Here is a 69,578-nt window from a genome sequence, read left to right as displayed (position 1 = left end):
CTTTCCTCCTCGCCTCTGCTCCTCGGCTTTCTACTACCGTGCCTCCCCTTACCCTCCTACCACTAGTGCGTCCTTCTTTCTCGCGCGCTGCCGTCTCTGCCTCTTTCTCTAGCCAACCAAGAAATCCCTCCACGTATCGAAGACGCGCGAGCACTTTTACCAACTGAACGGAGGAGACAGCCGAGAGCTCGTACGTGATTGGCCGCTCGGAACGATTCCGGGACCGTGTGTTATCCGGTTCCCGCTACTGCTCTCGCTCGCGCCCTCTCTCTCTCTCTCTCTCTCACTCTTCTCTCTCTCTCTTCTCTCTTCTCTCTCCTCTCTCCTCTCTCTCTGCTCTGCTCTCGCTCTCTCTGTCCGTCTCTCCGTCTCTGTCCCTCTCGCGCGCACGGAGGACGATGAACACCGTTTCACGCGATGACACAACAGGATAGAAAACCGATGGCAAAAGATGCGTCCCACGGAATTACGTTGGTTCTTCGTCGTACGTAATACTTATGTATTCCTGACACACGTGGATCAATCGGCCGCGTGGCGAAGGCGCCGGTGCCGCGGTTTTACTCGGCCGAATGCAAAGCGACACGACGACACCCGGCTTCCGTTCCGTGCAACCGCGTTCGGTACGTTCGTAAATGACACTGGCCTTTCTCCGCGCGTATACGTGGGTGCGCCCTCTCTCTGTTCGCCGGTTACTTCTTTCTTTCTCTCCCTCTTTCGTTTTCCGACCGCGTCCGTCTTTTACAACCTTTACGGTCCGCTACCCCTTTCTCGGTTTTCGCCGGGCGTTTCGATCAGCGCCAGTTGCGATCACGACGAACGCGCGACGATCAATGGGGCATAAATGCGCGTCGGGACAGAGAGATTCTCGGTCCGAGTGTTATGCACACCTAGCGGAAGAGCCCGGTACGCCCACGGGTGTCGAATACGGGAAACACACACGGCTGGAGCAGCGTGCTGCGCTGACGGCGGCTATATTGGCCGGGATATCTAACGAGAAAGCGCGCTGGGTACACTGATATTATTTTTATAACAACGCGGTGCGCGGCCGTCCTAGGCCGCGCCCAATGTACCCCCACCCTCGTCCGAGTTTCCTCCCCTCCACGGACCGTTCCTCCCTCTCCTGCTAGGGGAAGCCTTACTGTTCGTCCCCACCAAAGACATAGCGGCGTACCGGCGTGTGAGACCCGAGAGAAGGGTGAATAGGAAAAGGCTCTCGACTATCCTGCGTGGGTATATCAAAACCGGAACGACATTTTCTTCGCGCGAATGCCATGTTGCTCCGATAGCTGTTCGATCGTTACGCTAAGATGCCTACCCTCGATGTTGGATAAACATACTCCTCCCTTTGGATACGCTCGCGCTATTCAACCGCTGCGTGCTTTATTGTACTGTAAATTTCGCCGGCATACCATCTTGGATAATGCAAAGCCTGAAAGGCACGAGTCATTGGTCGCGAGCAGAGTCGCCATCTGATGGGCGCCGGTAAATACTAAAGGTTGTTTTTCCAGTAAACTTTCGCAACGCGAAACTACGAAGACGAATAAAATCCAGTCACGATGAATAATGGATTTTCTCTGCCCTCCCCCTCCCTATCCATTCCGAATTACGCGCCCTTCTGTACAGGCTGAGTCACCTAAGCATGGAAATCTAAAATATTTCCGTTGCTCTCGATGTTAGAAAAAAAATCTCTCGATAACGAATCGTTCGATTCGAAAGGGCAAATTGTACAGTAGCGATCGCTATTTCTCAGACGTATCCTTTTTTCTTTTAATTTTTCAAAGTCACTCGCGTTTACTTCGAATCGATACGTACTCGATTTCTTCGTAATACGAGTTTCAACGAGATTCGCGAGGCGAATTTAACCAAAGCGGATATTAACTTTTCACGAAATTTCAAAGTAAAACGTATTCACGGTCGAAAAATTTTTCGGTGTGGCAACATCCGGTCAACCTGTCCCTTTGAAATATTGACAACACATGGAGAGTCTAACTGGCTGGCTCTCAAGAGCAACGTTAAAAATATTTTATCGCCAAATTACTCGATGAAATGTCTAATTTAGCACGATCGAACGTACCTCGACGCGACTTTCCCGCCCGCGTGAAAACAAATTTAGACACGGTTCAAAAAAATCGTATTCCCGATATTTCGAATACTACGATCTCGAGTGAAATATCTTTTCCCTTCCGAACATTTTTCCCTGTCGCCGAAAGCTGGCAGAATAAATATTTTACGTTCGTCTCGAACGATTCGTTTTGTATAATTGTACGATACGTTGTTTTCTACGACTTCTGCTTCATTTGTTCGCACTGGATTTCGACTCGATAGTATTTTCCAAACGAAGAGAGCGGGACAATATTTTTTACCAGTTTCGTTCGTACCCAGTCCCGAATCGGACTTGTCAACTAGCTAAGAAATGTAACGTTTCACCCCTAGACTCGTCGACATCAAGGGCACTTCTCTGATCAACTTGTAACCAAAAAAGGGGAGATTACAAGTGCCCAACTACCACGACTTTCTAAAAGACACCGCCGTACGTTACTTGCCGTGTATTTGGTTCACGTTTCATTAGCGCTCGAATCGACAAGTACAGGCGAGTATAGGGGTTTTCGAAACTGCTCGTAGAGTGTTTTACCGAACGCCGGTACCGTAAAAAGAGCGAAAACTCTGAACGACGAAATACGGATTCCTGGTTCTCCGTAGAGCCAAAGGGTTGATTCCGTTACGGAGGTCTCTTTGTTCGGCCAGGTAGAAAGGAAGGATTCGCCTTTCTTTTGTGCATGCCTGCAGGTATATGGGTGCAGGTCGACCACGGGTATTCGTGGCTTTTCTGCGCTCACGTTTCATCGTCATTATCTTTGGGAATGACGAGGGTGTTATCCTTGAACTAGATTTATCATTCACGGAATCGTAGTCGGGGAGCACTTGAATTTGTGACGCGTTCAAACGCCTCGCGGAATTGTGTGCACGTATACTTCGTTATGCATTTTCAGGCCGGGAGATAATGTTTACAAGCCTCTTTTCGCAAAATACGCTTTTCATCGTTTACACGCGTTATTTTCCCACGAAGCAGGACTCGTATCGTTAAAAAAGTTTCAAAATATTATCGACGATTCTCACCAGTCTCGCTTTTTCTTAATTTTTTTTACTAAATTTTCTATTGCACGGTCTGTCGTCGCGCTTAACGAAACAGTAAGAAAAATTATCGCTTTCGATCGACCCTCCCCCCTTCTTTGTTTACTTGCACAGCTTTTATCGAGAACGCAACGATTAACAATTATGTTCTCTTTTACGTAAATTGCAGGGACGAATAACAAGTTTACTCTGTTCAAGAGAGAAATCGGACCCGATTGAATTTTCCGCCATAATACGTAATGCGCTCTCATCGATTATTGTAAATATTATTTTAAATAAAAGAGTTTAACCGAACGATCGTGTACAGTTGGACGACCGTTAGGGAAAAGTAGACATCGTGTTAAAATTGTGGACAATTTGACGAATAGTCGAAGCACCGTGTGCACGTTTCCGTTTACGAACTTTAATTCGAACGGTCATTCACATGATCATAATTTTTAAGACGGGTTCTCCCGGGATTTGACCTGAATGGCACACCTGTACGACATGTGCCGTGATCTCCCGGAAGAAAACAAACGATGATTACAAATCACCGAATTACGCAAAGGGGATTGCAGAATAAAAAAAAAAAAAAAAAAAAAAGAGACGAATGCACTTCGCGAGGGGAGTGAACGCACAACCGAAGACGTTGATCCATTATAAACAAGTGGACATCCAGTTATAATACCAGCTTGAACTTGAATTTTTAATGTACCATTCGGTCACGTGGTCGCGCTATGAATTTTTATTGCACAGGGTAATTTAACGAGCGACAGAAGCACCTCGTCCTTCGACAACGCGAACTCTGTATTCTCTTCCCTGACGGTTACTTGGAAAGAAATTTTTTAGCAACTTTCAAACGATGAACAACGATTTGCCGGTAAACTTAATTCATGTTTATCAAAACGAGGATTCCAACAATTTGAATCCGATCTGGTTACCTCATACTCGAAAAACGCGTTTGGAAAATGAATATATACGATCTTTTTAAAATTTTTAATCAAACATTCCTATTTTCATTGTATCCGATAAAAAATTAATCAAAACCGGTTTATTCTCTATTGTTTTCCTCTACCTGTTCTATTTTTGTCATACATTTCGCCATGTATTTAAGTTTGAGATGGACGATATTGCGTAGAGAAATCAGATGCTATTCGAGTTTCCAATTCTTTTTATTACGAATAATAAAATCGATAAATACATTGGAAACGTTGAAAAAAAATTGAAGAAACATTCCGGTCGAAACGATCGCACCGATTAAAAATGATAATTTCGCAAAAGTGATTTTGTTCGGAGAAAAATGTTCAAACACAGTGTGGCATTAACCACGTAACGACCAAATGCTTATTTCTATCGGAGAAATGTACCCATTTGTTAAAAAAAACGCGTTAAGTGGATAAACGCGAATAACGAATGGATAAACGCGGTTAATAAAATATACGATGCATCCTTTATAGTAATATATTGTCTATTCCGTGCTCTTAAGTCTCTCGATCGTGTAAACACGTAGAAGCCAACGTCGTTTAAAACCAGCTCGTGCACTTTTTCTACAAGCTAAACCCCCATCGACTAATTCGTTAAATGATCAATCGATTATCCTCTTCATCGAGCGTAAATCCACATCGGCTTCCTGGAACCGTCTTCCTCGGTTCTGGACTTATTTTTGCTTCACCCGCCTATAAAATCATCAACCATGTCGCTATCAGTTTGTCACTTTGCAGATTCAGCGTTAATTGAAAATAGTCTTCCTTTTCTTTTTCCTTCTTTGATTTTTAACGTTGCATCGAGCGCAAGGTCGTTGGCGATTCTACGCAATGCGTTTTTAGATCGTTCGATTAAATTTCCTCGCATAACTGAGCTTCCTTCGGATAGTTGAAAATGTTCTTGGCACGATCCTCCGAAGTCAACGATGTTTCTCGAGGAAGTTGATCCGCTATTGAGTACAGTCGATCGACCTTTTCGTCGTAAGATTACGAAAACGAGACTGCCCGTTTTTGGAACGCGTTCCAAGAATTAATCTTTCCGTGGGATTTGCTCTCCCAAGGGGCGCTTATCCTAAGATACGATAAACAGGTACCATCTACCGACCGGATAACGTTAAATTTCCTCGAACAGTCGCATCGAGATGAAAATACAGACTTTACCGCGAACCGCGTGGCGGCTCTTTGTTCATCGCGATAATGACGGTTGAGGTAGGTTAAGACAGTGTTTAAGGATAATTAATAGTTGCGCGGCTCGTAAATATCGGTATCAATGAAGCGTGGCCAAAACGTGGCGCGAAGATCGGTAAATGGTTTCCGGGCGCATAAAAATTAATGGACCTGGCGTAACCTTCGGAGCAATTATCCCTATTCTATGGAACTCTTCAAGGTTGACTGGTGGTCCTTGGAAAAAGGATATTCGTATTTCGCGCGAAAGTAAAAATGTATTTTATAAGTGCGCGTAGGAAAATATTGTTCTACGCGATGATGGTAGAAAAACAGAGGACGACGTACAGTGTCTCTTGCAACGGTTTCAAATAAAACGATCGAATTAATTCCGTGTAATTTTCAATGTCTTTCCATAACCAAGCGATTCGTAGACGCGGATAGATAACTCGCGCGATTGAAATAAAAATTTGTTTACTCGGAAACTATCGATTCGACGGTGACCCGTGCTAAGTTTGTTTTATTCTGTTAGCGAATACTACGATCCTGCAAATCTGTCGAACCTTTCGAACACGAGGGGAACAGCGAGTGTCCGTATTGGTCGGAGTGAATTGTGGAGGTTATTCGTTTGCCAAACGAAAAGTACCGTTGGAACGAAGATCGAAAATAGGACAAAACGAGCGTTGCAAAATGTAGCCTTAATCCTTGATATACGATTGAAAATAAGAGTCGTCCACGGTGATGGTAACCGGGAATCAGGAAAGTTTCCGAATTATCTCGCTGAAAATTTATTTCGAGCATCTACCGTCTTTCAGTGTCGTTTCAATAATAAAGACTCTAAAAGAAACAAGTCTTACTTTTAATTCGTTTCGTTTCCTTAATTTCCCAAATAGCATCGCGAATCACACTTTACTCTCACCACAGTCGATCATCGATTTTGTTTTTCCTAGAAATATAATTTTTGCTCCAATGCGTATCCAAATGTCTGTAGCACCCGTAGATGCCGATCATAGGACTCGAAATATTAATCGTTTTACCTTCTTAGATTAGAGACGATTATTCTAGTAATCCTTATACCATGATGCCATTTTCCATGGGCCGGTTATAAAATACTCCCTTATCGATATACGAAAACTATCGGGAAAATGCATGTCGAAAAGTACTTATTTTCAGTAAACCCAACGTTAGAATGTAAAGTCTATAGGGGTTGATACTTAATCCTCGAACGGTAACGAGATCTCTTTGTGTACCTTAATGGTATTATCGGGACCAAAATGGCACCTATATATGTATTTATACATCTCGTGTATAATATCTATCTATAATAAATAAAATATATAATATAGTATCTAATAAAATACAAAACACAAAAATCCTGGCACGCTAATATAATATAATACATATATAATGTAATTGAGTAATAAAATAGAAAACGCAAAGGTGCTGACACGCTAATATAATATAATATAATATAATATAATATAATATAATATAATATAATATAATATAATATAATATAATATAATATAATATAATATAATATAATATAATATAATATAATATAATATAATATAATATAATATAATATAATATAATATAATATAATATAATATAATATAATATAATATAATATAATATAATATAATATAATATAATATAATATAATATAATATAATATAATATAATATAATATAATATAATATAATATAATATAATATAATATAATATATTAGGCTGTCCAACAAGTTTTGTCGATAAAATTTATTGTGCAGTATGGTACCAGGTTGCTCGATAAGTTTCATCGAACGACAATACTTATCGAACAACCTATTTTATAATATGCGATAAATATATTACACGCGTCTATTATGTATCACCGTGTCGGAATTTTTGCGTTTAAGCGATCGCATCGTTGTCGCGAATGTCTGTATCTAAACATAATTACTCGGGCGCTCTTATCAACGTAATTTCCAATGGCAATGTCATCCACGTGATTCGAGAGAACCGTGGAGTGGGTAGTTTAATAACTGGGACGGCCGTAGAAACGAGCGATCCGAGACGAAGGGAACGAACGAGAGAGGCTTTTACCCCTCCAGGGTGGACCAGCCGATGGAAGGAAAGCAAGGAGGAGCGACGTAATTCGGGCCAGGAGGAAAGGGTCCTCCAAGGGGAGCACGGAAGATGAAGGGTGCGCAGGGGAAAAGGGAGAATTTTGGGTGGGGACAGAGAGGGTAACGGGGGTAAAGAGAGAGGGAAAGAGAAATGCGAGGGTGCGTAAGGGTAGCAGAGCCCTGGAATCAATAGTGGCCACGCACCCTTGAAGAATTTTCGCACCAGGAGCCCGGATGTCTCAGAACAAGCTGGGAAAGCTTTTCCAGCTTCTCTATCGAATACCGGTTTCGAGGCGAACAAAATCGAATCGAAAGAAATGTTATTCCGAGGAAAGTCGACGACACGATTTCCCATAATCGCGCAAGAACGTGATCGCGTCGTAAGCAGTGAAAGGAAACGGTAATTATACGCGTCGAGACAAACAGAACCAGATGCGCGATAACTCCCAAGCGAAAGATACATCGATGCGATGATTCGTAAAATCGTGTACAAGCACCTATACGCGTCGAGTGCGTAATAATTTAGTTACGGTTTTGGTTAACGTTCAACGTCGAGAATTCATTAAATTGTACGGTTGAACTTTGTCGTTCGTCCGTGAACGATTACACGTGCGATCCGTTAATTCCATCGTCTAGCCAATATGGCTTCTGACTTCGGTCGTTCAACCACGGTCAAGATACATTTTACCACGTAATCGGTCCGTTGATTTGTCAAAGAACACGACACATTTCCACGAACCGTAGAGAAGTAAATTGTCGCGGCAACGGTATCCATTCTTCGACTCGTTTCGGTCGAACTGAACGAGATCGGGAAATCGATCGAATATCTTTAACCATTTTTCGTCTAAATCGAACGTTGATTTTCTCGCGCAAAAACCTACCCGTCGCGTTCGGCGCGGTACGTCCATCTTGAAAATGTTTTACTCGACGTTAATGCACGGTTCGGTATCGGGAGATACGTGTCTTACGAACGAGTGAGAAAAATAGGATGGCTGGGAAAAATGACTCACCTCCAACCACCGCCAGCTTGGCCGACCGAAGATTCCGGTAGGGCGTCGCCGCTACCCCTAAAACAGTGAAAAGGAGAGCTGTGGGATACGCAAGGATACAGGAATGCTAGGATATTGGGAAAAGTTCGTTCAGGTAAGGACAGAGTCGATACATTTTTCATGCTCGAAAATGGAAGGGAAGAAAAGAAGCGTTCTCTTTTTTTACCTTTCCGTTACTTACCAAGGTGTCTTTCGAGAGATTCAACGATCGTTGTTCGTTGTTTCGCGTACGAAGAAACGAGTTTGTTCCTTCTTCGTTCGAAGGTTCGATCCGTGCAACTCTGTAATTGTATCGCGATTTCGCTTTTCCTCCATCGTGGAGAGAAGTTCCATCGGGTCGGCGATCGGATCGCGAATTGTTCGCGGTACAAGGGGGACCAACGAAAATCGAAAATCGAAAATCGAAAATCGAAAATCGAAAATCGAAAATCGAAAGTCGAAGGCGGTTGGTGTCCGCGACGCGAAAAAGTTTCGTACCGCGGATAATTGGAGGACTTGGCGACCTGCATATTAATTGCGGTCTATCTGGTAGCGGACGAAAAAAGAATTAATAATAACCGCGCCGCCGAGATACGGATCGGGCCGGTCGGTTGGCCAGGTGCAGCGTCGTCTTCCGTGATCCGTGCATATTCCGAGGGTTTCTTTTTCACGGCATCCTTTTGCGTCGGTCACGCCAATTAAGAGGCGTCGCCGTTAAAATCACCTTTATGCTACCTCCGTACCAGCTACCGTGCGAAGTTTCAATTTGTCAAGGGAGAAATCTCTGGATGGAATTTTTCTCAAAATTGCACTTTCACTCTTTCGATGATAAAATCACCGAGAACGAGCTCGTATTACCGAACGTTATCCAGGGGAAACTGGATTTCAGCTTTCGGACATTTAATTTACTTTTCTCCTTCTTCTTAGAGAGAGAGAGAGAGAGAGAGAGAGCACATTCGACGACAGAGAATCGAACATCGAATGCACTCTCAACGATAAACGATCCACAGTGTACTTATTAATGTTTTCTTTTTTCTTTCATCGAGTTGCATTGACAGTCAATCGTTAAAATCAATTTCCATCTCTGCGCGAGCCTCTTATACGGTCTCGCGTATTCGCGACGTGGCAAAAAATCGAATCGTTCCACCAGCGGAGCAATTTGAAATTAAGGCGTCGAACGTAACTACTTTGGTCGGCAGCTGCGCGTCTCGGCAGCAAAAATCGCGTCTCCCGTGGCATCGTCCAAGATTTTACGATCGGGCCACACCGTTGTATCGACTTAAAGCGGAACCATCATCGGCGTTGCAACGCCGAGAAAGTGCATCGGCGCGGGCTCGAGACGCAGTGGGGAGAGAGAAGAGAGTGAAAACAGTGGCGGTGGCAGCGCGAGGGGAGAGGGTATATAACAATTATTGCACGTCAGCGTACCTCAATTTCGAGATAATTAACCGAGGCCCTTTACACCTGCGGATTGTGCCAAGTCTGTACACGCGCATACCCGTGTAATTTCTTTTTTCACCGTGACGATCTCTGCTCATCTCTGGATCTACGTCGATAAGGAATCGCCCGATAAAAACATCGAAGTATATATATATATATATATATATATATATATATACGCGCGCGCGCGCGCGCGTGTGAGTGTGACAAAAAAACCGAAAAAAAAAAAAAAACGAACGTAACCCCAACCGCCTCTGCTTTTTGCTGAAAAAAGCTATCGTCATGACGGAATTCGATGCATCCCGACTTAATGTTCTTACGTGCCCTTAACATCGAGGATGATTAATAGCTATTAACAAGGGGAATGACCTGCACCAACGTTCGGGATTAAAGCGTGAAGCATTTTATATACCGAAAAACATAATTTACTTTGTAGACAGCCTGTTTTCAATCGTCGCGTTACACTTTTTGCGTCTACTGTCGCGAGGAGATATTAACCGAAGAAGAAATTATCCGATCGTGGTACCCTGTCTTCTCGATTATATGGATTTTCGACCGTTCGTAACGAATTAACCACTCCGGGAAGAAATACGCGGGTAATTGGAAGAATGCTCGTACGTTTCAAAGGTACGGAATTTAAATTTATAATTTTATAAAGATAAAATGTTATCGAAGAATCGCGAGTCGACGTAAAGCGTCGAATCGAGAACTTTTCGCACAATTGATCGATCATGTATCTTCGTCGTTCATGAATTATGCGTTCCAAAACGGTGTTCGCTTTAGTCGGTGAAAATTAAAAAATGATTACATTTAAGACGCAATGTTTCAAAATTTTAATCATCCTCGTCGAATCATCCACGGTCCTACGATTTGCCATTTTATTGTTTCTTGCAGCGCGGAGGAAAGGTAGTCTGAACAATGGTTCGCTTGTTTATGGATTTCTAAAACGACGTTAATTCATATTTAAAGATGGTCGTTTGTAATTTCGAGACCCGTCCCCCCTCCCCAATTTCTGTGTTGGATCATCGAAAGGTAATATTGAAATGGCTTAGAAAATTTGTGCGATTCAGATATTCACCGTTATTTCTAAACCGTCCATTGAAACGAAGTAAACGTATTAATACGTCGTTAAAAAGCACTTTTGAGCCGATTATGAGAATAAATTTGTTCACACTTATCGTTGTTGTTCGTTAAGGAATCAACGTTTCGATGCTATTTCGAAAACTATGGAACATTATTCTCGATAATTATCAAACCGAGCTCTCCAAACGCGCAATATTTTCCACGACGCTAATAAATTTACTACTTGTACGAAACTCGAACGATCGGATCATCGACCCATCTAGATTCAACGAACCTTTAAACTTGGTCGCGTTACTGCTCCTCAGGGGTCCGGATGGTAATCGGGTTTTCGTTTTTGACGCGTTACTTAAGAGTGCATATTACTTTGCGCGAGTGGCAGCCCGAAGCATTCGATCGGTAGTTTCGATCGGAACTCGTTGGCGCGCGTTTAAAGGTTTCTCCACGTCGAACGATCGCTTATTTACATCGTTACGATACTCGAATTTCGAGGAGTGTCCTAATTAGACTCGCGATTAAAAGTGGCCGACAGGGCGAGTTCTTAACGTCGATTCTCTTTCGATTTAAAACCGACGAGCCGAAAGTGGCCAATTGCGAGTCGATAAATCTTTCTGTTTCTTTTGGTCTTAATTTCGTTCGATACTTTGCACCTTGGTTTACCTAGCAGGAATAACAATATTAATCTCTTCGGAATGGCACGTGGCTCTCCCTCTCTTACCAGCCGAGAACGATTATTTATTATTATTTCGAATCGATATTTCATTTATTCGCGTATTAAACGCTTTCGGTGACCAAAGATACGGAAGATCTGTACAGAACGCTCGTAGGAGGTTAACGATCGCGCGATATTATTTCTACAAGTTGGATCCCTTTTAAAAATGCGTCGTTAAGGGATATACTATTGTACACGAACAAAAATTGGAAAACCGTTATCCGTTTCATAGATAACGGTCTACGTGCATCTCCTTTAACGATTTCTCGAGATAGTCTACGCAGATCTCTCTTAACAATTTCTGGCGATAGTCTATATACCTCTTTCCCTAACTTTCAACGAGTAAAAATACCTATACACGTCGGATAGATGAAAAAGTAATTGCTTTCGAAAGAGTACGTGGCTTGGATCGAAAAATTACTACTTTTGAAAAAAGTACGTCACTCGGCTGGACGTACTAGGTTGTTCGATAAGTTTTGTCGTTCGATGAAACTCATTAAACGGTATTATACTATATATAGTATACTATATACAGTACTGTTCAATGAGTTTGTACCATATACTATATAGTACCGTTCGGTAAGTTTTATCGAACGACAAAAACTTATCGAACAACCTATTGCGTGCACATCGGGCGCTCCGAACGGGTCAACTCTGCTTAGGATCCGAAGAGGGCACAGATCGGTATAGAAAGCGCGTCCAATGATTCGTTACGAGTTCTCACAGGCCGGAATCCCAGCCCGTGAAACGAAATTCATTCGAGTTCGACGCGTTTCAATGTGAAACGATCGAGCGGTTTATCTCGTGGGTAAAAACCAGGTGTCTACTATTCGTCGATAGAAATTTTCGAGACCCCGCGTTGGTTTCGTCTGTGAACGCAGCTGCACGGTGGCCGCGTATCGAGCTCCTCCTCATTAGGATATCGTCCCTCGAGGCCCATAGGAAGATGCTTCGAGCAAACATCGGAAGGAACGATCCTACCGGGCGGGTCCCGGTGTATCGTTTTGTTTTCGCTCTTCCGTAAGGAGCCACCGTTGCTTTTCGCAGAAAAGAGGATCGAATAAAGGAAAGGGACAGAGACGCGGAGACGCAGAGACGCAGAGACGCAGAGACGCAGAGACGCGCGATCCACTTCTCGTGTTTACTCGGGGCCTGGCCACCTTTATACGCGTCGATTCACCGGTAATCGTTGCGTAAGAAATTGCCCGATAATCCTCGCCCAAAGTCACGTGTAAGGAGACCGTTTAAGGATAGAAATCGTGGGTGAAACTCGGGACGTGGACCACACCGAGACACAGGAACAACGACAGAGGGAGAACGAAACTCGGATAGGGACAACTTTTCTACCCTGAGACCCTAAACCGGCCACGTGCTTCGCATTCCTCGACCGAGTCGAAAGGTTTCTCGACGATTGCCCGCTACAAATGCCCGTGAAATGTTTCCTTTTCAAAATTTCCCGAGTAGCCGAACAATGTACGACAAAACGAAAAACAGCGTTGGAAAAACGTGGCTCGCGAGAGTATCGCTCACCAGTCCGCGCTTGCGCGGTACGTCGGTTGTCCGTGTACAGTCCGTGTAGATGCGCAACAAGTGCAAGCGCAGTGCTATCAATCTCCCGTAGTTTTACAACGGGCTCGATTCGATACGGAGCGCTGTCGCGGAGAGTTGCTTCGGTAAATTTTTATGCTCGTTTGGGTGAACGTATCGAGGTATCGAAAGTACGAAAGCAGCGACGGGGGAAAATTTGTTCGATTCAAAGGGGGATTATTTCAATCGCGTCGTATATGGCGCGAGATTATTATCCGTGGAAATTTCTACCCGTGTCGTTTTGCTCGATTCGTGTCTCGTTTGTATCGTGTGATTGGTATTCCAAGATTCATCGAGGTAGATAGAGCACAATTTCGACGAGTAATTTATCTTGTACTCCAGTTAATATTGTCGGTAAATATTCGGTTATAATTTTCAACTTATGGTTTATCGTTTTGCTCATCGGCGTGTTTTCGCTGAATTTTGAGTATACAACTCGAGTGTGTTTTCAGTTACTCAGAATGGCTCGATTATAAATGCCAGAGTATGGAAACGGTTATATTAAAATACGATGATGATTTTATAATAGGTGCGGTTATTGTAAACGTACGCAGGGTGTCTTTCGAACCACTGACCTCTAGTTTGTAAGAAATCAATTTCGGACAGAGCTCCGTAGGTCGGTTCACGGTTGTTTCTATAGCGTAAGATAAAAACGTTATTCAAATTTAATATTTGTCATCGATATCCATGAGCATATCTAATAAAACGTGTATTTCGATTACATGGATTGAGACGTTCGATAAGGTCTATATACTAAAAAATACATTTCCATTAAAAATTGCAAAGCTGTCAGCGACGTCTTTGCAGCAAATAATAACTTTGAAAAAATTTAACCCCTTAATGCGCTTTTCTCTTCGAATCGAACGACTTTTTATGCGAATAATTTTTTGATATTTTCGATAATTTGAAAAATAATTGCGCGAATTTGACGACAATTGTCTATTTAAACGATGATACAACATTTTCTTATCGATATCTTTTAGTTCTTTTATAAAAATTACAGTTTACTTCATATTTCAATTCTTTGGTAACGAATATTCGATTATGAGAGTTTCATTCATTGTCGCATTAATGACAGTGTCGATATTATCTATGTACATGTACATGTACATGTACATGTGTACGTAAATGCAACGAAAAACGTAACTGTTATTTTAACATTTATTTTATTTTACTTCCCTTGCTCAGTTCCTAAAAATGTCAGTCCGCAAGTACATAAGGGTCAAGCTGACTGCACTCTTGTTTTTTGTCTGTTTTATAGAAGACAAGAGAGACGCAATTGGTATTTTTCGACGGAAATCAGGAGAATTTCCACTGAAAATGAAAAACGTAATCTATTTACCAAACTGTAACGTTTTTACGATGCACGAACGAAATAAATCGAGCGTCGATGACCGAGTCAGCGTCGAAATTAGGTTCCGTCGCGTTGCGCGTATTTTATTTACATTACGAATACTCGATCGAAACCTTGAAATGGTAAATAAAAATTGATATCGAAAGTATATCGAGAACGTTATCGGATCGAGACTTGGAAACAGTCCAATGATCGGATAAAACTTTTCGCGCGATTACCGTACATTGACAAGAAACGAAAGAATATGCAACACGAGGAAACGATTGAGCCTAAATCCCGGTAAAAGGGATTAATTAATTCGGTCGAGTACGAACGCGAAACGAAACAGACGAACAAACGTTTCTGCCACCGAATAATGCAGGTTTCGGAAACGAATAACACTCGCATAAATCGTTTCTCCGATAACGACTTGCCCCGTGTCTAACGAGGAAAATCATTTACGCGAATAAGCTCCGCGGCGCGACGATACTCTGTAATTTAATAAGCGTATTATTTCGGTATCTTCCCCAGGTTGATCCGTCCCTTTGATGCAGTGAAACGTCCCCTGTAATAACCCTATCGCGTTTGAAATGCGTCGCACACGCACCGTCCCTTTCTCCGATAAAAAGGAAAAGAGAAAAAAAGTATCAACACAACATTCAGAAATTCGAGTCGCGCCTGCGTGCCGAAGCAGCCGGCTGGCTGTGCATTGACGCAACAAGTGCATGCAGGATGCACCACGAGCGACGGGGGGAAGGGTAACGTGGGGTTGGGTGGGGTGGTCTGGGAAAAGTGGGGAGTCGAAAGGGGTAGAGGACGAGCAGAGGCAGAATTAAATGCAAGGCGAGGGAGGGGGCACACCACCGGAGAAGGGCACGAGGTTGGCACGCGCCGAGTGCAACGATTCACTCCAAGAAAAGAGAGGGAAAGAAAAGACGAGAACAACCGAACGACCCGTGAACGAAAGAGAAAGGGAGAGTGCATTGCAACCGAAACGAAGAGATGTGCATCTCCGGCGATCTCTTGTAGCCGCTTTTATTTCTCTCTTCCGCGTACCGTGTAACGCCGTACATTTGCACGCGGTTTATGAATCCGAGGGGACAAGTGATATAGACAAACGACCGCTCTCGAGTGCAGGAAATGCAAACAAAGTGCATTAAGCCACCCGGGTAACCACCGGCAGCAGGGGTCTCCGACTTACCCCCGGTGCACCCTTCCTATCGTGCAACCTGACCGACCCGATATGCACCGCTAGGTGCACGGCCCTTGTTATGCAAATGAGAAAAGTGCAACCTCGTAAATGCAAGTGGAAAACAGTATGGTACGCGCGTGCGGTGTACAACGAGGGATGTGCATACCGGCATCGACGCTATTACCGCTTCGCCCACTTTGCGGTTAAGGTCCCGAACCGGGGGTCGAGAAGGAAATTACTGGTTTCGACTTTGCTCGCGATGACTACTCTTTTTCTACTTTTGTTTTTGTTTTTTTCTTTTTTCTTTTTTTTTTTTTTTTACTCGATCGTTGCACAACGGCCCGTCTCGTTATTTCGAACGTCGGCTCGCGAACGAAACCGATGAATAATTGTACGCGCACGCGGTACTGGTTGTCGATAATTGAAAAATATCGCGTACGAAAATGTAATCGCGACGAACGATTTCAAACGAGATTAATTCGTAAAGAGCGTCGAGGAATTTGTGCAGCGTCGAACGTAAAATTCAAACGAACGAACGAATCGAAGCGTAACGTACAACTTGTTACTCGTAGTTTGTAACTGCTTGTACTTTATCACGATTTCGATCGTAATTACTTTTGGTGGAAAACGTTGGAAAAATGACGAGGAAAATATTGATCGCGTACGATTGTATTCCTGCAACGATTCGATTACGATCTTCCACGCGTCCGTCGGTTTACCGCAACACGGGCTTGCACGCAGAAAGAGAACAACGTATATTGCACGTGCTTGCATTGTGCGGATGCACCGCAAAGTGAACTACCTTTCATCGAGCTCGAGACAGACTCTGCGGTTATCGAATCAAGGCATGTGCACGTGTGATTTTCGAATTTTCGAGGCAGCGACCGTGCGATAAAAAAAAAGAAGCACCTATCGAATACGATTCGCGGATCGTGTACGAGGGCAAAAATAGAAATTGCATTCGACGCGTTTCGAATATTGACGGGTAAATATCATTGACGAACGCGAGAAGAGAAATTTCCAAAATTTTCTTCATTTCCCGTTGCACCTTTTCTTTCGTCGAGATTGCAATTTTCACGAACATCGAGTCGTCGGTATTCACGCGACGGAAAAGAATACGAATCGTGTATTTAAACGTAGATAGGTGTTCTTGGAACGGCATCGACGGACACGCTGGCCGATATAATTACGGTCGTTCGTTAAAAATTTTCCGCTCGGTTCTCACACTCGCGAAGCCAGAGTAACGTTACACGGTGGTGGAATTAACACAAGAAGGCCGATAGAGCCAGTTAAAGAAGATAGAATCAGAAACGCGGTGGATCCCATGGAATCATTGTGAAGATTCTCGAGGGGTGAGAGCCCCAGACCTTAAACTAGTTTTTGCTCGGTAAGTACCAGTTCGTTTCTCGACTGTCTCTTCCTTTCTTTTTCTTCACCTCATCTCGCCCTTTCTTCTTCGTGTCACTGTAGCCACCATACGAGAGTGCTTTACATTTGAAACATATCGGCTTATATGGAAATGAATGTTTAGCCATGCATCGGCCTTAAACATCAAAAACGTGAGCCCAACACTCGCTGCTGGAAGCTGATACGCGAGTTCTCGAACGAGTGCAGAAAACAACTCGGAAGTGATTCTCGTCTCACCGAATTGTCGTTCCGTCTATTGTCGAATAACGATCTCCCCGTTTAATCTTCTCACTAGCGATCGTGAAAGAGGTGTCGGTCTAACAACGGTCGCGTTTCTACCTCCAATTTAATGGGCACACGAGTCTGGAAGGTTCCGCGAAATGAATTTCGATCGAGTTATAAACCATTAACAACCACGGCAGTTAACATCCGCGGGATCTTATAAAATCCTGACGACGTTTTTACGATTCTCTGTATTTAAACGGCGAGACAACCGACCGAAAGATAAACGCGTTAAAACCTGGCGCGCAATGCACTCGAGTATTTACTATTACGGGATAACACCAACGAACGAACGAACGAACGAACGAACGAACAAACGAACGAATAATAATAATAATAATAATAATGATGATAATAACAACAATTTATAGCAACCACCGTTGCCACTTGTTCCAATTGCAATCGTATACAATTCGAGTGTATTTCCATTTTCTCTCTTTGTTCGCTCGTTCCTTTTTTTTCAAGATTTCGCGCTAACGATATCATCATCCACGTGTACGGCTTTTAATTTCGTTCCCGTACGAAACGTTTTACAACTATTAGTGCTAGTGGTGTCCGAATAAAAAGTGCTCGGTGGCTGGTACGGCTCGTTAAACTGTCCGCTCGCTGCATGTTGCCTTTAATTGCTCTTATCTCCGGTCGAATATCGTTACGACCAGCAACAAATCCACGGTTTATACGATTGCACGTACGTATCGTCGATAAGGTTTCTTGTGGCAAGTAGAGTCCAGTGGTACGAGCAAACGAGAAGAGAAACAGAGAAAGGAGCGAGTTCGGGGGATGGTGAAATAACAGATTGCAGTTGTGGCACGAGCGAGCAGCCTGGGCTCAGCTCGGGGCTCGTAAGGAGAAGGCAGGTGCCACATTTTTTTTCGAACGCCTGCTTCACCGTCGAGAAGGAGGCTGCCTCGGTGTGCAGAGGCTCCCAAACGTTTCTGCGTTCGGGCCCGAAACGTGGAAACTTTACCCGAATTCAACGAAAATTCCAAACGTAATTATTACACGCAACGATCAATCTCCGATCGTAATAACGACTAATCCCTTCCTTTTTACGAGGAGCTGGAAGTACACCAGCCGGAAGTAGCAACGAAATAGAAGCAAACGTTCGTACGTTATTATCGCGACGATATCAAAAACCCCGGAACGAGTGTAAGTTTCCTGCGATAAAACGCTACGTAACGATACTTTCGATTTTCGCGTACGTGAATCGAGCGAAAGGAAACATTTCGTTTCGCCTAGTACGTACAGTGACCGTACGTACCAACGATCCGTGAATGCGAGACCTTGCGAAAACAAAAAAAAGAAAACAGACAAAAGTACACGAATGTAATGCAAATGCAATCTACGAGTTTGCGTGCAGAAACGTGGAACGATACACGGTTAAAAACTAGAAAACGGATCCGTCGACGGACCCTATTTAACGACGCGTAGAATCAACCGCCGTGAAAACAACTTCGCGCAAACATTTACACGACAATCGATACGAAAGTTTCTCGGGGGATGTCTTTCCGCGCGTAATTCGAACGAAGCTTCGATCGAAATAATTGGCCGTCTCTGTTCCTATCGGAGCAGAGAACCCCACGGTTCCTTTCACGCGATCCTGACACAACTGTTGAAAATTCTCCCACGAGAATGAGTTCCACTGCGGATAATCCTCGACGATTTTTGCTCGGACACGTTCAGCATGAGCTCAAACTCTCGTGTACGCGCTCGCGCGCATTTAACTCGCGTGCGGCCAATTATGCACCTCGTTATGCCGACATTACGCGTGATCTCTCTTTTGATCGAGAAATTGCGCCCGGGTTAATAACCCCTTCGGAACTTTGTGTAAGCGATTACATAAAATTTTTAGAAGACAAATGGACTATTAGCACGTAAGGACAAGTTCGGTGGCTCTCCGCGCGGTAGCCGTCTACGCAGCGTGGCCGAGTAACTTTTCGAAATACTTAATTCGTAATATATACGTGTAAGTGTAATTCGGTGATCGTTTCCTGCACGCTCGCCAAATTTACGATCGTTTAAAGAGCGACGGTTAACAATTATTCTCGACAAGACACGCTTTAATTGCAATCGCGGTGAGACACTTCGTGGTCGGTTTGTTCAACGTGCAACCGTTCGATGCACAACACGGGTGCAAACCACGGTTTCTTATCTCGATCGACGACGATACCGATGAGCGTCAGACTCGTGTAAAACTGGCTCGTTCGATCAATTTTCTCGCTTCTTTTTTTTTCATTGTAAAAAAAAGAAATACTACGACACTTCAATTTTGAACCACTGTAAATGTACGAACGAGTCGACGGATCTACACGAAACTTCGCGCACGTTCATCGAACGGTAGTATCGTTTTCAAGAAGGATAAAAAGACGAACCTAATAGCTCAATTTCTTATCGAACGACAAAACTTATCGAACAACCTATTAATTATAATTGTCGAGCGGGAAAACGAAACTCCGTTTAAGAAACGAAAAAGTAGCAAAGGATCGAGGACTCACCGTTTCTTCGGTCCACTGGCCACGGATGGCTCTACGACAAGCGACGATCCGAGATAAGTGTATCCTGAAACCGAAACAAAGGTGAACATTATTTTAAAGCGTCTATGCGAGCCGAAGAGTCGGCGTTGTGGAAATTGGATCGGGGAATTTCCTACTGGCGCTTTCCTTGGGTCTTTCTCGACCCGGCGCACCTTCCCAGTACATTCTTTTTCTATAATTAAAGTTTTCCTTGAATCGCGAAATTAAAAGCAGGAGTTTCAATACACTCGGGACATTTTTTATTCAAAGACTTTAAGCGTACAATAAGACTCCCTTGTAGTTGACCTACTTTGAAAGTTATACGAAATATCCATCGGGTCGTTGTTCTATTGCTTTGTTTTACTATAAATTGTGTTTTACTTTATTCATAGTTATTGTTAATAATAAATGTGTGCAACGATTAAGTAAATATGTACAATAGGAGAGAACGGTGTCGGTAGTAACACTTTGACTTTGGAACACGATTACGCAAAAGTTATTGCATTTATAACAAAAATTCTTGTACAAACGTGTTACCTAATTATCTGACATTGGATAATATCAAAGTAATATCCAAGATATTGATAAAAAATGGCAAGCGGAGAAAATGTTACGGAATAACACTGTACGGGGGACGACAGTAACGCAAGTTCAATTTTAAGAAATCGAGATATTTATTCAACTAAATTGTAATTAATTAGAAGCAAAAGGTTCTTTCTATCTCTAGTTGAATCCGTCGTGATAAAGCTTTACGAAACGGTAGCACAAATTCAAGGTTGCAAGCAAATTCTGTACGTGGATTTGTCTCTTCATTTTTTGTCGATAAAGTTTTCTTTCTCTTCCGATCTTCGTTAAAAATTTTGTTTTAAGCTCTGCAACCCATCGTTACAAGCATATTAGTATCTTCTTCTTCAACTTTTACTTTTTTTGCGTAAAAGTTGCAACGTTGCAACCGATCCCGACTGCCAGTGTTACAATCGCCCCCGACCGCACTTGTAAACTACAATTAAATATTTTCATTGACAACACGTTTATGAATGCTGACCGATGATCATCATTTCTTTAAGAAAGATCAAATTGAAGTTTCGAAGCAAGAAACAAGATTTTAACATTCGTTAAAAGAGTGTTTATATTATAATTTTAAAATAGCAAGAAAAGTTAAGTTTTGAATACCGTAGAGCTATTTTTTTAATTATACAGATGTTTATTTTGCATCTACATAAATGTGATAGATGAGTGTGTACCAAATGTCATTTTACGCTATATACCTGAAAACTTGTATCGATATTAATTATATATTTCGAAATATTTACTTTGAAAAAATTACACAAAATATCTCGAAGCAGATAATCCTTTAAATATGTACATAGATATATACAAACGTAACACGTAAAATACGTTTACGCTATATTAAATACTATTGATAAAGTAATACTCAATTTATAGTGCAACAAAGCGATAGAAACGTAGCAGTAATGAGAACGATGTGTCGTGAGATAGGGTAAAATGAATTATACATATTACATTTTACGTTTGTATATATGTATGTACATATATAAAAATGTAATATATATATATATATTACTCATTATTGCTACATATCTATAACTTTGCTCTACTATAAATTATGTTTTACTTAATTAACGGTTATTGCTAATAATAAATATACGTATGGCTACTATACACCGCTTCGGTGCATCTACCCGAGGAGATACGGGGACTTGATTTATACACGAATAGAAGAACGCTTTAAGGTCAATATCTTTTACACTTTCGAAGCGCCAGACCGTTACGCAATTAACATTAACGAACAATTATACCGACGCGATGCAACTATACCAGTAGCTCGAACGTTCTCATAGCATCGAGAGGGTAAAGAAATTAGTTCATTGGGTCAGCGCGGACAACCTGTTTGAAGCCGCGGTTTGTTTGAACTCTGACCCTGGCCGTGAGCGAACCGATGGGAGATTTTCCCATGGAAAAATACACCGTACACCGGTTTCGACTCGAGAAGAAGAACTCGACAGTTGCTTCCGGGTTTTGATTTGCACGTGTACACCGTCCAACGGTGCAAAAATCGTTGCAGTGATCCGGAGCTATCGCGTACCTTACTCGTATTCTAATCAGGATCAAGAGGTTATGTGAACGTATCCACGGTCATAGTTTCGCGCTTGCGAGTTTTTCGACACGGTCCGAGGGTCTCTGCGTATCTGCGCACACGCGTGCAAATATTTCCTTTTCCTAGGCGCCAGGTGTCTCCTACCAGTTACACTCGTCTAATTTTCCCTAACCAGTTTCTCTCCGAACGTGTTGGGGAAAAAAAAAAAAAAAAACAAAAACGAAAAGAAGCCTATAGAACGCATTTTTCTCGGCTCGTTGAAACGAACGATTTCGTTTATGGGATCGAATATTGTCAACAAAACTATCGTTCGTGGCTTTCAATTTTGAACCGTTACGTGCGCAGATTTGACGCGCACCTAATTGCGCGCGCACGTGTTGCAAACACGCACATGGCGGTTGGAACGTCTCGCGTTAGAACGAAAAGATAAATTCGAAACTTTGATCGGTTTCGGGACAAGAGATTCGAGGAAACCTTTCGTTTGCGTCGACACGAATGTCTTCTTTCGGATATCTACGTAATTTTTCTTACAAATGCGCTAACTTTTGCGTAATTGTGTTACCACTGACCACGCTCTCCCTTACTGTACATATTTATTTTATCATTCGCGTTGTACGGGAATCGAGATCGGCGTTAAAAAATCTAAACAAAATCCTGACAGGCGTGTAACTCCTTCGTCAGTTTCGCGAAAAGAAGAAAACGTAACGGAAATATCGCGGGAATTTTCGATTTTAAGATTCGATGAATGACTTTTCATCGCGCGTATGTTTCTCTTTATCCTTCCAATTGAAAAAAGAAAAACAAAAAAAAAAAAACGAAGACAAATAAACGATCGTGCAACGAAAAGTCGCGCGTATCTAGACCTAAATTCTAGCAGCGTGTGGAACGAATTTTCAACCTTCGAAACTGAACGAACTTCAATTACGCTTGGAAAACGATGAACCGAGACGTTTTTATTATTACGAGAGAACGACGTCGAAAGTTTATTACGCGTGTCGTTTAAAGAGAGCGTCAGATTCTCGATTACCGATAGAGAAGAAATGCATCGTGAAATCGTGCGAACATGGTTGCAAGATGTTGCGAGACGCGACAGCCGGTGATATAGTACTTACAAGGAGTTGGTCGAAACTTTGGCAACTATAAGCGCGTAGGAGGTAGACGCAACGTCGAGTGTGTATATTCGATCAAATTTGTTAACTCTGCTCGACCGGGTGTACCAATTTGATAAATTAACGCGTTCTTTGGAGGATATTAGCAGTTTCTTCGTTTACGTGGCTCGATGCTCGTAAAAACGCGATAACTTGCTGCGCGTTTGAATTCGCGAGGAGGGAAAAATCGTTCGGATTCGCGAGTTATATCAAAGTCGCTCGCCGACGAAGCGGTTCCTTGTTCGCGCGAATTAGTTACAGCCGGTTTGCGATAGAAGTACATAGGCCTGCGCAGGGTTTGCGATGTTCGCTGATCGTCGACGTACATCGATAACGATCTCGGCGCTTCGCGTTTTCGTACACGGTATACGCAATTTTTTTTCCTTTCCCCTTTTTCTTTCTTTTTTTTTCCTGAACAAGCTAAGCCTGCTTAAGAAAAACCGGGTAGATCTCTCCGCGAAGTACAATGGCGTGTGGCGAGTGGCGGAATTGTTCGCGAGGAGTCTATTAAATGCAGCAGAATGCTCTGTACAATGAGGGTATATAATATAACCTACCGGGCGGACTAGCTTGGAAATTCGAATGAATTAAAAATGCGTGTGTAAAACGTAAAGTGAAAGAGAGGAAGAAGAAGACGCCGTACGATGTCTCCCGGTAAGCACTTGAAAGCGAAAGAAGCGAAAGAGAAGCCCGAAGCAATAAAAGGAGGAAGTAGCACCTAAATGGCTACTTAAGTATATAGTATGTCCCGTGTCGAGTCTCCCCTCGAACGGTCCATCTCCCTGTAGCGGTAATATTCGTAAGTGTTTCTATGCACGAGTGTTCGGCCGAGTACAACAGGTTTCATGCGAAAGCCAATTCGCAACAAGGTGTGAAAGAGAAAGGGGGGAGGTACTACTCGACGAGGTTTTAATTCGATTCTTGTGTCGCGTTACGCGCGATGTGTGCTTTTACGCTCGATTTCACGCGCCTGGTATTTAGAAGGCTCGGGCCTCGCCGTATTCGCGACGAATAATTTCATTTCAACCGTAACTCTCGAGCAACGACGAATCGAATCGCGTCGAGATTCGTAGAAAGTTGCGATATTACCAAATAGTAGGACTCGTACGAAATACTCGGTCGATTTTGTAACGAGAGAACGTTGCACGAGTTACTATCGGTATCACCGACTTGGAATAATTATTTCCCTTCGTTGATCATCATTATCGCGTCCAACGATACAGTTTTCGTTTCGATCCTGCGTCAATAACCCGATGGAATTACGAATCGGAGCGATTCGTCGGTACGAACCGAACTCTGTACATTTTATTGAAAAATAATACCGAGCGGATAAACGTCGATCGGGACGCGAAGAAAAAAACGCGTTACCGGACGAGCACGATCGATAAACAGCAACCGGAAAAGGCTCTGGATCCCCGTTGAAAACAGGACACCCGTTATACGCCTAAAATATACCGGCATCTCGCATGGGGCGCGCTGCTAAGAAATGCAGAAACAGCAGTTGCTATGCTAGGTGGTACTCCCTACAAACACACGCATACTTGCACACGATACGCGTCGAGCCTCTCCTTCTTTCTAAGCACCGGTGAAATTCACGCATAAGAGGAACACGCGCACACACGCGCGCCCGCGCTCACGCGCACCGACTCGCGCACGCGCAAGCGCGCGAAGCTACGCACGGTTTACCCATCGTACACAGATTTCAGGGGTCGTACATTGCGCTGCGCGCGTCAGTGTGTTCGAGCAACGCACACACTGGTTCACGAGGGAGTAGAAAGAGCAAACTAGAAAAAAGAAGAGGAAAAGAGCGAGCGAGAGGAAGCGAAACAGCGGCAAATACGAGGGGTGTAGCAGTGGTGGTATTAGAACGGCAGCGAGAAGGGAATAGAGAAGAGGGAGTGGAAACGAGATAGGGAAGCCAGCGAGCACGAGGGACGACAAAGTGAAAGAAGGAACGAGAGAGAACGCGAGAGGGATGGAGCAACGGAGAAAAGGGACGAGAACGAGCGAGATAGAGAGAAAGAGAGAGAGAGAGAGAGAGAGAGAGAGAGAGAGAGAGAGAGAGAGAGAAAGAAGCTGTTCGAGCTAAGCGTAGCCGGGGTCTAGAAGCGAGTTTTTGGATCGAGTCAGTGTATGTGGGCAAGAGAAGAGTAGGTTAGCAGGCTCTCCCGAGGGAGAGGGTAATACTAGATTGTCCTGCTGAACGAGCAGGATGGCAAGTGCCTTTATAGTGGGTCAGTACTAGCCGGCACCCGGCTAGCAAACCTTCAAGGTCTCCTTAGTGCTCCTACCTCCTCCCTCCTCCCATCCCACCATCTTCCCTCCTTTTGCCTACAACGAAAACTGCCAGGTAGGTGAGGCCCAGCAAGCGAGAGCAAGCTTAGGAGAGCTATTCGGAGGTCGTCGCGCAACCCACCTAATATATATTCATTTTTTCTCTCTCTCCTTCCTTCAACCTCTTTCTCTTGCCCTACGCGTACCTTCCCTTTTCATTCTTCTTCTCTTCTTTGTTCCTCTTTCTTGCTACGTTTTACCGGTTCCTAACTTAAATCTCGTCAATTTCTGCTCGACGGAGGAACAACCGAACGAACGGTTCGAGTCCTCGAGTGATCGCGTTCGAATTAAAACATATTTCCACGGACACGGTGGTCCCGATGATACGACGATCCCTCGAGCTCGGTACCGCGTAAAAAGAAAAAGAAAAGAAAAAAAAAAAGAAAAAATGAGGGCTGGAGGGGGATGAAAAGTTACCGCGATCCACGGGAAGGATTACGAGGGGAGTTATCGCGTACGAGCTATCGGCTATCGACGTTTATTTATAACGCGACGGGTTTATTAATAGAACGCGTTCATTACGATACCCGACACCACCACCGGCGTAGGTAACGCAAGCTTTGTATCTGCCTTGCCGATGCAGCGGTTTCCCTATCTCGTCGCTTGATACGCTCGCGGACGGTTCTTCGATACACAAACCTAAGTACCCGGGAACGGGGGGAGGGGGAAGGTGTCGCTGCGTTCGCGTACGCGGCGATATTATTATTGTTCCAACGAATAACCCCGGACGCGCGTAACTCTCCATCGAAAATTTCGTTTTCCCGCGCAAATCGTGCAATCTCGTGGCCGTGAATTAGTTGGCGCGTTCGCGAGACCTCGACGTGCAACCGTAACATCGGAGATGTTGTTACAACGATAAGACACGCTGTACAGGATGACATAACACCGAAGAGTTTCTTACGCTGGTAAAAGAGGAAAGGAGGTAGAGATAAAGGGGGGGAGAGGAAAAGAGAGAGAGAGAGAGAGAGAGAGAGAGAGAGAGAGAGAGAGAACACCGGCTCCACGGGGAAGTAATAAAATATTTGGGTAGCGCTGAGCGGGAATGGGAATGGGAATGAGAACAGGTTCCTGTTGCGCATTCCAGGCCGATGCTGAATACCGATGCCTTGGACACGGCGGTTGGCACGGCTAGGTACATAAATTACTATTGAGTTACAACTCGCTAGTTTAGTCCCACGGAAATCCTTTGCATCGTGAGTCACGGGTCAAAATTGCCCGAAACCAACAGGCAATTTGGCGATTACGGTTTCCAACGAATCGTCGACGTTCGATCGCAAAATCTCGGTCCTCTAATTATCGAACGTTCGCCGAAATTCCCTGGACGTTTTTTCCGGGCTACAATTTGTCCGGGGAACAATGTTTGTCGTTCGATGATGCACCGCTACGAGCTTCCGGTAAAGAATCGCGTGCTTCCCTGACGAACGTTGCAATTATTTTATTACCTCTTTCGAGGAAGCATTTCGAGGGCGAGTAAATGGAGTTACGCTTCGAAGCGGGCACGAATATTACCTATTCCGTAGAAAAATTATTTGAGAGTATCGCGTGATTCAAGGTAATGCGTCTTTCCGTGGTTGCGAAACACACTATCGCGGTAACGATTAATTATCGGTCTTAAACGAACTAATTTTAGCACGGACGTTTCGACTCGGGGGTCGTGTTTTGACTCGTGGTATGGATCGTACGATCGCGTCTAAACGTAAAACTATTCGACGATGGAGGCAGAGCTTGTTCAAGACGATACGAAAAACTCGATAATAAAAGTAGAGCTTGTTCGAGACTGTACGAAACGTTCGGTAAGAAAAGCGGAACTCGTTCGAGAGTGCACTCTCTGATATCGCGCAACATCGGTAAGTCTTCCCGCGTGAACCAAGATCTCGGTAACGAACGCGCACGGCGGTGAAACATCTCGTAAAAATTTGAACGGCCGGGCACATGTTCTTCGTCGCGTAAATATTAGGTCCCGTTGATGAAGATACAGACGAACGTTGGTTAATTGAACGCGTAACGTATCCCTTTCTAATGGAGCGTAATTAAGCGCGATGTACGCCGACCCGTATTAATCTCCATTTCCCATCGGTGGGAAAAAAAAAGAAAAATTCCGGAGAAACGGGAACAGCGAAAGAAACGGTCGAAACTTTTCCCTTCCAGGAACGAGCGAAATTTATATCGCGCTCGCGCTAATAGCTCGATGGATGTTCCTTTTAGCGAATGAAGATAAATATCGCGCGTCATAAACAAGGCGTTAAATGTATTTCAGAAATAGTAAGGGATCCCGTGTCGCACGTGCCCACGGTATATCGCGAAAGATATCGATAGGGCTTGACACGCCGGTAAATAAAATTGGAGCAGTTAGTCGGTCGGAGCCACGCTCGTTTTCGGCCCGGGCAAAGAGTAAAGCAAAAATTGCTTCGGACTCGGTTGGCCTTGTGGCATACTTCTCTCTCTCTCTCTCTCTCTCTCTCTCTTTCTCGTCCTCCTCGATCCGGCTCTTCGTCTCTCTCGCGCCGACTCTCTCCTTTCCCGCTCTTTCTCGCACACCCTTGCGCCGCGCTCTCAGCGTGAGAGCGGCCACACAAAGAGAGCACGAGAAGCACAATGGATTACTTAGACGGGTAGGTTAGTTTGCCGAATGAAGCGAATGGGCCCACGCACGTTAAGATAGGTCCTGACTGAGAGAATGCACAGAAAGCGCGCCAAACGCAAAATCTCATCTTCGATGCAGTTTCCGTATAAGAAACACGTCTACGTCGGTTCCGATCGATCTCGATCGAAATCGCGACAACATTGCTCCGCGCTGTTTCTCCGAGAGTCGCGTACGCGCCGACTCGAAATATTCTTCCTCCGCGACGAACGCACTTTCCGGAACTGTGGCTGCACCTCCCGCACTCGCCACCAGAGGGAAACCGAAACTCGATCGCCGACCGTTTCCCGCAAGTTCCCGTACCATCTCCGATCGGTATATATACGATTCTTTACCGACTCTCGAACGTCCGAACGTACGATGCAGGGCCCGGTTCGTTCGCTCCCTTTTCCTTTATCATCGCACTTGGAAGTTGTTACAGAAAACAAACGGATGATCGAACACAAACGAACGGACAGACAGACAGACAGACAGACAGACAGGCGATCGGTTTTGTTCGTGACGTTCGACGGCTAACGGGGATAATTCCAGCGGAACTCGTGTCGAGCCGATAAATTTCGGCGCCAATTCGGCCACCACCGATTATCCAGAAACGAAAACGCGTGCGTGGCCATCACTGGTCACCACCACCGCGCGGTTTCTATATCTTTCTTTCGCGTCGCGGCGATAGCAATTCGCGGGCAAAATGTAAAAAAAAAAAAGAAAAAGAAGAAAAGAAGAACTTTTGCCACGTTATCTATCGCGGCGTATCAATCAGCTTTCGTCTCGCCAGTCGGCTGCGTCGGGAAGAAACAATTGGCTCGTAAATCTTGATTAAGCCGCGCGCAATGCAATTTTACTCCGCGGGGCAATGCATAATAAATGAATCGCGAAAGTCCCTTCCTGGGCGTGCATATATATGTACGCACTCGCAAATGAAACAAAAGAGTGTGCCGGGCAGTTCCTGCCTGCCGTGTCGAGGTCGAGGAAAGTCGTCGTTCAATTGTTACGCCGCAGTTTGATGCACTCTGCCGATCCCGCGGTATCTTATCGGAACGAGAAACATCGCGGTTGACCGACCGACCGGGTTCTCGAATTCGATTTTTCGACCCGAATGAAAACGAGAATATCGAAACGCGTCGTACGGGAGGAGAGAGAAAAATAAGCGAGCGAAGATACGACAACGTTTGATCGCGATCTCGAAGCTCGTGTCGTTTGTTCGTTCGAGGAGAGAGTATAAATTTCACTAATCGGTTCGCTAATCGGCAACGTTAAATCGACCGAACGATTTAATACGGTATCGCGCGATTTACGCGGTTAGTTTATTGGTTATTCGTACACGTACGAAGGTCCCTAGAGTTCTTCGTTCCCGAACGATGCGAGACGTTGTTCGTTCGCGTACATCGATGTAGGATTACTCGGTGAAATGCGCTAGACTCGATAACGCCTTTTATCGAACACCGGGCAAAGTTCAGAGTTTCACGTTTGTACAAAGTGGCTGGGTATTTCACGGATCCCCAGTGTAAGATGAAAGAAACGCACACACGCTCGCGGCCCGTATCTTCGGACGCCTCTATCTGAACGTAGTAAGTCGATTTTTCGAGGACGTGCATGTTGCTCCGCGTTATCTGCCTCATCGGCAACGGTCTGTGTTATACACACGTCGCATCGGGCAACGACGATCGGAGCATCGATTCTGTTCGTGGCGTTATCCGGCGTCTGTAAGTAGCGCGCAAGGTTCGAAAGATCAGAGACGTAATTAACGCTAGATTTGCCAACCAGTCGAAACGACTGGTTTCGACCGCTTTCGCGATCAATTTTACTTTCAATTGCACGCCACGTTTCCCGAAAATGTTACGATTTTTCTATTCTACGCGCGCGATCGATTACGCAAATTCTTCTTTCTCCTCATGGATCGATTCTCTTTCAGACGTATACAAGGTGTATCTCGTATACGCGACTAATATCAATTTCGATCTACGGTCGAAACGTTCGTTTTTCGCTCGATGCGCGAGGCGGTTGGATGCATCGAGGGACGGTTGTTGCAAGATAGAATCGAATTCAATTTTAAGCGGGCATTGCGCGCGTTCGTGACGAACCTAAGCTCGGACTACCGATGTCGTCGAACGACAAGTCGCGAGAAAGAATACGGAATTATACGAGATCGCGCCTACTGGTCGAACCCTTCTTACGGAGGGACTGAACGGTTCGGTACAATACGGACCCAACACTGTCTTCGTTCTTCTCGTTGCAACGCTTTTGTAACTCGAGTCGTTTAATTCGATCACGGTTTCGACGGACGAAAAAGAAATGCACCATTGGAAAGAATAGATCGAATGCTCCGCGACTCGAAGAAATAGCACGCGACTGAACAGTTCGGTCGATGGGTACGAGCCTAACATTGTCTCGATTTTTCTCGAGCAACGCTTCTATGGCGCGGGTCGTTTATTTCGGCCACAGTTTCGATGGACAAAAAAGAAACGCGCCAATGGAAAGAAGAGGCGCAGGAAACCAGCGAACAGCAGAAAGAGACCAGGGCTCCGTTCGTAGATTAAATCACTCGGTCACTTTTCTTTCGGGGAGCCGACCGGGACAAAGGACGGCGTTTCTCGGAAGAGTCTCGGTCCGAGGTTTGAGAATTAAAATAATATCTGCTCGTTCGGAGATTAATGGCGCCATGCCGATGCAATTTTTCTACGATGAGTTGCCGCGCCCTTCTCCTTGTTTCGTTTCGATGCTCCCCGTTAGTGGCTCTGCCGCGTACGCGTACCATCGAAGGTTTCTTTACGATCGAATTCGTACGAACGATCGAATTCCTGAGGTTTTCAGCCCGGACCGTTTAACGAAATCTATATCTTATCGCTCGGGCCAAATCGAAACGAAAGAGTACCAGGAACTATGGACGGTACACCTACAATTAGGTTTCTACGTCTCTGGACCATTGATGCGCGTTGAGAGATATCCTATTCTTTTTTACATTTTATATTCCATCGAAGAACTTTTGCAGGGAGCACCGACCTCGCGAGCTCTTAAAGAAAGTACAGACCTAACGGACATTTGCAGATTACAAACCTAATGAACTTTTGCAGAGACTACAAACCTGACGAGCTTTTAAAAAACGTACAGACCTAATGAGCTTTTACAGAGGGTACGGAACTAACGAGCTCTTGCAAAGACTATGGACTCGACGAGGTTTTACGGATACCGTACACTTAACGAGCTTTTGCAGTCGACTAGAAGGAGACCAGAAATCTGACGAGATTTTAAAAAAAGTACAGACCCAACGAGCTTTGGCAAAGACTACGGACCTAACGAGCTTTTACAAATAGTACGAACCCGACGAGCTTTCGCAGAGATTGTATATCCAAAAGTCTGGTTTCGCGTGACATAAACGACCTTCGATACCGTGACATCGAATGCCACTTGTATTTGTCATCGTGAACGTTTTAAATATTTGCGTTCTCGTAACGCTCCACCGTGTTAGAACCCGCGACTTCACGTCACGTGAAAACGAACCTCAACGTCTCGTTTCGCTACGAGTGGATACGTAAATCGAGTTGTTCCCAACGATCAAACGACAACGTCGTGTGACAGGTTGTACGACAACCCTCGCCCGCTTTACGATTATCGTACGAACGGTCGTACGTATCAAAATTATACAACTTATCGTACGATAAATCATTTACGTCCACGGGGCCCCTGTTGCGCGCGTGCCGTGCATCTTCGCCGCACACGACGCTGTCAGCGAAAGGACTGCTCCCGATTCGTGGAAAAGAAAAAAAAAAAAAAAAAAAAACAGTTTCGTAAAATCGCGTCGACGAAATGCGAAATCACCGTGAGCCCCGTTTAGTACACGACGGAGGCAGGTGCGAACTAGCTGTTCGTGCCTGTTCCTTCTCTCTTCAGCCTACCGATCTTCTTTTCCTTCTGTCCTTCTCGCTTATCCTTCGATGGGTACGTCGTTGTCCGGTTCATTGACACCTGTCGAAAGATTCGGGTTTCTCTCTTCGTACCTGACAATTACGCGCACGTGGGCCCAAGCAGATTCGTTGCCGTCGCAACTGGCGGACGTTCCTCGTCTCTCTCTCTCTCTCTCTCTCTTCATTTTTTTACTGCCCGTCGTAAAGATTTCGAGCGAGCCCCAAGGGGAACCGGTGAATGAAAATCGCTTTGTTGATAATTTATCGAACTTGACGCGCTTCCCGAAAAGCTTCGCAGCGAGATTCGTCGCGGAACGATGGAATTCGTCGAAATCAACCGCTCTCTAATTAACGGACTCGTGTCTAGCGACGAACGTCGAACGTTAACGCGCCAATAAGAATTAACGGGATAGGATCGCCCGGTTTTCTATATCGACTTTTCGAGAAATTACCGTGTTCGAATCGTACGTAGCGTCTCGTTGCAACAGGGACCCCGATAGGATGTAACGATTTATTCTGCTTTTCGTGCGTCGAATCGCAAACATTTCTGTCTCGGAGTCGTTCTTCGCGAATTGCAACGCCACGGTGCAATGCGCAGAGCGATTCTCTCTACCAACGAAAAGCAATAGCTACGCGCGATCCGCTCGAAGGTAACACTTTACTGCGTTAAAAGACGATACCGCGGTCGATGACGCGGATACGGTATCGGTTTTTCAGGTTGCTATAATGTTACGATCGGATGGATCGCAGCTACCGTTTTTTGGGATCTGTTTTGATCAGTGTGTCGCGTACGCGTGAAATACTTTACTCTCGTGGCACACTTGTACGCTCGATACTTTACTTCATCAAACACGTCCAGCTCTCGTAGCGTTCAATTCGGTGAACGTGCGTATTTTACTTTCTTTTACTTTACTTTATATTACTCGATTTTCTTTTCGTTTAATTTACCTTTTTTTTTATTTTACTCGACTCGACTCGACTTTCTTTTACTTTACTTTATTTTGCTTTACGTAAACACGTTCACAGGGTTCGTAGTACCCAATTCGATGAACGTGAACCCGCGTCCATAGCGTGCACGCCTATCGATCATTGAACGCGTATGCACGCTCGTATCGAAATGGTTAAACGGCATAGACGCGACGATTTCTTCTACGAGGAATATTTAGCACGGGAGTGCACCGAATCGTCAAACGTCGTTGCAACGACAGTCGTAAAAATGATTGCAGGCGAAATCGTTACGCGTCCCATTGCGGTCCCTTGCAATCGTCCCACTGCCGTGGAGCGACGAACACGCGACGTAAGGCGTCTTCGCTCGCTCGTTACAAATAGGAGTTACGTAAGCAGGACTCGAGGACCGACATCGCATAGAAAAACCCGGTGTCCGATAACGATGGGGAACGATAAAGAGGGCAGAGCATCTAGTTTTCCATTGGAAAAGTTACGACAAGGAAAGTGTTCATCGCGTTGCTTCGAACGAGAGATAGCCAGCGCGAGCGGATAGGGAAGCGTTGCGATACCGTGAAACGCGAAGCAGTCTCGCTCGATCGAAATCTAGCAGCGGTAACGTTATTATTTACACGCGAGTCAACGGCCGGGTATCTAAAACAAACACGTGGCTTCAAAGGTTCCTCGACGCGAACAGAGGCTACAAAAGACGAAGACAATGTACATTAGACGGAGAAAAATGCCCACCGCGTGGGAGGCCAACGAGGATATAGAGAATTGCCCACGAAGAATATAGACGCACTCGAAATAGAGTTCTTTGGATAATTTCTTGTACAAACGTCGTTTCGTCCTCGTACTTTTGCGATCAGTTACGAAACGACGATTCGCGATTCGAACGAGTCGAACTTGTTAGAAATATACAAAAATCTTCGGACGTGGAATCAAATTTTCTCGATAAATGAATTTTTATAACGCAATTCGTACGAATTCGATTCGGTTTTGCATCAAGATGATGCATCGAAGGGATTGTTCGAACTCTGCGATAAGTCGTTGGTTGTTCGAATTTCATTGAAAAAGTATCGCGTTCAATTTATTTAACGGTGCATTCGTATCTCGCGATAGTCGGTTCGTTCCTTGTCCCAAGATCGTATATTCGGATCGGTTAATGAAAGCGGATGGCTAGACGAAAAAGAAGACGGGAAAAGAGACACCACGCACTCTCTTTTCGCTGCTCTAAAGATAGCACTTCCTTCCTTCTTGCAGGCGCGCAAGCACTTTTTACGCTTAAACTGTACATTTGTGTCGGCGTTGAACCGAGTTCTTTTCACCGTTGCTCTCAACTTGAACGACCGGCCAACCGAATTTCGCTTTATACAAAACAGATCCATCCGAAACGAAAAGGACGTTGGAAATCTTTGTAATTTTTTACGCAATCCTCGAAAGAGCTCGCGACTGTAAAATATACTCGATCGGAGAACGTAAACGTGAGCCGTATCTTGTTCGAAATTCCTTGTAGAATATCGAAGCGGGAAACTTTTAAAGAGCAGAGTCGAGATACGTAGTTATATCGTAGTTTCGAGCAACAAGTAGAACCTCGTTCTATTTTATCCTCTCTAAGAGACGCGATAAAGTTTTGGACTTGGCGGTCGTTGGTAGGGGCAGATACCGATTGATAATTTTCTGATACGAAATTTATTGCATACGTCGAACGAGCGGTACCGAGAAATAAAAGTCGGGAAACAAATTAAACGATCGACAGTTACAATTAATACACACGAAAGAACATCGAGAACCGGTGTAACATCGTAGTAAATTTCAACCGTTTCGATTAAAATGAAACGCGTGTTCTCTATACGTATACGTATTCTTAGGTACGGCGTGTAGTAGATCGATAAGATGAGATTTGAAAACTGATAACAGTAGTAATAACGTGTGACACGATCTAGAGAAATTTTCGCTATCGTAACGAGATCGAGTATGTTAAACATAGGATTATTTTTCTTTAATTTAAATCGATATTATTATCAACCTCGAGGCTCGCGAATGCCCGAGGAGAAGCCGAATCGTAAACTTCCATCAGTATTGTCGGTTACCGGTGCACTGTTAACAGGTAACTTTTTTCGGGGGCAGGTGGTCCCGAAACAGGCACGCGACAAATCAAGCTGGCCAACCCGTGGACAACTGCGAAACTGCGATTAAAAATATACACATTCTCTTCTCCTTCAACCGTCCCGATCGGCATTGAATAAACGCGCAGTTTTAAAAGTCTAGAAAAAAAAAAAAAAAGAGAATAGACTAAAATTACGAGACGGTTGCTCCGCGATCCAGTCGAGTTACTACGTTACATAAATATTATTATATCGCGATACCGAGCCTACCCTTCAATCGTGCAAATTGAATAAATTCGGTTCCAGTTTTGTAATTTCCTAAAAAAAAAAAAAAAAAAAAAAAAAACACGATAATTTTTTAATTTGAGCAACGAGCCCATAATTCGCACGAAATGGAAGCATTAAATGACGTATACTTGATTATTCATCGGTGAATTAATACCGATTCTTGTACTCTCGTGTAGTCTAACCGCGACTAGCCTTAGTTAAGTTGGTCTAAAACGTAACACAACCCACCAAACTAGTTCTGTACTCAGCGGTAACGTTCTCCGCGCACGGCATTGTATCCAAGGATCGGCCCCGCATACATATGTACCCCTGCTGCAGGAGCAACGACTGAGCCTTCTGTATTGCTAACGAAATAGAGGGAGAAACTATTCCCTATGAATCGCTCCAATATTCGTACCGCGCCTCTTTCTTGCAACCCGGCTTCTAAGCAAACCGACCGCTCTTCTTTTGGTTTGGTGTTCGTTGTTACATTTTATGCGAACGTAACATTTTCAAACCGATCGTTCTACACCCGGGAACTTTACAAAAGGATTCCAACAATTTCGTAACGCGTAATTTTTTATACGAAAATTTTTCGTTCGATTTTTATCATACGAAAAGAAAAAGAACGATCAAAATTTCAAGTAATTATTTCCCAATTGGTCGAAACGAAAGCAAAACGTTACGCGTCTCGTTTTCGCGCGATTTAGAGCGTTACACTGATCGGCACCTCGCAAGTAAAGGACTATCACGAACCTAACAGTCATTTGTCTTGTCGCTTGTTCGACACGAAACGAATCGCTTTGCAATTACATTCACAAATGGCCTTGTTATCCAGCCGCGCCAAGACGGTTTAAACGTTCTCGAGAATTCTAAAGAGTGCTCCTCGCACTTACCAAGTTATTAGTTTATCTCGTCGAAAGATCGATCGTATCGACGATATCGATTACTGGTACAAACACGTGGAAAATAATTCAACCGCAACGAACGCGCGTATATACCACTTACGGGGCCATCGTCGGAATTTATGATCCGAATTTACCTGATTAGCATGGCCGTCCTATGTGACGAGTATGACTAACCGATTTCGACGGCCACGTTGAGATGAAGTCGACGGTATTTCACGATGTAAATTTTAACCTCGACGCGGAGAGGCAACAGGGAATCATACGTCACGCATATGGACGCGACCTTGACCACGTTTTTTTGGGCGGGAGAATCGCCAACGTGTTGATCGTGAGTCGGCTGTAGTCAAGTATCGATTTAATTTCTCGTCGACGAAGACGAAATTGAGTACGGCGGGTCAAGATTTACGAGAGTGACGTTCCACGAGAGAGAAGCAAAAAAAGAGAGAGAAAAATGGCCGTCGCGAATTTTCGGAACAATTTTCCACGTTGCGCGCGTCGAAACGAATCGTCGTTTACCAGAGAAAATGGTACTTCGTTTGACTAATGCAGTCGCCGGTAACCAATTGATCACAGGGGCCCTCTCCTCGGCTCGTTTCGTCGAACGAAATTCAATTAACGCGTTTTAAGCCGGTAACCCGTTTTCGGGAAAGAAGTTTGAACGTTATACCGGTTAGACGATTAAATTTTAATCGATATCGTTTAATCGTTATCGGTAGCACAATTCTGTTGCGACTACTTCTTTTTCTTTTCTTTTTATCCTTTCTCTGTACTCGAATTACTATTGCCGACTGGCACGAACCCGGTAATCATATCGATCGACGACAATACGTTGGTCGACGTGAGCGATTATCAAACTTATCTCAAAGGCGAAACCCACACGCGTGACCTTGCCGGTATAACAGGCATCGCCATCTTGCCGATGCGTGCGCCTCTCTCACCACGTGGATAAGTTTTCCACACGACACGAGCATTCGTAGAGCCGACCGCTCGCGTCGAGCTAAGGCGAATTCGAACAGCAACGTTTGTTTCAATGGAAACACGTTGTCGCGATCGAACGAGAATATATGCCATCGTTCAGTTACGACGATGCAAACGAATCTACGAAAAAGTTCGCTTACCGTGATCGTTACGCGGAGAGTAATGAATGAAATTTGAAAGATGCTATTTCGGCGGAAGTATTTTTTGAGGTCGAGCGCAGGGGCTCTCAGACGCACAGACAATACGCAGTGGTTCTTTCAAAGTACAATGGTTTACGAACCGATACTTCGTACGAGAAATTTTCTGGCCGCACAGTGTATCGACAATCCGCTCTCGATGCTCGATGCGATTGAATCCACCATGAAAATCGGACAATCAACGTTATGGTACGGTACGATACGATACGATACGATCGTCTTTTCATCGCGGAATACAATTGACAATCGATTGTCCGAATGACAGCACGATCTTGTCAATCGCCCATGTTAGGTTATTGGTAAAAAAATACATAATAATAATAATAATAATAATAATAATAATAATAATAATAATAATAATAGTAGTAGTAGTAGTAGTAGTAGTGGTAGTAATAGTAGTAGTAGTAGTAATATATAATGGCGCGATTGTAATAAATAATTGCATAAGTTGGACAGGATTGTTTATACACAGGATATGTTCGACCGTAGCAGGGGAAATTAATGTAATTATGTACAAGAAATGGTGTAAAGCGTATATGTACAAACGTGCAAATGTGTATATTTCTACTCGAAACGTCTTACAAGCTAGTGAAAAAAAGCATCTAAAAGCATTGGCAATCCGTACGCGCGTGTAGACGAGGCTCGTTATGTACAAGTGTCTACCGTGCGCGCGAATTGCGTAAAGCGGTAAAAGCATTTGTTATATTCTAAACGATCAAGCCTTCTAAATCCATGTGTCACCCGTTGCGATGGTTCTCCGTCGTTCAGTCATCGAAACCGAGCGCAGGTCCCTGTGAATAGCAGCAGCAGTAAAACATAGCAATATACAGCAGCGTGATAAAAGCAGCGTTGTTCGATTCGTTCGTATCGGCGTATTGGGAACAACCGATAGGAGATTCGTACAAATAGCGAACCGATCTATCCAGCATTATCTCGTTCGTTGATTTTCAACTCACCGTTAAGTTTGTCTATCGCGCGATCTGCCACGGATTGATCGGTGCAGTCGACGAACGCGTAGCCTCCTCGTTTGACCAGAATCGTCGTACACGACAAATTGTGATCCTGGAAGAGTTGCCTGAGGGCACTCTCGTTACAATCCGACGGCAGATTGCCCACGTAGAGCTTCGACATGCTGGTTGGCTCGCTCTTGGACGCTATGGTGGCAGCTTTTCCGAGATACGTCTCGGTCACGTGGTTTGAAATATTTGCAACTCAGTGGCACGCGGCTGACCGAACGATCGCTGGCAATGCCGTTCACACGCCAACGAGGACGATGATCACGACGCGAAAACGGAAGACGACCGAATATTTCACACCACGAGATCCCGTGTGGGCAAGGGGGGAAGGGGGCGTAGAATTCACCGACAGAAACCGTAGGACGAATTCGACGAATACGACAACGACGACGACACACCGCACGCTTCGACACGTCGAGGATCGTAACTGTCCTTCGTGCAGGGCGAAAAACACGTACCGCGGCGCAGACGACAACGACGACGACGTTGGTGTTCCTGCTATCACGCAAGAGGAAACGGACACGAGAGAGCGTGCTTTCGTCGGGGTCTCCTCTATTGCTTTTTATCTGGTTATTGTCTCGGTATTCCGACAAATACTATTGTCTTTCTCGCGTAATACTCGGCGTGATTTTCGCGCTTGTACACCAAAACGAAAGAGGCACAGGAGGTATTTCGTGACTTCTTGGACGATCTTCTCAGCGTTTCTGTCCGCGCTGTCTTTTGTTTCTTCCTTTCTTCCTTTCCTTCCGAACGGCTGTCTATTTCCCGCTCGCTTCGCGATACAACGACTCTCTGTCACGTCGACTCGGCACCGATAGTACACAAACCTGGCGTGCTTCCGGTGGCAGTGGATGTCCCTTGGACCCAGCTCGATCACACAAACCGACGAGGATGACTGCGACGACCGATCAGACGGACCACGACGACGACCGTGTCTTCTCAGAAACGACTCTTCAACTTTTTTAAGGTTAAGGGACGCGCGTTGACCGTTCTCTCGACGATTCGCCGTGTACTCGGCAACACTCCTCTCTCTCTTTCTTTCTTTCTTTCTTTCTCTCTTTTTCTCTCTCTCTCTCTCTCTCTCTCTCTCTCCTCGCCTCTCCTTGCGACGACGACGCACCTTCCTACCAGGCTCTTCTCTCTTTGGCTAGACCACGATACGACGTCTGAGGGGCTCGCTCATTCGGCGTTTTCCTTCTCCCTCTTTTTCGCGGTATTTCGCCATATCTCTGTCGCTCCTTCGCTATTTCGCGTGCCCCGCCGGCGGGGACGGGGAGGGCGGCAATGCGATGCAAACTCGTCACTCTTCTCTTTTTTTCCCTCCTCCTTCTTCTTCGCTCCTTTTTACCCGACGTATAACCTCCCGTCTCTCCTTGCTCGTGCGTGCACTTTCTCGCTCTTTTTTTTTTCCCTCCTGTTGTCCGTCCTGTTCTAGCAACTAGAAGCTCGGAGCGCTTAAGCGGGAAACCGACTCGAAATTCGCGAGCGCCCCTTCACCGATTGGCCGGCTGGGCACCACGTGGCTGCCCCACCGACTCCCGCCTCTGCTCCCGATTGGACAATTTTCGCACGTCGGTTTTCGCAGCCGGCAATGCGCCTGTCTGGGTGCGTGCGTGCCGCTCGCTTCTGCTGCAAGGCGTGCTCGCGCGTTCGCTCGGGCTCGCTCGTCCTGCACGCACACAGGCATGCGTCCGAGCCGAGTCGGTGCGCCGCGTCCTCTTTGCGCGCGAGCGCGAACGCGAGCGCGGTTCCGCGTCTCTTTCTCGCGCGTTCTCGTCGCCGTGCCTCTCTCGTTCCTCCCGTTGCGCTTTCGGTCCCTGCAGCGATCTACCGGGTGTTTTCGGTGAACGGTAGCACGATCAACGAGTTCTTTGCTCCTGTCGTGCCGTTGGTATGCATATTCGAGGATGTTGTGCACGAATCTATCGGGCAGTTTTTGTTAAGCCCCGCTGGGAATGGACGCGTCCGGCGAACGAATCGAAGATGCGTATCTTTACCTCGGATTTGCATTTATATAGTGACAAGGCAATTTCTGTAGCACGATTCCCGACCATCGATGATCGTTTCTCCTAAGAGTAAGCCGTGCTTCTCTGCGTTTCGAAATACTTTCACGCGTGTATAATCGTACAATTTACGATAACAACGATTCAACGCGTCATTGAAGTACAGTTTCTATTCGAAATATTTCTTTCCACGATGGACGAATTATTTCGTGGCACGTAAAGTGAAATTATGTCGCGTGAAAGAGAGTTGGGAAATTTTGTAATCGTGATACAGTTTCACGCACAACGTTAGAGTACAGTGTACGATAAGTACACCGGTTTATTTGCACGCTGCGAGCTAGCTGAATGTAACGCACGTGTCTCGTGTAACGATGCTCCGACGAATCGAAATAATTTAATGGTTAATTCGGTGGATAATTTTCTCGATCAAGTACGTTAATCGGTGTCGCGCGATTTAATTTATTCCCCGAAGAGATAGACGGAACGATTTCATAGAGATGAATTTTCAGGCTCGCGGTACTGCTGCACACTGTGCAGGGATAGACAAATTCGTTCTTACGTTAGAGCAGTGCCGTACCCACAAAGGGGTGGAGTGAGACAGCTGCCTATGTGCCCAGGGTCAGGGTGCTCAGGGTAAGAGGTTGAAAAACGAAGAAACTGCGTGCATGTTGCCTCTATTCACCTGCCTTGCTTTAGCGGCGACGTAAGACGCGGCTAATAAATGACGATTAATTAGCTATAACTATATGTTGCGTTGGATATAATCATCGCTCGATTAGTCAGGAGGAAAGACGTTCCAATCGGGTTATTAACGAAATAACAGTTTTAATACGATTCGTCTTTACAACTCGGTGAACAATTACCATATATGCGTAATTTGAAGTTATTCCTGTCGCGAGTAGCAAATAGTATATTCTTAGAGCACCGGAAATACCTCTATCCACGAATTTCAATTTTCAATGGTTTTTCGAAAGAATACGCGTTTACTGTTCGTAGCTACTCGACGAATGTACGTTTGTAAAAGAAGATGGCGACTCGTCTTGCAAAATTTTACCCGTGTTCGATTTAATCGATCAAGGTACGAACAAAGTGGAAAGAAAATAGTGTTTAGCGGAGTAAAAATTATGTTCAGAAATGGAGGAGCGGTTCGGAATATAGTCGACTACATTTCGGTGTACCATCCGGTTTTCGTGTTCCCCTACATACCCCTCCCAATTTTAGAACGCCTATTCCGACCCTCCGGTAGCTTAGAACTATTCGATTACCCCTGTCCACCGTTTAATGGGGGCGTCCTTAGAAACGTATGGAAAGGAAATTTAGCCACAGGATATTATAAACGCTCTTCTAACTTGTACAGAAAATGCAAATTTAAAAGAAAAACGTTCCTCAAATTTTTACCGCTATTGTTCGTTCCTTGAACAACGATGATACTCGTAAGAGAAATGTCTAGAAGAATGTATCTTTACTGCAGTACGTACTTCACGAACACCGTTTAACCTATTTCTGTTAAAATTTCTTCGATTATCAACGTAACTTCGTTACATTGCTTGCGATCGGATAGTCTGGTTCAGAATCCTGTACTCTTAGCTTTGTGAACTGTACTTAGGCAACGGTGAAATTGTAGTCTATAATAAAAGTCGATTAAAATTTCCACGTGCATATTTAAGTATTGAAAAAAAAAAACAAAAATACTGTTCGCACAAAATGGAGAAGAAAGCAGCGTGAAATACGCACGCACACCGAAAATGTATGTAGGGAAATTTCAATTCTTTTCACCGTTCGAAAATATTTATAATGAAAATGTTTCTTCGTTGCACACGAGTTGAGAACTCGTACGATTAATTTTATTAATATTTTCATCGGGTAACTGGCGAGAAAAATTCCTGTGTTACTTTTACAATTATTTACGATATATTTACACATATTCGGTCGTTATTATCTTTGAAACGACGATTATTAGCGGTATTTATATCTCAAAAGGACTTCGACGTAGTAGAAATGGTGCAGATAATACAATAGGCGATCAAATTATTACGAACATTTCGAAATTACCGGTTATTCGAAGTTTGTTCGACTGTGGAATTGAAAATGCATTTAAAACGATATTGTTGTTTTTAAAAAAACGTATTGCGGTATTCTCAGCAACAATTTGCAACTATTTTGAAGCGTTTGTGATGTAATAAAATTGAATCAAATATCAAGATACATCTGCGAACGATCCACGATAGCGCAAAACGGTAGCTTGTTAAAAATCGACGTCTTGTTGCACACTGACCGAACAAATGATTCTTGCGTACGGAACTATAAATAAGATTTGTATCTGTACGAGGAGAGTAGAAAAAAAAGTTTACTTCACCGTTATCGAGGATACAATAATATTATCGAAAACGTAAAATGTATAATTTTTCTAGATGTTCTTGATAATTTGATCATCCACTGTACTCGGATAAGATGTATGAATGTGTTTTGTTCCAGAAAAGGGGCAGTTGTGACCGATATACAGAGGGTAGAAGATCGACTGGCCTGTTCTTCGTTATAGGGTCGTTCCGAGAAAAATAACTAATACCTGTAACGTGTTATTTTTCAAAAAGATCGTCGAAAGAGTGAATAAGTCTCGAGTAATTATTGCGCCTAAAAATAGTTCGTTTTTGTTTTCACAGAAGCTGCACATTACATGTAAAAATTATTTCTCTTTGCGGTACACGTATTACCATACTGTTTGTTAACGAATACTTCTTTTAAAAATATAAATAAATATTTTTCGTATATGGTAACCACCTAAAAATTCGATAACAACAGCGTTACGTCTTCTTTTAAAGATATAATTAAACATTTTTCGTACACGGTAACCACCTAAAAATTCAATAACAACAGCTTACTCGCGTAACGTCGATAGTCCCTTCCACCAGCAATAATCACTGTAATTGCCAAAAGTTAGCCGGTATTCCATTATTTCTAGATACCCGTCCGGATATCTTAACGAAGCGAATACAATTGTAATACGACCGAGAATTCGATATTTCTATCAATTATCGAAGTAATCGAGTTGGTTTTCTCCTTCTCGCGTAACTAATCGATTATTTTCTTTCTTCCGTACCAGTTCCCTTTGATATCGAGTACGTTCCACGATTCCACAGGACTCCAATCGAATGTTGTTACTCCTTTAAGACGCGAGATTTTATAATTTCCTTATCGTTCGTTTCGCTTTTACTTTTCGAAGCAGTTGCATCTTGCCGCGCAGATAAAAGTGCAGCACTCTTTTAATTATTCGGTTTGTCGTTAGACGAACGAAATTTAACATTAGACACGTTTGTCCATTACGGTGTCTAATCGTTTGGAAGACCCAACGTCCTCGATAAATGGATCACCGATGAAAATATCAATACGTTGACTGTAGCACTTCGGGTTCGTTACGTCCCTGATGCGCGGTTCGTCCTCTCTAATTGCATGGAAACGAGATCGTCTAATTGTCCGAAGGGAGTGTACCTTCGTATCGTGTTCAAATCGGCGGAACAGGAATTCGTTCGCGTACAATTTTTTTTTTATTTCGTTAACGTCGGTTCATCGTTCTCGTTGCCGTTGTCTGTATCTTTTAACGGCGCGTAATACATTCCGTTTGTCCTGTCGGTCCCCTGGGGATAAAGGAGAAGGTGGATGGGAAAATCCAAGCAACGGAAAATGAATTGGAAAGCTGCTATACAGTCTCCTGGGTTTGCAGCTGCCGCGCAGTATATTATGCGATTTTACTTCGGTCGAGTCGAAAGTGCAATCTGCATCTGTGACCTGCCGGCTGTTTCTGCACAGCGCATCGGTAACGGAATGTATTTTCCGCGGGCGAAATTTCAAAAACGGGGGAGAACGATTTAATTCCCTGTTCGATGAAATCTCCATTTTCGTGCCGCTGCTCGAAACTGCGTGTATTTTTCTTCTTCTCTTTGCGCCGTGGATGCTCACTGCAAATGGTGGGTATGCAGCGACTTAGGTACGAAAGAATTTTAATTCTGGCAATTAAACGTGGCAATTGGACTAATTTCTTATATTGGCGAGATTATATTGGCGAAGCAGTTACAAAACGTTTATACTAAACTATTCATTCGTTACTGGATCTTTTAATGGACGAACTCTAGCGCAAATTATCTTCGAAACGATTATCCACGTTGTACGGTTATTTTTCATTATAATTTTTAAGGCGTGAGAATGTTTGCGAGAATGAAAGTCTTTGGTTCGGTTCAACGATTATATTTCGTAATGCTAGGAATTTATATTATACGTGTGATATTGATTTGTGCATTCTTTATATACAGGTTTCCTCTTTTCTCAAAGTCCAATTAGCGCTTCTTCGAGAACAATGTCGATAACGTCTTTCGATATCAAAATAGAAATGTTTATATGTCCGTGTGCTCAAGTACAGCCCGAAGAAGAATCGGTTTCGATACTTTGCATCACTAGGGATTCTGCTAATAATTCCTATTGTATTCAAGGAGCGATACAATTTTTGTGAAAAAAGAGTTCCACAGCGTTAAGAGGAGAATTTCTCTTATATTCGGAGGAGTTCGATTTCATCGTTAATACACATTTCGAGAGAAAGAAATCCAATTGAACATTTTATGCAACCGTGTCTATTAATAGTCATCATCCCCTTCTTACTTAGAATATATTACCAGCGCTTCGTGACGGTCGGTAAGTTAGAATTTAGGAGATCTCTAACTTGCCAGCACAGCAGCTGCGGTCTTTATACTAGCTTCCAGAAATTTTGCCCCGCATCTGTCGCTGGAGGATTTTTTGGGCACTAACAATAAGAGTAATTCGCATTCTCATCAGGGTTATTATCGATGCTTTTCATTCGAAAACTTGGATAAACAAACGTTGAATTGTCCGTTTAAATCGAACAATTGCGGAGAAAGTCTTGGTCATCGATATTCCGAATTTGTCCAAAACGAATTCTACGTTTTATTTCCAAAACGAAATCAAATTTAGTATTCGGCGAACATTGCATCGACTCTTAGATCGAATGCTCGAGAGTTTTGTAAACTATTGTAAACCTTCATGGACCAACCACTTCGGAGACATAATTTTTCCAAAACGAACAAAAACTCAAAACGATACCGATCAACATTTATGTCACCGCATTGTATCGATATAAATGGACAAAATTCACCCGTGGCTCTTATGTTTAGCCAGATTTCCTTACCACGAGTCTCACACGAATTATAGACGAAAGGGTTAAATACCAGCGGGAAGTAAACCGTCCTCGTCTAAAAGCCAGGCTGGCGTTCGCCACAATTAATAGTAGAGTAGAGTAGAGTCAGTAGTAACACTTTAACTTTGGAACACGATTATGCAAAAGTTATTGCATTTGTAAGAAAAGTTCTTGTAAAAACTAATGTCGAGTAATGTCCAAGGTATTAATAAAAAATGGCAAACGGAGAAAATGTTACAGTGTTGTAGCACTGTTTGAGGATGACAGTAACGCAAGTTTAATTTTAGAAAATCAAGATATTTATTTAACTAAATCGTAACAGTATGTGAAAAAAGAGAAAATTAGTATTTTGATATATAAAAAGATGAAAAAATAAAAAACTATGATATTTTTCTTTTCTCCGTTATTATGCCTTGCAATTATGGCAAGTATGTATATACAATAATGTATATAAATGTATATAAATCATTACAGTTACAATATTGCACCCATTCCTCGTTAGGTTTATTTTTATTATAGGATTCATCGCACACCAGACAATAGTACACTTTATCTTCCTTCTCTTTTCCTTTCGACTTTTGTATATTTTTCTTTGTATTTTTCGCATTCATTTTTAATCTCTTCCTTTTTAGAGGGATCGGTGTATACAGTAGACATTCGCTTCTTTCAAGGTTGAATTCTGTACACGGATTTGTCTCTTCGTTGTTTGTCAATAAAGTTTTGCTTTTTCTGCTCTTTGTTAAAAATTTTGTTCCAAACTCTATAACTCATCCTTACAGATAGGATATCAGTATCTCTTCTTCAACTTTTACTTTTTTTGTGTAAAAGTTGCAACGTTACAACCGGTCCCGACTGCCAGTGTTACAATCGCCCCCGACCGTACTCGTAAACACTAATTAATTAATTTTCATTAACAACATGCTTATGGATGCTAAACGACGATCGTCATTTCTTCAAGACAGATCGAATTGAAGTTTTGAAGCAAGGAACAAGAAGATATTCGCTAAAAGAACGTTTATACCATAATTTTAAAATAGCTGGGAAAGTTAACTTTTGGGTACAGCAGAGCTATTTTCTTCATTATACGGATGTTTATTTTGCATTTACACGAATACGATAGACGAGATACTACTATATTAATATATAATAGTGTCATATTACACTATATACCAGAAAGCTTGTATTAATATATAGTAAAGCTTTCTTATATATTTGGAGATATTTACATTGGTACGGCTTCGATGTTACAACCGACCTTACTCTTCTCTTTTTCTATAATCAACGCTTTCGTTGTACATATTATAAAGTTAAAAACACGAGTTTCAATACACTCGGGGCATTTTTTTATTCAAAGACATTGTATTCGAAGATCCCGTATTTGCAGCTGGCCTTGAAAAAGTCATACAAAATTTCCATCGGGTCGTTGTTACTCGAAGCCGATAATCCTTTAAATATGTACATAGGTACATACAAACGTACGTAAAATATAATATGTATAACACATTTTACCTTATCTCACGACATATCGTTCTCACTACTGCTACATTTCTATCGCTTTGTTGCACTAAAAATTATATTTTACTTTATCAATCGTTATTCCTAATAATAGATTGAATATCCTACTCTATCCCAATACTATAATATCCTAATATTACATATGTAATAATAAAATAAATACGTACAGTACGTACATAGCGTTTGCTACTGTGCACATTTTGAAAAAGTAATAGAAAATATTCAGCTCTCCGTATCGTTGCGTTCGTTGGACAGTGTTTTCCTCGGTGACTTGGGCGCGAGAAAGCAATGTCTTCCTCCTACCAGCTGAACCCCGTACATTCGAGGAATAGATTCGGAAGACGTCGAAAGTTTCCGCCGCGGTCGAGATCTAATCTCTCGGTTGCTCGCTACACCCTCGCAGTCGGTCTTTCCTTCGTAGACAATTTGGAACAGCCTGTACCAACAGACTAATGAACAGTTGGTTCCTATTGGTAGAAGGCGCCTGCGTTTAGGCCTCGTTACGTTACGGTAGCGCAGCTGGCATTGCCCCGGATGGTCTGCCTCGCCCCCTCGCCCATACCTCTCTCTCCACCCTTCTTCTTCCCTCGTAGTTTCCCCTCTTTTTCGAAACGATCCTCGTGCCCCTGCCTATTTCTCTAGCGACTCTAGCCCGCCGGCCTAGAAAACTGTACCCTGGGCAATAAATCGCCCCGCGCCTACGAATAATCGGATAAAATACGAGCCGCGCCCGGTCATTGTACGCGTTTCGTGGCGAATGTCTCTATAGACAGCGTTGCTCTTTTCCCTCGTTGTTGTACGAATGTTTCTTTCGGTCGCGTTGAAACAGGGAATTATTATTCCCAGATTGCCGCGAAATAACCGTTTCGCGGTGTTTGAATTTATGCGAGGCTATGGAAGGTTAAGGTATATCATCCCTCCTAGCCGATAATTCGTCACGAACGACATCAACGACTAACTCGGCTACTCGAACAATGTCGCCAGCCTCCGTAAACATTTTTCGTGGGATCAAGGAGGAGCGTCTGTCGGGTCAAGTGAAAAGTCTAAAAGGCGTCGCTAATGGAAATGTTTCTGAAAGTTTCCGTTTTATTTCTTTCCGCACCACCACCACCACCCCCCCCCCCCTGTCCCGAACTCTCATCGTTTACGATGTTTGTTGTTCAAGTTCTCGCTCGTTTCCGTTCGCCCTCGAGATATACTCCGTTGCGAAGTGTCGTCGAAAGTCTTTGTTCCCACTTAGCCGAGATCGGTGTTCGAGAACTATCGTTTGTTCCTTTTGGATAATCGGAGCGTCGAATTGGCGATCTCGAGCGGGTAATTTGAAACGAAAATTTGACGAATTCAACGTCTTGGTTCAACGACGTCTTCCACTCGAGGAGGATTCGTTTTGGAAGACGGAGACGTCGAATCGGACGGATGCATTTTACTGAAAATTTGAAATCGGCAATTCGATTCTCTCGTCGATACTTTGTTCGCATAGTTATGAATCGCGTTGCTTCGTTGAACGAGCTTTTTACGATGTTTGTAAAGATGTATCGTACCGTGTTTTTGAAACCTTTCGTTTTCACTGAATGAGTTCGATCATTGAATTCCCAATATTAAGAAGAAAGTTTCGCGCGGAAGTTAAACAACGAACAAACGAAACGAACAATCGTACGAATGAACAATTTAATAATATTTTCAACTGTTTGTTGTCGATTCTGTTCGGTTAGAGAAATTGTACAAAATAAATGTTATAAAATCCAAAGAGGAATACTAAAACCATTTACACTGAAATGCAGTTAATATTCTTCGGTCGTTACGATAAAACTTCTATATAAGTGTGTACATATATCGGAATAAAAGAAATTAGAGTCGAAACGTAGAAAGAACTCTATACATTACGATAGAGTACGCTCAATTGCACCAATTTGAGCAACACTTCTTTCCTAAACAATAATTAAAGAACGCGTATACTATAAAGATTGAATTAGAAGAACGAACTATGATTGTAAATCACCAGACAACGAAACAATGAAAATTGTTCGATAAACAATTACTAGAAGTTAATGGAAACCGACTCGATGATCGGGAACTTACAACGAAAACAATTAGAATAACAATGAACCGCAAGAGTGTTCAAAACGAGACGTAAACGTATATTAAATGGCGGGAAGAAACCCGTTTTTTCAACGATACAATTTCTTCCTTCTACTCTCTGATCTATGACTCGTTTAACATTTAACTTTGTCCCCATCGATGTTACAATTACGGTACCTCGTTTACGTTATGCGCACAACGATAAAATTTATTCGGATGGTTATTTCCCGACAACTACGGTCATCTTCGAGCGTTCATTTTCTGCGTGTTGTGCTTCCTGTCGGGGAGAATTAATCGCACGTTTTCGGAGCGGAACGTCGGTGATATTTTTTTTGCCACCAAAAATGGAAATCGTTCCGTAATTCAACGATTTTACGATTTTCATTGTTTCGCGGTTTGCCACGATCCGGCCGCACCTAAAATCTTTCGGTTCGGGGAAGGCGTACAAGGGCGTACTTCCGCTTTTTACTCTCCCCTCTTCTGAAACAGTTTCTGTTTTCGTACCGATTTCCTCGGGGCTGCTAGTAGGCAAGATTTTCTACTTTATCATCCAGCGCGGCAGCTGCGGCCGTTACGAATGCCGTGGTAACGAGCGCATCCAAAGGATCGAGGAATCCATTATCCCGCCGTGAAATCGAAAGAAAAAAGTTGGCGGTTCACAAAAGGAAAGGATCTCACGGATGGATCCCGCGATGACAGTGTCTGGGGGTTGCCGTGAGTTCCCTTTTGATGAATATCTCTCTCTTTTTTCCCTGACACGACGTTTCCACTTCTTTTTCACGTCTTGTTCTTTGGTATCATCGATGACTTTTGCGTTTGATCTTCGTTCTATCGTAAAAGCGTATTCGGAGAACGAATCGCTGGAAACATCGCGCAGTTTGCAAACCTTAATTTATCAAGCGGTGACCGTAACGAAGCATTCTGCAACAACGTTCCGAAACCGATTGCATTCTTTCGCGGTATCGTGCTCTTTTTGGTTGTGACGAACTTTCGATGTATCGAACTACTCGTGTTCGATGTGGTCGTCGTTGTTCGAAAAAGGTGACAATCGGATGGAAAATTATAATTTTAATAAACGATCAAATGCGCACACAATTTTTCATCTATTCCCAATTGGTAAGAATTAATTAGAGGGACAACAAACGCGCGAAAAAACACGCACACACACATATATATATATATATATATATATATATATATATATATATATATATTTTCTTTTTAATTGTTATAAAAAGAGTTTCTCACGACGAATTTAATACCTATACCTTATTTCGACGGTTTAAAAATTACGACTAAAATATGATCGCAATCCCCAATATTTTTCAAGACGTTATGTGCGCGCTCCACGAAATTTCGTTGTATGCAATTTTGCAATATCGATGCAATTATGTTTCCTTCTATGTATTGGGATCTGCAATAATAGAGAGACAACAAATTTCAGTGTTATTTAAGTCGGTTGAATTTGTCGATCCATAGAATCGAATTTGTCAATTCGCGGAATCAAATTTACCAATCGGCAAACTACCGGCACGGAGTCAAATTTCCAATTTTTCCTGTTTTTACGAGCATGCACCTCTCTCGCCCCCATTGCGCGTAAGAAAGCTTTTGCCTTTAAATACCCATCGAGTTTTTTTACCTCGTCCAGGGCAAGTTTCACGGCAGAGGAATAAGGCGAGTATTGCCACGATACAATACAGTTGCGAACTACGTCGAGACATTCTAGCCTTTAACGGTTGCCCGTTCCTACGATTAGCATGCGTCTCTTGTACCAGATGGAGAATAGGAAAGGATAGTAATAATGTCTTTTGCGGTTAAGCCGCGTTAAAATAGTACAATTGTTCGAAATTAGAATCGTAACGGTCACCGAAAGACACTAACCCTTTTCCAGGAGGATTCGCCCGAAACAATAATGACCAAAGGGCAGAGAACGAGGGAACGCGACCACATCTATCCCTCTATAATGCGCTATTAGGCGAATCGAACTATTTCCTACGGTATTCGTGGTTCGTTTTACGAATCGTTTGAACGGACACGCGCTCGAAATTCGTATCAATTTCGTGCGTTATTCACGCGCAACGAATACGTGTTCGGTCTGTTTTGCACACGCATCGAAAAACGTGTCAAAGAAGGATTCGTTTCGATGCAATTATTCCGCGAAAACGATGGAACCAGTTGCAAATGGCGTGTACACCATGAACACGCCGATCCAACCGCTCGTGGCTCGTGCATACGCGTACCTACACGTAGGTAGACACGTACAGGCACATATGGTAGCTGTAGGGGCAGGTTCGAGCACCAACCTTGGCAAAAGGGCCCAGCGTATAAATGGCGGATGAAAATTCGCAAACTCGCCAACTCTGTGCCATACAACTCCAACAACTTTTCGATCGTTGTAGACTGATTAGATATTTTTTTTTTACCGTGGTATATATTCGAAAATTAATCGCGATCGGTTCGAAAGCCAACGGAATAAAAATTAGAAGCAACGAACAATCCACGAGGAAACCGATATCGCGTGGTAAGATACAGAAAGTTAATATCGTTCTTCGTTTTTACGTAACGCGATAGTGCTATTGTGTCATTTGAAATTACACGCGGTTCTCTTCCGTCAGCTGACATTCGAAGATGAAACGTTGCTTAGGAGCAATCCGATGGAGTCCAGAGCTCTCTCGAACTCTAAGCTATTAGGAGCTTCCAGCTTTTACCAGTTGGAACCAGTTTCTTCTGCTTGGAACGAATTTCGACTCTTATTTGGAACTGTTCCGCGAGGAGTCGCGTGGTACTCACTCAGGTATTTTACGTAAGATTTGAATACTCCCGATTGAAACAATTCCGAGCATTTTCGGAAGACAAACACCTTGTTGAGGTGTTGCGACAGAGTTCATAAAACTCTGCACAGGCAAAGTTTGTTTTTAAAACCTTGTACAAACAAGGTTTGCTCTTAAAACCTTGCATAAGCAAAGTTTGTTCTTAAAACCATGTGCAAACAGGGTTCGTTCTTAAAACCTTGTACGAGCTAGGTTTGTTCTTAAAACGAATATTAACATTTTTAATCAAGCGATTTATACAATTATGTTCACCATATTGCATACGGTGAGATTTCTGTCCAAGGGGGATATGCGTTCTGGTAGACGTTGGCGAGAACATTTACTAATATAAAAAAAGCTATATTTCAGGGCTGATAAGGACGCCGTATAGGACTCTGTAAACGAATACAATATCATGCATAATACGTCTTCGTTCGTGGGTTAACATTCAAGGATTAGCTCAGTTTGAAGCGGTGCATAGTTGTTGTACGACACGGGAGATATTGATACCCGAAATTTATATAAAATTGCGATTTATGTACGTATTGTTCGAGACGATTAAAATTATTGTATTCCTACATCAAAGCCTGGAACAGAATACAGTGAACTTGTTCTATTCTAGTCCATTAAATTTTTTTTTTTTGTCCTCTTGCTATATTTAATCATCGTTTGCGGAATTCTTTTAATTATTATTAAAAATTATTAAAAATTAATACTTTCATTTATCTTTATTCTCTTTTGTTTTTGCCTATTTAAAGCTTTTTCCTCGGCTATCGATAAATGTGCTATTTTGCGTGTATTTTTCACTCAGTCATACTTTACACTTCATCCATACGTTTATTCATTGTATATTGCAATAGAATTATATATATATGTATACCTTCGACGATTTAAAATATCGGTAATTGCAATAAACTTTTATTCGACTATGTTCATAAGACATTTTTCTTGTTTCTACCCGTAGAATGTACCAACATAGATCGACCGTTAAATCTAGAAGCACTCTGTATTCATTGAGTCACATCCTCCGTTGATGAAAATTAATTTAATATTCATTCGACTGTATTTACAAAACTTTTTCCTTATTCCTACTCACAGAACATACTCTGGCACCAATTAAATCCTAAAACACCCTGCGTAAGGGCTCTTGCCTGTACGTTGGTAAAGATAAATATTAACATTACGCAGTTCCGGACCAGCGTCACGTGCCCTTGCGAGTCTATTTCACCAGGGCCCAACCGCTCCAACGCTCGATACTGGTTTTCGATGAAATTGGCGTCCAGAATTTGACCTGAAATCGTTTCTTCGTTTCCTCGAACCGACAAAGCCCTACGATTTTTCGGAACGCCGAATGGCGGCACGTTCGAAAACACCCGACTTCATGTCGTTGGTGCACGTCACGCATGCGGTGCACGTACTCGTGCACTCACACAGAATCGCACGAACGAACGCCTATCGAATTATTGCGTGTTGCGTATCGCGGGATTGGTTGAAACCACAGGAGACGAGATAGACGTAATCCCTCTCCCACTCTTCCTTTCGAACTCTCATTCTCCGGAAGTCGTTCTCGCCAATGTGCGTGGGGGCAGGGAGAAAGAGAGAACTAGAGAGAGAGAGAGACACGCGATCCCGTTGCATCCCCTCTTTTATCCACGAATCGACGCTGTGCATCGTTGCATCGCTTTGTTGTATGCAACTCGCCGTCACGAGGGGAGCCAACAAGAGACAACCTCTGTGCACGCTCGTTGGTCCCTGGAGGGGGTATCCCGGTGGAGGGGTGGTGCATGTAAGAGGGGGGTAATGCACTTTGCACGCTCGGGAACTGCAGCGAAAGACCGTGCCGCCGACATTTGTACGGTATTTTTGGTTCATGCTTTAGGAGGACATTTTGCGGTTCGTCCTTCCACCGATTCTCATGCTTTTGCGCGACTGTTGGGAAAATTTAGTGGATGTGCATTGGTTGCACCGTTTCAATGGTCGATAACTTCGATTCTTAGTATCGAATATCGATAGTCGGATAGTGATTATGGACGACGCGATTTAAACAATTACGCGTATATTCTAACGTTTCGGGCTTAATTTAGGTTTCATTTGGTAATAAATGCGATTTTAGAAAATCGGAAAATAACTTCGGAGAAAAGTTATTTAGGAATGCAATCCGCATAGGGGAATTATTTATATTAGAAAAGTAATATACAGGACGTGAGTAATGGAAATATTAAAGTTACGGAATAGTAAATTTTTATTTATGAGAAAATTGTAATCGTTTCGACTGGTAAGTGTAAAAATGTCAAACTACGAATGGTGATCGTAAATTATGTTTAACGTTGATGTATTTATATTTTCAATCGTTAAGTAACGTTTGGGAAAATTTTAGGGGAAAACAACTTCCTTCTAATTTTAGATAATAGACAATGACGGTTAATTACGAGAAAATTTCTATTTTTAACAATTTTACTAGATTTTAAGTAAATCGTTGAAAATAAATACGTAGTACTTTATACAGATAATTCAAGACGTAGAATTTTTCTTGGATTTCACTCGATTTTATATTACCTGTTCAATGTAGGTATTCGAATTTTATTTCTTCCTTTAATAATAAAATTCGATAATAAAGAACAAAATTAGAAAGAATAATTCCCGAAAGAAAACGTCAAAGTTTCAATTTTATCATTTAATGGATAGAGAAGCTCTATGATACAGTTTCGGGTGAGAAATTTGGATATTTTTATTTTCTACGAGTTGATGAAACAAAAGTTAAATTTCGATTTAAAATTTCTAGATCAACTTTTGTAACGTATTTGATAGGAAGTTCGTGCAAAAATGATTGTTGCTAAACCAACCTATTAGAGTTGTTAAAAGTCATTGAAAGGTATCTACAATATTTCCTAAAAAAAGAAAAAAGTAAATTTTTAAAGTCGATGCGACCTCAAATAAATTAAAAAAAAATATTTACCAAAGACTTAACGCAGCACGCACGACAGAAATTCGTATATTTCGCAAAATCGAGTTAAATTAGCTGAAAAATCTTCCGATTTATTGTTAATTCGATAATATTGTTACAACTTATCGTTCGACTCGAAATATTCGGAATTTTCAAAAAAGCTCCAGTAAGTGACTGTATAATACGTATCGAAGAGTCAAACTATATTTTGCGTCCATTTGGATTCTTTACGTTTGCATTTATTTCTCTGTCAAACATTTTGTGTAACATTTTGTCATACTTTATAGGAGGTGAGTAACACGCTCTCGATCGTGGACTTCATTACAGATCCGTAGCTGACGTCTATTGGCGGACGTGCTTATGGTGGGGCAATGGCAATGCACATTTACGCATGCCGCACGCGAGGTCTTGCAGCGTGCATCGCATATTTGACGCCGTGTGGGAGAGAAACTGTACGATGGTGGGGTACCACATGCTGCGTTAAGCGAGGGGTAATGCATTTTACCAGCGGTGCATGAGAACTGCAACGGACATTGGTACGCTATTGCCTTTCGCGTTAATGTCAAAAGTCCACGGTCTTCTTTTGCACATTTTTCGATACATTGAATATTATTTCAGAGCGTAAAACTATTACACGGTGACTCTTTGTTGTAAAAAATATTTTGCTATTCGTATGCAGGATCTTAAATGCACGATAAAAATAATTGAAAATATAAAATCGAGGCCAATTTTATACCTTTGTAATTATATAAATTGCATATTTCGAATAACCATAATACAGCTGTTAAATTATAACAATCGTATTTGAATCGTTGAAATTAACTTACACGGTTGTTAATAATTACAGTATTACACTGGCGCATGCGTGATGTCAGTTTATTTAATTAAACTATATAGGTATGTACCTACATTAATTTTCATTGTTATAGTATGATAGAAATTAGAAGATACGGAGGTCGAGAGATTTCCTAACGCTGTTTTTGCAGATTCTCTTTTTTCGTGTAATTTATTCTTTGAAAGTCTTGAGGAAAGATGTGCTTAAATAGATGAAAATTTGTAGTTGGAAAATTAGGGGAGTACGTAATTTTGTATCGTTGGTCATTGGGTATATTATCTACTATTAGTAGATAATACTACTTTGATGAACGAAGAGATGCCTTATAATGAAACAAGCTCGTTTTCCGTTCATTCGTCAATACAAATTTTAGCGCTGGTTAAAAATCCATTTCGTTCAATTTATTTGCAATTTATAATAAGAATTGTAAACATTGTGTTGTTATAAATTTCTTCTTGAATAAAGCAAGGATTTTGATTTATACAAATATAAATCAAATATAAGTCAAAACTCATTTTTCTTTTTCCAGCTTTTGAACCGATTCTTTCTTAAACTTGATTAAATTTGCTCGTTTATTCAAGTAATGGTGCAATTATCTTCATTCGGTTATAGTTTTTTGAATATCGTTTGGTTCACGGAGAATCCATTTATTCAATTTTTTTTAGTTTGTCAATTTTTGGCAACCGCGGAACAGTCATAAAATGACAAGTATTCATTTATCGCTTTGTTTCTTACACGATTTGACATTGATCTTTTTATTAACACGTTCTTTAAAATTTTGTTCTTTACAAATTGTTTACAATCGTTAAACATATTTTACGTTAATGTAATTTCCAAAAGCTAAATTCATTTTTGCATGGTTTTCGTAGTATTTTTTCAATTTGACTCTGTAAAAAAAATCATTTGTACGATTCGATTACTCATAATGCGAAATAGGAAATATCTTCATCCTACTTTTGTTCATACTGGAAATTATAACTTTTATCGAGTATTAACAATCGAGTCGAGTCTTTTGCCAATAATTGAAGCAACGATATTTCGAAAGCGTATCATTAAATTTATTCGATTAAATATAAGGTTATAGGACCAGCTAATTTAAGGAAAAATGTGAAAAATACAGAAGAAGAAGAAAACTTGTCGTTATTTTCTTCGAACTATATTAATCTTTTTACTTGTGTTTGGGATTAGGTCGGTGTTCTCGTTACACCAACGTTACTATTATATAAAATAAAAGATTTCGAAGCTTGGAATAAAGCTTCTTGGTGGAATTATCGATTCTTCATTTACTAGCAATATTATCTGTGTTTTTGTATTCTTAATTAGTGTTTTTTCAAAAAATTCACAGATCCTTTTTTATGCATACCCCATACAATTATTGTCATTTGAGGCAACAATATTCGTTGCTATCCACACCAAAATACGAAATTTGACTCCACGTGATACATTTTTTAATATTTAAACAAAATCGTGTTTTCTTTTTCTTTGTAGTTTTTCACGTTCTATTTACATAATTGGGAAATACTTTCTAATAAAAGTTTGTAATACACACGACATCCCGTTTCTGTGTAACAATCAATGTTGTACGAATTTTATAAATATTTAACAACGATGTTTCCATCAAATAATCAACGTTCAGTTCAAATTGCGTTAATGTTCACTTTATACCTGTAAATAAATTCTTTAGCACATTCGGACAAATCTTTGAATAAATGTTGTTAAAAAAAAAGAAATTATCTCCAACTCTGTGTCCGTATTAGTGTCACATAATCGAGTGTCCGAAGTTAAGGATCATCATCGTTTCGCTAATCTTCACAAAGTGCAGATAACTCTCGTACAACGCGAATATTCCGTTTCATAGAATAACCGTGTTATGTAAATCGCGTTATACGAGACTTGGATCCAAAAGAAAGAACGCGGTTAGGTTTCAAGTTATTTTTTTACATTTCATACAAACAATATTGACGCGTCAAAAGGGAGCATATTTTTGTCGTAGTGGATACAAATAAAAGATTAATATGACACGTACGAGACATTGGACTTAATTGTAAACATAAGAATTCTTCTAGAGTTTTCAATGGATATCTATCAAGATCTAAATCGTGTGCACGTGTAACTTATTACATACATCTGTACGTGTATCTTGTTACATAATATACATTTGTACGTGTAACTCGTTACGTAACATACATCTGTACGTGTAACTCGTTAGATGATATACATTTGTATGTAATCTACTGCAGGTCGCTCGTGACCAAAGATCGTAAATGTGATCTTAAACATGCGAACCAAGAACTCGGTAAACTTCACGGTAACACGACTCGTGAAAATTTAAATACCGCGTTTTATGATGGTTCGTTTATGTGCAGTTACCTGTGCTCCAACTAGGTGAATTTTTGTCACCAGTTCGGAGCACGTCGCGCGTGTATACCTATTCGCGGCGAGATGTTCCGTCCCGGTTCGTTTCGATGGAAGAGTAAGAAGAACAGGCGTCTGTAATTCGATACTTCGTGGAAATACAGGGAAAGGGAACCGGTGAAAGTAAAATTTGTCCTATCTTCGAGGTAGCCTTGCCGATTGAATGGCGTCGTTACTTCCGAGAAACGTCGCCGGGCATTTCGCCTAAACTCTTGTCCCTGTGCACGCTGTAAACCTGGAAAAGGAAAGTTGTTCTGGGTATCATCTGCCTTCCAGGACCTCGCGACCGATCGGGCGGGGGCAGTACAGCGGCACGGTAAAAGTTTCAAGAGGGTGAGCAGGGAAAGCGTCGAAGGGGAGAGATATCGGGTGTAAAAATAGAAAGGGAGGAAAGCGTACACGGAAACGAAGGAAAAGTAGGGGCACGGGCTCGTTACGAACGAAGATGGACAGTTCTTGGCGGGCGGGCGGGCTAGCGGGCTAGCGGGCTAGCGGGCGGGTGGAGGGGGGAAGGGAAGGGAAGGGAAGGGAAGGGAAGGGAAGGGTATGTGAGAAAGAGAGGGAGAGAAACCAGCCGAGGAGCGGGAAGAGAAGAAGGCTGACGGAGCGAAAGGGGACAGATAAAGAGAAAATATACGCGACAAGAGCGAAACGGGGGTAGGGAGAGAAAGAAAAACCCTGTACAGGAAAGCTGAGAAGAGAAAGCAGATCGTACAAAGGGGAAGAGAACGGTGTGCTGGCTCTCGAAGGGAGGGGAAGTTCCAAGAGAGGGTTAGCGGACGGGAGGTACGGGCTTTCTAGCCGACAGGGGTGAGTCACCCTGTATTAACGAGCGGCTACGCCCATTTAAAAGATGGCTGTTTCCCGATTGACCAATTAGATTTCGCGATGTGGCCCGTGTCGAAAAAGCGCGGCAAACGTGACCCTCCTGGCCACCCTGTCACAGGGGCTCCGTTCGAGGGATACTTTTATTTATATCTCCTTTTTCCTTCTCCCCCTTTCGGGACCGTGAAAAAAATTTTCCCCGCCGTGCACGACGAATCCCTCTGCCCCCTTAGGATTTCTCCCTTTCTTTTTGCACCACGAAAGTCCGAGGCGGAAAACGATGATCCGCTTCCGGTAGCGCGCATCACGTAGGCAACCACGGGAATCTTCAAACCTTTCCGAGACATAATATTACGGAATAGTAATTTTCTTTCGCCCTTTCTTCGTGCTTGTACGGAAACTCCGGCAGCTGTATTGCTTCCGGAGCGATGTTCGCGGTATTTGTTAATAATATTTGATAATATTTACCGAAACACAATTTCGCGAAGACGTATTAGAGTATACGAGGTAGAAGGTGTAAGAGCGAGCTTCGGAGAATTGTTGTTTTAACATTCAATTCTAATTTATTCGTTCTTTTTTTTTTCTCGGCTATTTGTAATACGAAAGAGATCTAACACAGAACGAAAACTTGATAAAAGTAAATTTTGAAGGAAAGATTTAACGATATGTATCTTAGAAATATGCAAATCGAACGAAGAGATCGTACGACCGAAAATATAAGAAAATTTGTTCCTACGTAGAAGAAAAATAATTTCTTTTTTAAATCACGAATTATTTTATTCATTAAATCGAACAAAATTAGCGATATAATTGAACGGTTAAAGAAACGTAGAATATTCTTTGAAACCCTCGTGTTCGAGGGAAAGGGAAGGAAGTTGATTGTACCATTTGACGTATCGCATAAAAAAAGCAATCAAATTGCTGATTCTTTGAGTATATATTTACGATAAAACATAAGCAGGAGTCTTTTTTTCTCGTACCTACGTTCTTTAATTTTTTCCAAGCACAATTTAACGTTGTCAAGGACGTGCACGCTTTCTATCAGCGACAGTAATACAAACGCGTGCCAATTCTTGAACGTGACAAAATTGTACCGGTAATTTTTTCTCGCGTTTTGCGTTTTCAAAGTCGTTCGAACGCATTTTGAAATCCGAGCTTTCTCAAAGCTAACGCGAAATGTACTACGGTGCAAAAATTTTAGTCGTTTACTTCATTTCAGGACAGAAAAAACTTTTTATTCGACATCCCTCTGTCTTGAACAGATTGTTTTTGAAAGATATTTCGAAACTTACGATACTCGATAAATTGAATAAAAAATGTTTATATCGACGCAAACTATGAAACGAAAGTCGACACGTAAAATATCACTTGTGATAAATGAAAATAACTAATACCATTCCAAGCACGAACAGACGAAAATAGATGCAACATTGAAATAAAAAATCGTTGTTTATTCCGAAACCAAGCATTTTTTAATTAAGTTTAGCAAGTATTACCGGTAGAGTGGTTCAGAAATGCTATTAATAACGCTCGAACAAGTTTTTCGCTGCGAAAAACATTAATTTAACATCTTGTTAAATTAAATTATATAAAATGCAACATTTCCCGAAATACTCCGGGAAACGGACCTCTTTTGGTTTAATTCGTTTGAAAACCATGCGGATACTCTCGAAACATAATTTTACAGTGGACGTTCATTGAGCTTCGTAACTTCCCATTTTAAATCAGATATTTTATAATTATAAAGTATTATAACGTGTCGCGTCTGGCTATGAATTCGAATTTATGTTGCGAACTTAATGTTCGCGAGCTGAAAAACTAACAAAGTATAATGTAGACTTGATCTTAAATAATGCAAGATCCTCGAAGAACCGCTACGTCAATGGATTTCGGGGAATTTTTTATGGTGTGTCTTTCTCAACGCGTCTTTGTACACGTAGGTCGAACAAGTTAGTGCGAAGAGAAAATTGATCGTTAACGCAGTGTTCAATCACTCGTCAATTCTTCTAAATTCCGTACTGTCTTAAATAATTCTATTTCGTACTTCGATGAACAATATAAAGAAATATTTGTTAATTTTAATATTAAATGAAAAGACATCTTTCGATGAAAGTAACACGTTTCGTAATATTAACAACGTAACAAATTTTCTTTCCGAAAGAGATACGAAATAGTTTTAATGTTTCAACGTTATCGCTTCAGAAATCTTCGTTTTCTTTGACAACACGAAAAAAAATGTCCGTGGAATGGTCGTTTGGAGATCATATTTTTATCGATCGTTGAATTTGCTTCGATGTCAACCACAACACTGTGTACGACAAGATAAATAGTGCCGCGTAAATAAAAAAACATCGATGACTTTCAATATTGAAAAAGAAATGACCGTAAGTCGTAATATTTGTCTCTCCGGTCCGAATAATTTCTTCCTCCATTTCTTCGAACTTTCAATGGAAACGGAGATTTTTTAAACGACGTCGTTAGATTCACCCTGTATAATATCTTACAATATTTTTGTTATCGTATCCTCTTATCTATAGAAAATTATTTTACCCACGAGTTTCTTAAACTTCTTATCGGCTTGGTGGCTTCCTATTTCACGAAAACTCACATTTTTCTGCCTATGAAATAACGGGGAACTTCTATTTTATTTAATTCTATTTAAATCTGTATCACTGCATTCAATTGTATTTAACTGTATTCAATCGTATCTAACTGTATCTAATTGTATTTAATTTTACTAAATTTTATTTAATTTCATTCAATTTTATTCACGTTTATTTAATTCCGTATGAACGAAATGCTATTAGACTTGCAAGTAGAGAAGTTGTTTCGTTGTCAAGCATTCCTTTTCCCGACCAATTTTAAAATACAACGAATGCTCTGAAATAATAGAGAATAGAAATTCGATTCAAAAGGAATCCAAGAACGATCAGCGATATTTATTTTTCTTCCAAACGCTGAAGGATATTTTATTCGGTGTAGAAATTAACAAATAACGAAATTGCTATTTAGAATTCAACGAATTCTGTCCACGGTAGTTGAGCTCATAGTCGAGGTTTGCTAGGCGAGCTAGTCCTACGCCTATGGGTTCCTAGAAGCCGGCATGTTCAGGGCTCGTTGGGCGTGTATAGATGCTCGTGCGTCTGTACGCGTAGCCGACCTAACAGCACTCTAGGGTGGTATATCATGGATATACGTTGGCCTGGTACAGAATTTTTAAATCTTCTGCAGTCCGTCGAAGAATTTTCTAACTGAAGTTTACTTAGCGGCTGGGAACACTTTTGCCTGAAATTCCTTTACCTGCAACGTCCGATCCTGCGTGAAAAGGAGAAGTTTCTTTCGGATGAGTTCTTTTCTTTCTTAAATCGTGTACAAAACGTTCAACAGACTAGCGAAAACGCTCTGAAAATAACTTTCCAGTGGCACGATTTTGTACATCGTGAAATGAACTTTATAATACGAATCGGCTTGTTTCAACCGCTACTCCATTTTATTCGAAGGAAAATTCGTCAAAATTAACTACGTTTTTAATTAAACCGATTAAAAAGCGTATACTTTGGTGTTTGATTTAAATTCGCATTTGTTTTGTTATCTTTATCGTTTACAGTTTCATGTTCGTTAGTAATGGATTCTTTCGATGAATCTTTACAACTACGGTAAATAAATTTTTCTTTTGTAGGCAAAATGGAATAAAATAATATACATTTTTCGGGCGAGAACGGAAATAAAATAGTACATTTCTATCTAACGTAACGTCAAATTCATTTTAAACAATACGTACGTTCAAAGGTTTATAAAGGCGTCTTTTTCCGTTGGCTTTTCGAGGCGGAAGAAGTGTACGAAGACCGACTTTGAATTTTAAATACAAGATGTTTAACATTTTTTTCAACCGGTTCATGGTTTTATTTTTTACATTCGTAATTGAAACATTTTATTCGCGAATGTGAAATGCTGCCGGATATATTCGTGAAACATTTTATTCGCATTATGTATTATTTGAACGAGAAGTGTATTTTTGTAAAATGTTATCGTATTGTTCGATTAAAATTGCAGACGAAGTCAAGAAAGCTACTATTGGAACAACATTCTTCATTTTTGGCCCAGTCGTTACATTATTTTTAATCGGTCTCAATGATCCGATACTTGTGCGAGAAGAAATTTAATCAAAAGTCTAATATTTGCTTGCAATATAAATAAAGTCTTAAATGGTCTCTTTACCTGTCCTGATATTTTATCCAAATTCTGTTCAAATACATCTTGAACCCGATTGAAATTGATTTAATTAAAAATCTGATTCAATACTCCGATCAGAATTTCATAGAACAGTTTGTGATCAATTTAATAATCTTAATACAATAGAATATACATAGATGTTCCGCATTTTTGTTCTGTATTTTTGTTTACCAATGGCTTTAAGTCGTAAATAAATAAATAAATAAATAAATAAATAAATAAATAAATAAATAAAATTAATTAAAACTACCTCTCAAATATTGATCACATCGATGATACATTCATCGATTCAGTGATCATTAACGCTTGCCTAAAGTTAAATAAACCATTCAGCATATTTGATATTTATAATCACGCTCGATCTACCAGCCACGCACACATAGAAAGAGTTCAGGAGTTATTCACCGCTCGAAATGGTTCGACAAGTTAGTTTCCACCCGGAAGTAGTCTTCATAGTCGACGAAGAATTTCTTTCTTGTGGTATTGGTAAGGGGGTTGAATGGACGTGCAAGGCACAGCTGAATGGCTAACGAGATCTTCTCTCGTTTCATAGGCATTAGGTACTTGCACGTGTATGTCACCATTCATACGATAGAAACGCTCTAATACATGCATCTTTCTGGTCCTTCCAGGAGCGTATCGATGGTTGGCTCGTAAATCTCTCACAAAGTTTCAACGGGGAAAGACGTTAGCCATCTTGCGAAGCTTTTCTTCTCCGCTTAAGCGTCCTCCTTATCCTATATATTTAATCCTCGAACGGATAATATTGGGTCTAGGAATAAATTCTTGGACGTTTATTTCAAAAATTTTAATTGCAACTCGACGATCGAAATATTCCTTTACTGTATCCATCGAACAGTTTCACTTGATAATAACGGTACTCGAACCGAATAGCAATTTTTCTGTATTCGAATACCATCCGAACACTCGAGTATTCGGTTAAGTTCGAAGTCTTTCTTTATTACTAAATTGAACTTAGGCTTGGAGGAAATATCTTGGTTAAGATTGAGGTCTCTCTTTTTAAACTTTATTTTCATTTTGTACTCGAACGCTATTCGAATATGACATTGCTCGAATACTCTCAGCCCTAATGCCAATATTACCTATTCCTGACTGTTTCGTGAAAGGTTACATCGATTTTCTCTTCGAAACATCGGCACTAAAAAGCCAAAAGGAGGTATAGAAAACGAACGAATTTCTTGTTTGGTTCTTTTGGTGGAAATATCTTGAAAACTCACTCGTAGAGGAAATATCTTGAAAAACTTACTCCTAGATGAAATATCTTGAAAAATTTACGCTTAGAGGAAATATTTTGAAAAACTCGCTGCTAAAGGAAATATCTTGAAAAACTAGTAGTCGTGCACTCGATAATATCTCCATTGCAATTTTATTCGTATCATAGGATAGATTTGGTGGGAAATTTGGAAAATATTGTGTGTGTGTGTGTATAATACGTGCATATATAAATAATACGTGCACGCGTAAAATCGATTTTGCTCGCATTCTCTCATCGAACGCTCATTACCGATTCCGAAGACGTTGGCCCCCTGATCGCGCGCGCGTAAATTCGAGGAAACTGGGAGCAGGGTTTCACGGTCCTCTCGTATAATTAGCTCACAGCCCTGGATATATACTTCTTAGACGCACATATCGCAGGTAAAAAGCACGTCGGAAGATGGAACAGAGGTGGTTGCACGTGCTTCGTTCACCGATGGAGGTTGGTACACGGGTTCGCAAGTAAAACGGCCCGGTTTCTTCGTCGGTCGCGTAGACACAGAGAGTCCAGATTCAAAGAGCGACCCGCCATTTGCAATCGAAAACAAAAAAAAAAAAAAGAGGAACGGCGAACAAACGGATTCGACTAAGGGGCGATTCCCTGCTCGGGGTCGTTACCCCCTTTCGGATTTGGGTCACCGCTCGAAGGGCGCTTTGATTCGGCATCGATGAGAAAATTCGTACGACCGTGCCAATAGGAGCTTGTTTCTGGCTTTCGAGCGAATTTCTCGGGGCAAACTTTCGTGAGAAAGAACACCGAAAGCTGCCGAAACGAGGTGATCGTCGACCATCGTATACTGTTTTGCTCCGTATTATTTACGTCGCTGAGTATTTTTTGAAAACGAAACTCTCGATCTTGGCGGCCGGTTAACGCATCGGAAGATTTTCTGCGCTCTATCGCGCACGCGCAGAAATTTCGGGTCACTCGCAACGTTTATCCGAACCGAGAACTAAAATTAATTAAGGCCCGAAAGTTGTGATTTATAAATTACGTATCGATTAGAAAATTGCGAAGGAAACATCGAATAAATATAACTCTCGATTTGTATCGACGACTTCTTGTAACAATTTAAGGTTTGGGCACGCTGGAAGAATTTTTTTCGGTTTTTAAAATTTGAAGGATCATATTATATTTAATACATTCACGTTGGATTCGAAGATTTTGCAAACTAAAATTGTAATATGGCTGTGTTTTTAAATCACTTCCGTTGTGTTTATAAATCAAAGCTCCGAACTCGAACCACTAACATTTGACAATACGACTCCCGACTCGCGTCTTACCATTTTGGAGATTACACTTTTTCCGCGCGCTTACTCGACAATATTTACATTTTCGAGTATTCATGTATGTACATAAAGACTAAAATTAATTTTATCTTATACTATTTGAAGATTTAAAAAGGACATTCAGAATTTGTTAGTTGCAAAGCACTTCTCGTCTCGTGATACATTTATATTTTTCATAACTATGATGGGTATTTAAGAATAACGGAAAATAAAATTTTCGAAACAAATGTACCATCGAGTGTACACCTATATTTAACGTTTGTTTCGGTACAATTGATAAAGTTTCGCACGATTGAATTATTGAAAACGAAAGTAACGTTCCAAGTGCACAATTTAATCATATTGGAGTATTTTTCCTTCAATTATCTGAAAAATTTAATCGACAAAAATTCCTTACGCTTTTGTTTTTAATCAGAGTCGGAAAGAAAATGAATCAAGTATCCGTAAATGTTATCAATTATAGGGGCACAAAGTGGTGCACGTTGGGAATACGCAAGATGTGAGTATATATTTTTAATCGGTGATATTGGATTCTTTGCGAAACGTTGTTGCGATAGAGCATAAGATAGAGCCACGAATGGCGGTAATGAATCCACGATCCAGTTTAAACGTGTTCTCGTTTGATGATTCCGACTCGTATTCGATACGATATGGAGCAAACGGATAAATACCGTTGAATGGGAATTGGAAATTAAAAGAGAACGCGAACCACGTTTGCCGTAGGTTCAATTTTAATTCTGTAACGTATCGACGTTCTCGATTTCCATGGCGTCGTGCCTCCTGGAAAACTGATGGAGCGCATTAGGGCTTTTCGGGGGTCGTTCCCCTCTTTTCTCGTTCCTCGTGTTCTCAATATCGACCTCGCTTATATTTTCTCGACCCAATGCGAAGGGTCGTTGGCCCCCCTCCTTTTCGCTCCCGGAAATCGTGGCTCATGTCTCTCAAAAGCGGCCTCCAACAATGGATTTTATTTCCATTGCAGTTTGCGACCTTCTTTATCTCGTTTTGCAGCTAGGTTTGCTACGTTTACATCGCTGATTCCTTTCATATTTCTTGCATTTTTATTTTAATTCGCCGCAATACATATTCCTAATAGGTGACAATTTAAGGATAAATTAACGAAACGTCTAATAATACTTGTCGTAATATTCGTTCTTTTAACAGAAAAATACTTATACGTGAAACAGTTTTTGTAATTGAATATAATAAGTTGTTCGATAAGTTTTGTTCCTCGATAAAGCTCATCGAACAACCCGTTGTAATTAAAATGTTTTAATAAACACTTCTTTACTATTTTAGCACCAAATGCAAGCGGCGTTCTCTGTTTTAATATTTGTTCAAGAAACTTCAACAATGTAGGATAAGTCGTGGAACGTTTTGCGCGTGAATAAATTTGAATCACTCCGAGGCATTGTACTCATAGAAATGAGTATTTTTAATTACGCGATTGTAATTTATGATCGTATCCGTAGAAAGGAATTTCTAATCGTTGATAAACTAATCGTAAGTTCATCGTACGTTTACACGTTCCCGTGGGAAACGTGACCTGCCATTCAGAAACGTTCTGTTTACGTTTTATATTTATCCATAATTAAAGGTAATACGTCCAATATTTATCGTTGCTTTTAAACGTTTATGCGACGAATACTAAACACCAAAATTCACTTCGTTACCTTCGAACGCGCAAAAATACTAAAACGATGAAATTTGTATCGTAAATAATTCTAATCGACACTTATAATCGCTCTATACTTAACGTTGCTTTTAAACGTTTACGCGACGAGTACTAAACACGAGTACAAACATTCGCTTCGTTACCTTCGTGGGCGCAAAAATACTAAAACGATGAAATTTGTATCGTAAATAATTCTAATCGATAGTTGTAAATCACTCGTGGCCAGGCTGTGATTCCTATACGTGGTCGAACTGTCGATTTGAACGCCGAACGTGCAAAACGAGCGTTGTTTTCTTATTTTCTCGCTGGTTACCTCGCAATATCGAATCAAAGTTTCCGTAGAGGGTCGCAATGCGATCGATTAACTTTCTTTTTCTTTCTATTTTACTCGAAAATAAATGTCTGAAACGCGACTGGTGAAAAGTAACAATTATCGGTGCAGATACCGTGTCTCTCACCAATATTATCTACAAGTAGGTGCAGCCGTAGATCAACAAGTTCGCTCCGTTAGGATGACCGTAACGGTTTCTCTGCCCCCGACTGTGGATTTCTGAAATTCAAGGCTCGCAATAAAGAGACCGATAACTTCCCGAGACATTCGTGGCCCCGTGGTTCTAGTTGGAAAGCAAGAACGATTTACGACCGGGCACCCGGGTCAGAAAGAAGGTTAAACATTTTTTAAGAGCCTTCCGTGACCGTTTCAATAACACGATTTCTCCTAATAAGCTCGCTCCAATAATTGGGAGGACGAGTAAAAATTCCATCGAAAAGTTTCCTCGAAAAGGGATCAAGAGGGTCTTCCACATTTTATCGGTTGCCAGTGGCAACGCCTCGAGTTGTCTCCGCGGGCACGGAGTATCGTAATTACGATTAACTCCGTTCAATTTTTACTTCGATTTTCTATACAAATGTATTTTTGGAGAGATCAAACTTCGTTTTATCGTATTATAGTGTTTACGGTGGACGATCAAATTATTGTGTACATTTTGAAACTACTATTGTTCGATGTATGGTAAAAAATGGAATTGAAAATGCCTTTAGTTTTTTTTAAACAATGTATTCTTATATCCATAACATCTTACAACTACTTTAAGGCTTTTACAATAAAAACGATATATGTATGAATATTTGATCGCATCGCCCTTGCATCTAACTATATGCAATAGACATAAGAAAATTGTTGAAAAAATATGAAAAGAATACAGAGACGTGTTTATCCAATTATGAATTCGACATACGGTCAGGTGGTGTGAACAAATATTTACATGTATATATTTTTTTATTGTAAAAACTTTAAAATAATTGGAAGATATTATTACGAATTAAGTGCACTTTCAATTCCATTCTTGACCAAATTCTAAATAAATAGAACTGTTCAAAGTGTTCACAATGATTCGACGATCTGTTAAAAATTGTATTAACGCGTTTCATAACTGACTCCGCATCGATAACAGAATCGATAAAAAAGATGATTTTTCTTAATCTATTTTAAATTTTGATCAATCAGAGACAAAATAAATAAATATTATACGTATATATTGTACGCATAACGTTAGAAGTTGATGCAATTTCCGAATCGATTATAAACAAATACAATTTCGTTTCGATAATTTATAACACGTATTTGCTCTTTGTGATAAAAAATATAAACAAAGTGTTATTTCAACGCGTTATGCATCGCAAATTAACGCGATAATTTTCCATAGTAAGAATTCTTGAGGATATTTTCTTGGTTTTTATATTTAAAATAGTTTCCCACGAATTGTTCTGTTTTATAATAAAAAGAAATTATCCACTGAAACTTTTTCTCAACGTAGTAAAACAAGAAGATTTTGTTTAATTTTCTATTTTCAAGTTATTGCATAGCTCGTAAGATTTATTTTTTACCAAACGCACAAAGGAACAGATACGTCCGCAAATATTTATTCGTCGACGTATGATTCTACACAATGCGAATGTTTCGTTAAGATATTAACAAT

The 69,578-nt window shown here is 41.8% G+C and overlaps 1 protein-coding gene across 1 annotated transcript; it reads right to left on the bottom strand.

The window, feature by feature from the left end:
- Window positions 1-19,921: 19,921 nt before the first annotated feature.
- Window positions 19,922-38,618, bottom strand: LOC143144059 (insulin-like growth factor 2 mRNA-binding protein 1). The gene is made up of 2 exons (XM_076306064.1): window positions 38,444-38,618; window positions 19,922-19,989 (listed from the first exon to the last, which is right to left on the bottom strand). The coding sequence occupies exons 1-2, from the start codon at window positions 38,616-38,618 to the stop codon at window positions 19,922-19,924; spliced, it is 243 nt and encodes an 80-aa protein (XP_076162179.1).
- Window positions 38,619-69,578: the final 30,960 nt, after the last annotated feature.

The sequence above is a fragment of the Ptiloglossa arizonensis genome, chromosome 3 (assembly GCF_051014685.1).
Source record: "Ptiloglossa arizonensis isolate GNS036 chromosome 3, iyPtiAriz1_principal, whole genome shotgun sequence".
NCBI classification, from domain to species: domain Eukaryota; kingdom Metazoa; phylum Arthropoda; class Insecta; order Hymenoptera; family Colletidae; genus Ptiloglossa; species Ptiloglossa arizonensis.
The sequence above is the reverse complement of the archived record's forward strand: the minus strand, read 5'-3'. Positions and strand labels throughout refer to the sequence as shown.

Excerpts from the sequence above, each read along its gene's own strand:
- LOC143144059 (XM_076306064.1), bottom strand. The coding sequence starts at position 38,618 with ATGTCGAAGCTCTACGTGGGCAATCTGCCGTCGGATTGTAACGAGAGT. Across the intron at positions 19,990-38,443 it reads CGCGATAGACAAACTTAACG|GATACACTTATCTCGGATCG; the intron begins GTGAGTTGAAAA and ends TTTCGGTTTCAG.